The following is a 58,199-nucleotide window of genomic DNA, read 5'->3' on the forward strand; positions in this document are numbered from 1 at the left end:
GCCTTGCTTAGATCTGGCGAGGCTCGACCTCGTAGTCGTTCGCCGAGCTTGGCCTTCGCCTTTGGCCGGTCAACGATCCGGCGATTGGCGGGAGGAAGAAGGAGAAAAAAATAAAGAAAATAAAATAAAAAAAATAACAAAATTCGAGAAATATTATTAGAAATTGCCAAGTTATCGTCAGACGGAAACCTACATCAACGCTGGTCGATTGAAGTTGGTTGGATGTACTGAATTGACATAAATACAAAAAACTTAGGACTTAATTGGAGAGAAAATATATGTGATTAAATTGACACAATTGCAATAGATTTAGAAAATTTTCGATAATTTTTCCCGTAAATTATAAAAAGAGGTAAGATGAGTTTGATGTCATAAAGCTCGGCATGCACTTTTCTAAAACACGAATTTTCATGGCAACACTTTTCTCGGAAGAAAAATTATTTCATGAGCATGGGCAGCAAATTGAAAGAAAGAAAGAAAAAAAAAAAAAAGGTTCAGGCAATTTCACAGTACGACAGTACCAGGCAAGACCCCAAAGTGCGAAGATCTTGTTGTGACATTGAAAGGACATTTAATCTCAAAACTCATTGGGAAGGTGACGTTCCTCTGTCCTAGTACTGTGTCGTGAAAACCGACCATTCCTTGAGCTGCGGACACTCATGCGGTCTCCACCACTCTGCTCATCATTTTCAAACTCTGTACAGCTTTGTGATATTCATGAAGCACCTGCCGATATGGGGGCTATGCTTGGCTTTTAACATGGGGTCCCATCTTCAGAGAGATTTAAAGATTCAGATTGAACTGGAATCATGTTAAAATAACAGGGCCATTTGAACATGCGACGAAAAAAAAGAGAGTGGTCTAGAAACATCCAAAAGTGAAGGGAGAACTGAGTAAAAATGCGAAAGTGTTTTCGCCATCTGTCCTGGAGTGGTGATGGAGAAGATTCACCAGCTACCGTCTTTGTCAAACAGTACTTCAGCTATAATTGCCCACGAAAGAACCATCTGCGGCTATCTATGTGTGGCATGCGAATTGTTGGGTCCTGGAAATCCAATCACCACAACAAGATTACTGTGTAGAAACATGCTATATACACTCATGAACCCATCTTCTAATCGTAAACTTTGAAGGAAAATGGTTTCCGAATGTGCTATCAGAACATAAATTTCTTTTCTTCCGACAGCAAAAGCATCGTAGTATTGGCGACAAGCATGTTATTCCGCACATTTTCCACTTCGTGTTCTTGGCCAAACGGTCTAATGCCCGTGTTCCTTACGTGTGTAAGGTAGAGCTTGCATTGGGGAAGTGTTAACAAAGAATGCACTGCGGTTCAATAATTTTGACAGTCTAAGACATCTACAATAGGTGTAGCCCAACAGTTTCATTAAACAGAACCATGAGAGTTTTGCAAATGGGAGGCATGAGCAATCGGTCTCTCTACAGGAGACTTGAAGCTGAATCAACAATATGTGCAGGAAATTCTAGCATAAGACTCAGCTAGAGAGATGACGGAGGACAAAATAATGTTTCTGTTCAGAAAAAACCCTTAATTGATTTTGAAGTTGATAAAACATTCCATATTCTTTAATATCCGAGTTAATGCAATGAAATACTTATTCCGCAGATTATCGTAAAGTACATTCAATTTTTAAAGAATAGCTACACATGATTGAATCAGGTGGAAGAAGCTCATATGATGTTTAAGGAGCTCAAACGTTATCACAAAAATCAGGCTTTGAGGGAGAGAGTATTTCAGATGCAACCATGAGATTATCACGAGACATTTTTGAGATAATATATATGAGATGTTATATTATCACAACAACTAGTAAATCAAGCTGAATTCGTTCTTGAAGATTATTGATCACGAAAATCATTCGGGAGCATGAATTAAGGGAGACAAGGATGATTTACCAAATGAAGAATTTTATCTTTGGAAATCTAGATCACGATTGTATGGGTGATCCGATCATGATTTGATGTAGCGCTAATCAGTAGACTTCTCTTGACCAAAAAAAAAAAAAAAATTCGGATAGAGCTTTATCTTTTTCTTTTTGCTTAATCTAACTTCACTATAGATGCGCATTGAATTTCTTTAACGCGAAACATTTGAAATTTTGACAAATATAAAGTTAATGTAAATTCAAAATATATTTTCAGAATTTTTTCTTTTAGATTTTTCTTAGAGATTTTTCGCTAATTGATTAGATTCAAGCCAACATTTTATGAGATTGGGTCAATGTTAAGAGATTATTTGTATAATTTTTTCTTGACTATTGTTTAAATTAAAGATCCTGTACGTGGGTTGGAACTCCTCTGATAATATTCGAAGAGGTTGGCTACGCCTGCCATGGGCTTCCACACTTTTAGGAAAAAAAAAAAAAGGTCAGAATATGCAATCACCATTGGGTATCTTTGTAATTTTAGAAACCAAATTGATTAAATTAAAATTTCAAGGATCACATTGCACTTTGGGTTAAATTTTAGGACCATATTGGTCAAATTAAAAGTTTATGGACTACATTGCACATTAATGATCAAAATTCAAGGACAATTTGTGTCATTTTGCCTTTCGAAAATAGAAAAGGTACAAAAATGCAATCCCCATAGGGTATACTTGTGATTTTACGTGGGGCTCCCCATTAGCTATAGCACTTTAGGACTCTTCTATAAAGAGGAAAGAGGGGCACCATGATTCCATGTCGACCCAAAACCCACAAAGCAAAGAGAATTCCATCATTCACTTCCACAAACTCAGCTTGCCTTTAGCTTTTGCGCCCAACAACGAAACAACCAAGCAAAAGATGGATCAAAATGACAACTTGATGAAAGTCCAAACCGTTCACAAAACCAACAACATCAAGAACAGCCATTTCCTCAAGAGGACTTTGAAACTTGTCATCTCAATCTCTCTGCTGTCTTTCGTTGTGTGTTATTCCTCAGGATACACTCTCCTCCCCCACTCCTTCAACGTCTGCTTCTCCACGGTGCTGTTTTCGATCTTCACTCGCACCCTCGAGAGGAAGTTCATGTTCCTTGTTTGCAATGGGATCTTAGCTTTCCTTGCCAAGAGCTCCTCCAGTTCTAGCAGCTCTTCACCATCTAGGTCTGACCTTGATGGTGATGATGAGTTGCACAAGAAACGAGACGGGTCGGCTTTCGATGACTTACCTGAGGAGGAGATCAAAGTTTCAGCTTCTGAATCATCTGAAGTTGACGCTGTGACTGCGGAAAATGCTGCTACTACTGGGGATAACGAATACCGGGAAAACAATATGGTTCTTGCAGCTGAAGAAGAAGCAGAAGAAGAGGAGGAGGAGAAACTTCAAGACAAAGTAAAAGATAAAGAGGAGCAAGAAGAGCAAATGTTACAAGAAACCGAATTTGCTAATACAGCAATAGAAGAAGCAGAAGAAGAAAATGAAACTTGGGTCGTGGAAGAAGATGGCAGCCTCAGCAAACAAGAAGAAGAAGAAGAACTAGAAGAATGTGGCTACACGGGGGAAAAAACAGAATCACCGGCCGTTGCTACAGGAAATGAAGAGATGATGAGTATAGAGGAGCTGAACAAAAAGGTTGAGGAATTCATTAGGAAGATGAAAGAGGAGATCAGGATTGAAGCAAAAAGTCAGCTGATTGCAGTGTGACTGTAAGACAATCATGTACATGATGAGCGAACTAGGCAAATTCCATCAAGGGTTTGTCTCACTTAGGGTGGATGACGACCAAGCTCTCATGTTTATGTCTCTTTCAGCACTGCTAGTCCTGTCCTAGATCAAATAGCAGTTACAGTTTCATAAACAAAATGTCTAGCCTTTCCTTCTTTACCTCCCTTGAGTTACATCACTGTGCGTAGCTCTTAATGGTCCATAGGAGTCAGTATCTGGAAGAATAAATTTTGTATGCATCCGCATCTTCTCTTTACGGTTCAGCAGCAAGAGTAGATTCCAAGCAAAAGGAAAGACCATCACGTCGGAATCTATAAAAGGAAAGTTTCTGTTTTTGACATCATCTAAATTCATAAACTTTTAAATATCACAGTCTAATGAGCGCTCCAAAGAAAAGTATCAAGCCCGTAATCTTGGAAGTAGTTCTTTAGTTATTTGTCGTTTTGTATTCTTATTTGAAGGTGAGTATAAACCCCATCCCAATATCGTTTTTTCTTCGTGTGAGACTCGGGTTTCACGATGTGGTTGGGACAAACGTGGGAATAGCGCGATCTTCATTTGAATTATTATTATTATAATAATTTTTTGGGGGGGGGGGGCGGTGTTGTCGTGTTGTTTGGACAAAGTAATTATTACTCTGGCAGAACTTGAAAGTGTCAGGCTCTTTCAACAGTAATGAATCACGAGTGATGTGATCATGTGATGTAGTACCTCAGTCTACTGCAGAAAATCGTACTCCCGGTTCTTTCAGCATCTGGAGCGATGGGAGTGCTAAATCATCCAACAGCAAGAGATGCTGACATTAAGCGACAAGATAATCATGGCTGTTTGATGACAGGAGTAACGAAAAATGCCAGCGATATTACAACTTTCTGCTAGAAGTCGTTTACAAGTTTACGCCGCATAACTCGTCTTGTAGGATATTCAAATAAGTTATCTTGGGTCGAATCGAACCAGCATCCCTTGAAAAAAAATTATAATATATATGATTTTTTTAGTTCTAGAACAGATATCCCTTTTTTTTTGTCGAAAAATAGATATCCCTTTAAGTGTGTTAAGTGTTTAGATTTGGTTATGAGATCATTAATGAAATTGACACTCTGGGAATTGATCGGCAATACCAAGTCATCTCTCAAGTGATGACTTGACTCTTTAGGCCGGCACCTCTCGTTCTAATGATGTGGTGGGAGGACAGGAGGATTTGCATATCTTTAACAGGTTTAGCCAAAACATGAAGATAGCCATTGCTCGGACCATATTAAAAGAGTCATGTTTCTGATTAGTTATATGATTGCTCATCTTATTTTTTTGACGAGGGACTGTATCATGAAAGCCAATACTGCCTATGAGTCCCTATGCCTTTTGCATTATAATAATCCGAAATTTACCATGCCAACTTTGTACGACTCTTCAACTAATCAGTTTTCTTTCCATCATATGCACACGAAAATGTTCTTGGAGGCACACCAGAAGATGCGTGTGGTGGGGGAAAGGAGACTGAGACACAATATCTCAAACCCTCTCTTTATTAACACATCTTATGTTTGTGTAAGAACCAACAAAGTTATGTACCGTTCGTACACAGAAACGAGACAAATTTCACGATCAATTTCACTAGCTAAGGAGAAGCAAACGTGACTCTGATGTCTGAGCTTCGACCTCAATCATAGCATGCTTGTTAGACAGGGACAAGACGGCCTCAATTAGACTAAGCAGAACACACCAAAACCGACTCTTTGGACAATCTTTCCAAGTGTTGGAAATTTTCCTTTTGCTTTTGCCACCTCACCTCAAGTGCTCTCCAGTGGAGGAGCTCCAACTGTTGGTACTTTCCAAATGATTGCGTACCAATTATTGTGTGCATCAATCAATTTCAAGTAGATATGCAAGAGGAGAGAGTAGAATACTATTGCGTTGAGACCCTCTTTGGTTTCATCCTCAATTTCTTGTGGCCTACATGATCTTGCTATAGAATGTCAAGCTGAATATTGGACACACTCTCAAGAACCCAATAATGTACGGGGGGCTGTTGAAACTTGAAAGCAATCATGCAAGCTGAGGGCTGCGTTCCTAAAACCACCAGGTAAGATTGAAATAGTGTCATAACCTAGATACTATATGGGGTTGCGTCCTTAATTACATACATGATCAATATGATGCAAGCATGGTTTTTCTTAATTCCATGTCACAGAAATTATACGAGAGATCATACGGGTTTGATGTTTGATAACCTCTTGAGTCTGTAAAGAAATCGTAAAGTTTTGTACCAGTACTCAATTGAAGCAGCAAGCTCAGTACTTTTTTTTGTACTAAAGCACAAATTCTCATGGAAACACTTTGCTTGAAAAAATTAGGGGAAAAATGTCGAAAAAGTCCTAAACCTATTGCATTAACGTCAATTTGATCCTAAACTTTTTTTGGTGTCAACTTAGTCTTAAATCTTTTGCATTGGTGCCAATTCAGTACTAAACCTTTTTTTTATGCCAATTTAATCCTAAACTTTTTGCATTGCTGTCAATTCAATCCTAAATTGGCCAATTGAATATGCAAAAGGTTTAGGATTGAATTGGCACCAATGCAAAATATTTAAGACCACATTGGCAATAATAAAATATTTATAACTGAATTGACACCAATACAAAAGGTTTAAGACTAAACTGGTACTAAAAAAATGTTTATAACTAAATAAACACAAAAGCAATAGGTTTATTGATTTAGGACTTTCTTAACACTTCCCCCAAAGAAGTATTATTTCATGAGTATCAGCAGAAAATTGAAAGAAGGAAAAAAGGTTCAGGCAATTTCACAGCACAGCAGTACTAAGGTAAGACCCCAAAGTGCCAAGATCTGATACTATGACAATGAAAGGACATTTAAGCTCAAAACTCATGGGGAAGGTGACATTCCTCTGTCCTAGTACTGTGTTGCGAAAACCGACCATTCCTCGAGCTTCGTACGCTTACGTGGTCTCTACAACTCTCCTCATCATTTTCAAACTCTGTACAACTTTCTAATAATCGCAAAGCATCTGTCGATATGGGGGCGTGCTTGGCTTTTAACATGGGGTCCTTCCTGAGAGAGAGTGAAGATTCAGATTGAACTGGAATCATGTCAAAATAACAGGGGCATTTGAACATGCAACAAAAAAACAGAGTGATCTAGAAACATCCAAAAGTGAAGGAGAACTCAGTAAAAAATGCGAAGTGTTTTCGCTATCAGTCCTGGATTGGAGAAGATTCAGCAGCTACAGTCTTTGTCAAACAGTACTTAAGCTATAACTGCACACGAAAGAACCATCTGCGGCTATCTGTATGTGGCATGCGAATTGTTGACAAGTATGTAATTCCACACATTTTCCAGAACGTGAATATTTCTTTTTTCTTCGGCCAAACCATGATAGCATAGGTGACAAGCATGTAATTCCACACATTTGCCAGTTCCAGTTCTCGGCCAAACGGTCTGATGCTCGGGTTTCTTACTTGTGTAAGGTAAAGCTTGCATTGGGGAAATGCTAACATAGAACATAGAATGCACTGCAGTTCAATAACTTTGACAGTCAACGACTTCTACGATAGGAGTAGCCCACCAGTTTAATTAAACAGAACCAGGAGAGTTTTGTAAATGGGAGGCATCAGCAATCGGCCTCTCTGCAGGAGACTCGAACCTGAATCAACAATAATATGTGTAGGAAAAATTCTAGCACAACACTCAGCCGGAGAGATGACAGAGGAAAAAGTCAACTTTTGAGATCACGATTTGACACTCTAACTTTCGGAAGGATCGCTTGTATCGCTTAAAATAATTAGTTAATGAGAAATGCTTTCATAATTGACAGCTTATATAACGATGAAAATATTTTTTTCGTTTATCCAATATTTTAAGCAATATAGGCTATCACTTTTAGGAAAGTATTTTCCAAATCATTCGTTTCCTGCGAAACAAATGGAGCCTTAATCCTAAACAAACAAATTCTTATTTTCCTTACATTTAGGATTATAATATTTAGATTATTATCTTAGAGATTCTCAAGTTAAACATTCACACTTCTATTTAACGAAAATAGGAGAAAGATATTATAGCATCCATTTGAAACAGTCCATACACACGAGATGTCACGAGGATATCTCATGTCTTCCCAGCATGACATACCATTGACTGCCAAGCCAAAGGATATGCAATCACATTTTGCTGCTGTAATTGCTTCGCACTTTCAAGAAGATTCACAAAAGAAACAGAAAAACAGAAAAAAATAATTAAGCTTTGTCATCAAGACATTCATCTTTGTTGGTGAAATGCAGCTGATCTACTTCAGGTATTTTCTATTACAAATTGTGCGAAGAGTACCTCGTGCCCATGTCATCATCTTTGGTTCTTTAACTTCAGCTTCAGGAGTGATTCACTCGGAGCCACCAACGGGCGATTGCAGAGTAATGATGTCTATAGCAAGTCCCTGCATGTACAGTCCACTCCCTCTCGCGCTCGACCACAGAAATAGAGCAAAAGATCTTCACTTCTCTTCACATTTCTGACCATTTTCAATCATCTGTTCAATCCTCATGTGAAAAAAGCAGGAAGCTCAGGCACTTGCAAGTAACACAAGCACCATCAGAAAGATCATCCAGTTGGAGAAAGTGTCAAATCCACTGCGATGCCATCGGTCTCTGGCATGCTCCTAACTTCTTCAAGGATCCTCCTGACTTCTTTCATTAATTCCCTGCGGACATAATTGGTACGCCCCCTTGTAAGCGATGATTCTGTGAACAGTGACTCGCTGAGGGACTGATATTCTCGAAACCATTCATCGTCGGTATCTTGAGAAGCAGCTTCATCATAACATGTTATAGAGCTTTCTCGGCACCATCTAGTAATGAAGTACTTAGCGGGAAGTTGAAAGTAATTCTTTCTAACAAAAACACAAAGGGCGTGTCTGCATAAAATCCCTGAAGATTCAAATTCCTTACATGAGCAGTGAATATGCTCTTCTTCTGGTATCCACATGACAAGACAGTCACCATCCATCTTCTTATAATGGCGTAAAAGGTAGGAGCCATCAGCCAATTCAGACAAGGCATATTGCATGGCCAGCACGAGTTCATTTTGCAAAACATTGAATGCAAAAGGTGTTAGAATGCCTCGAGCATGCTCTTCCATTGGAATGCATGCTTTGGAAGGTATATACTGCATTTCATGGTGTGACTGGTTTTGAAAAGTAACCGATATTCCGACCTGAAAAAAGCCCAAAAACTCAACATTAAGGTGGGGGAAGAAAAGGATATCAAAGGGAATATAAGGTCATGGAGAGGACAAAACCTTCAAGTGCTATACCTGGTCAAAAAAGCTACGCAAGCATGCATTTGGGCCAAAGATCCCTTTCAGGAATGAATCTACAGATCTAAAAAATGCAACAGTTGTCATTCGAGCAAGAAAGTGACCCCTCGTATAGCACAAAGCCCAAGAAGTCCTAATTGAATAAAGTAAAGCAATGTGTTTATCTGAACCCAGTCCAAACCGAGAAACCGTTTCATTCCACTGTAACTCAAAGTCCTCTGTATTCTCTACACAATGCAATGCATCAAACTCAGATCTGAAGTCTGCATATTGAGATCCAAGTGGAACAGAGAACCAACTTGATACCTTGGGCAAAATATTCCATATGCAAGTAACGTGTCTTGTGTTTGGTAGTTCGCCCCTAACTGCATCTCTGAGGCCTGGGTCTAGATCAGTTAAGATTGTTTGAGGACTTCTTCCTCTCATAAACCGGACAAAACTCTGTATCCAGGGAGATAAACATCATCTATGAGGATATGCAGAGCACATGATATGGATCTATCTAGAGAGACAGAGAGATAAACCTGTAAAGCCCAGGCAAATGATCGAGGCGCCTCGTCCTGCAACAGAACACATCCGAAAGCGATCATTCTGCCATTACTGTCAATGCCAAACCATGCCCCAAACAACATACCATAAGTGATTGATCGGTATGACGTGTCAAAATGCACCACATCACCAAACATGGTATACGCACTAACTGAATCACTGTATGACCAAGCGATGTGCTCAAGTTTTTCATTTTCATCCACGCTATAATCATAACTAAAGCTTTCATCTGCCTCCTTTGAGGCCTTGCAGGCCTCCAGAAGTTCCATTATATCGTTTTCCCTCTTTTCATTGAGCAAAGCATCATTTTCTTGAACAACTTTCTTCCTGTTCTGAATAAAGTTCCTAACATCCCTCTCCAAGAATGGTAATTGTCCACCTTGAATCCCCTTTTCTAATTGCAAGACCTTCACTATGCGATGAATCGGAAACCCGGCTTTAGATAGCAAGAGTATCCGCTCTTGATCAGCTTCATGAATCTTTCTGTAAGCAGGCAAGAGACGAACCTCGTCGTCTTCCAGCAGCTCATGATTGTGAACATTACTGAATTGCACGACAAACCACTGCGAAACGCCTTCCACAACCTCCTTCGACATGTACATCTTCGCATCGCAGCCGCACCGAACGGATTTCCGATCCCTGTGGTGCTCCCCACTAGGTTTTTTCCTCACAGGCGCAAACCCGGACCGATAACAAACAAAGTCGCGCTTGTAAATACCCAACTGAGGGCTCAATCTTGAGCGCTCTTTCCTAACAGAGAAACCATTCTTCCTCGCGAAGTTGCTGTAATACTCAAACGCGTCGTCATCACTCTTGAACACCATGCCCACATACGGGACTACCATAGCCTCGGCCGACGCCGCTTCCACTTTCGCCAACTGGGAGGCAACTACGGCCACTTCATTATCGCCTTCACATGTAACAAAGCATTTCCAATCCCCACACGGGCATTGCTGCCGCTGTATCCATAAGTTCTTCGATGACAATGATGTCATTACACAAAACTACCCAATACTAGCACTACACAGCTCCCAATACAGAAATGTCAATACCCAAGTGATCCAAGAAGCAGCAAACATTAATCCTGGATGTCGAAGATGAAAGCTACAAGCAGTAGTATGATTGTATAACCTTGTCAAGATTAGTTCTTTTTTCCCCCTTTCCCTTGGAACAACAAACTAACCTGTAGCACAACCAGTAATGAAAAAGAAAGGAGGACTTCGAACTAAGCTGAAAATGCCCGCCTTTTTCTGAGGCTAGAGAATCAGAGGTAGAAGTAAAACCCTAGCTGCTCCGTCCGCTGCTTGCTTCTTCAACAGTCTCATTTTCTCTTTTCTCTTCTTTGCTCCCCAGATTCCAACTTGACCGGAAATTTTTCTTTCGTTTTCCGGGAAAGGAAAGAAAACGCGAACCCGTGAAACTCAGTTGGGCCCTTTTCGGCCAACAAAGGCCGAACGAGACAATGCTTGGGACTTGCACTTGGGCCCAAATTGCTATTTTCAGATTCGCATTTCAAAGGCGTATTCTTTTTATCATTATGAACGTTGAATATTTCAATTCATCCAAGACGTGCCTAAAAGGATGCTCATCTTCACAGAATTTCGCGCCTGCATTGATGCGGGAACACAGTTTAATAATGGTTGCGTGGAAACAACGGGCCTTGAGCATCCTCTTTCGGAAAGTTTGGATCTTGCAGTCCTTTTCCATTTCTGATGCCACTTTCTCTTTGATGAACTCGCTTTCTCAGGTAAATTAGAGAAAGCTCACTGTTTCATTTTCAGCTCGAAGAGGGAGACATGCACATATGGCTTTGCAGTAAATCTCCCATGTTTCTTGTTTGTGTTTCTTCTTTGAGTCTCCACATGATCATCTGACCTTTCTGAGATGTGTTGCAGATTGAATAGTGTTTAAGAGATCGCGAATCTCTTTTTATATTTGATCGAATAATTTGTGTCTCTTCAAAGTAGAGATCCATACATGTCTTCCTAAGCTTGCCGGTCGAACTAGAGGATGAATTTTTGTTTAGTCCAAGCCTTCTTGGCATTGTTTAATCCATTCATTTACATTCTTGGCTGTGTTTCATCTGCAATGTTGTCTATGCTAGTATGTAGTGGTCAACGTTGATTGAAATTGTCCTTGGCCTTGATATAGAAAGCAAAGTCTAAAGGGAAACAAAGTCTCTCTCTTATCACAATCTATAAGCCTGAGATCTGTTTCATGAAATCAAAGAGAATCACCAGTTTACATCATGGTACGGGGAACTGAGTTCATGGCGAAGTTTGAAAACACAAACCACCGGACAGTAAACAAGACGGCGGGAAATTCATAGAATGTCCCTTGACCGATTGCTGAATGCTCCAAAAATTGCAGGCTGCTTAAAGAGGACGAATCGGTAGCATTTGATATGGCCTATGATGATACCAGAGAATCCTTGATTGGGAATTCAGTCGAAGCTTCGAATCAACCCAAGGACAAGAGCAATGCAGTCCAAAGAAGAAGACACCGCCGCAATTCTGCTTCAGTGGATAATATCCCCGAGCAGAATGGCACCGAACCTCATCTTCTCGAGTCTACTAAAGAACCCACATTTAGAAAAATCCTCATAGTTCTGGCTGCATACCTTGGTGTAGGAAGCTTTGGTTTCTTTCTCCTGAGGAACCAACTCTCAGGCAAGAAGACGAATGGTCTACTGGATGCACTTTACTTTTGCGTTGTCACCATGACTACTTTGGGATATGGAGATCTCGTCCCAAGTAGCACGTTGGCGAAACTTCTTGCCTCGGCATATGTTTTCGCAGGAATGGCTCTTGGTGGGCTGATCCTAAGCAAAGCGGCCGATTACATTCTCGAAAAGCAGGAAGTTCTTTTAGCAAGAGCTATGCACATGAATGAAAAGGTTGGTCCGGCCGAAATCCAGAAGGAGGTCGAAGCTCACAAAATCAGATATAAATTTCTCACTTCCCTGGCTCTTCTCTTGGTTCTTACTGTACTTGGAACCGTGTTTTTGTCGGTCGTCGAGAAATTTAAATTTGTCGATGCTTTCTATTGTGTTTGCGCTACTATGACTACTCTGGGCTATGGAGATGAAAGTTTCTCGACCACCGGTGGCAGAATCTTTGCTGTGTTTTGGATACTGGCTAGTACCGTTTGTGTGGCACAGTTTTTTTTCTACTTCACTGAAATGTACACAGAAAACAGGCAAAGATCATTCATAAAATGGGTTCTCACACGAAATGTTACGTGCTCGGATTTGGAGGCAGCAGATCTTGATCAAGACAAAGTTTTAAGGTGAATTTTAATCGTCTACTACAAATTCAATTAGGCAAATAACTAATTTGAGCAAATGTCTTGAGTTTCTTGCTGTTGCTTTCTTTTTGCAGCGCAGCGGAGTTTGTCGTATACAAGCTTCAGGAAATGGGAAAGATCAGCAAGGAAGATGTTACGGCGATCTTAGAAAGGTTCCAGAATCTTGACGTCGATCACTCTGGAACTTTGACATCATCTGATTTAATTCAGTCTCGAAATTAGGGGGTTTTGCTGCTTGTTTCTGAGGATTATACTTACATACTTTCGTCTTGTATCACTCATACGCCCCTTCATTACTTGCTGACAATGCTGAAGTTTATTCTCTTAGTGTTAGCTTCAACCATAAGTGAATGTCTCCCGCATCTATAGAATCGCATCTATAGGCAAAAAGTAAATCCAAAATGTGGAACTCATGTATCCCTGCCTGAATTGCTGCATCAGGCAGCAGATGCTAGATCGTCGTGCCGCAGTTTGCCAAGCACTCTGACTCCAGCACTATTAGTCAGGTGGTCTTCGACGTCAGCTTCACAAAATCGATGAATTTCATCGGCGATCCGTTGCAGTCCCACTTCTACACAACAGAATTCGCTACCACAGTTCGTGTAACAAAGTCTGCTGTTTGCTAACAGAAATGTTTTGGCCATGATGATTTTAAGTTCCTAAATCTATCTGACCAGCACAGACCATAGCCATCAAGCAAAACGGACTTGATTTGAACTGGCGGTCCTCACTGATTAAGACTTCAACATCTAGTAACTGGGTTATTTAATCTGTTCACAATACCAAACCACCTGCTCAATTCTTTTTTAGCGAACAGAACCATAAAATCGTTGACCTTCCCACCAAACCTTATTGTTTTTTGGGTCTCTCATACGGACAAACACAAGTGTCCCCCAAAATTTGACAGATCCTCCAACTATAAGCATAGCTGATAAAAAGTAATACCTTAAGCAAGTCAACATGTACATGCAACGTCAAGCCATCCATGATCCGATCACATGACCGTGCACGACTCGGGGTTCTCTTCACTGAAGTAGTCGCAGCGGTTCGTTTTATAGCCCCTATTCACACCATAACTGCCCTCGCTGTGATAAGCCGGCACCCCATGATTGTACGGCACAGCGCCGTAACCTTGGTAATAAGGCTGAGGCGGCTGGTAGTACATTCCACTCGGATAAATCGTGGGGACTCCTGAAACGGGCTCGGCAATGAGCTGGTGACCATCTTTCGGTGTTTCACCAGCTGGTGGGACCTGCTTCGTTTCGTCGTCTCTTGGTGTATCCCCGCCCTTCTTGGATTGCTCCCCGGGCTTCTTCTTGTGACCTCCTACTGGTTTCTCACCAGCTGGTGCGCCCTTCTTTTTGTCGTCTGCTGGTTTACCCCCGTCCTTCTCAGTCGGCTTCTTTGCGGGCTCCTTCGGCTTCTCGGGGACTATCTCGATGCTCTCCACTGTTTTTCCGCCTTTGCGGCGTATTTTCTCAAGGATTCTCTCAGGGCAACAGCTTACCACAGTGATTAGCACCTTGTTCTGCTTCTCATCGTACCTTTGGTCTCGGATTTCTCTCGTTCCCAAAACGATAACACCAATAAATTAACTTAGTTTCTGCTCTACAGCTGAATTTTGGTACTAAAATTCACAAACACAATACTACAAACAGAATCTAATTCACCCAGGTCCTCATCCTAAATTCGTAATTAGAATAGGAACAATTTGTCAAAGACTTCCAATTTCGGAAGAAACAGAATTACCGGCTACGAAACACGACAACCCGGGATTAGAAATCCAGACACACAATCGTTAGTTCATTACGACTTCACAAAACATCTAGCAAGAACGACCATTAACACAGGCAAAGTGAGACTCACCAGGGAATTTGCAGATCACTTTCTTGATCTTCTTGTAGCAGCGATAGCACTGCAGGTCAACCTTCATTACCATTATTACCTTCTACAGTCCACAGTCACACACACATACGCACAAACACAGAGAAGGTAAGTTAGCAAACACAAGCAAAGATCTTTTTGTACTCTGCAAACAAAACGAAGATGAAAGAAGAGAGAAGCATGGCTCTTTCTGACATCAGAAGAATGAGAAAAGTTCTATTTTTTAAGCAGGAATAGTCTTTCTATCAGTTACAGATAAAGGGTCTTGATCAATTGAAAGAATGAGGGAGATAACATGCACCTTTTCAGCCATTGCTCTCGTCTCCGGTGAGCTTTCGCGAGATCTGATCTCTCAAGCTTTAGGAGGAATATGACTGATAGTGAAATGATTCCCTTCCTCTCTCTCTCTCTCTCTCTCTCTCTCTGAAGAACGAAAGCTCAAGGGAGAAAGGCAGAGAGATTACAGTAAACTGAAGAGCGAGGATCAAAAGAGGGCCCCGTCCATATAAAACGAGGACAAGAAGTTCTCGCAACGTGTGAACAGGTCAGCTTTCCGGACGGCTCTGAATGGGAGGGCGACGCGTGTCGGATCGCGGGAGAATACCACGCTGTCGTTTTGATGACTGTCAAGACATTGTTGCTGGTATTCAGTGCGTTCACCGAATGTACTCAGGGCCATTGAAATTTGGATCCTTCCTCCATCAAGCTCGACGGTTGAGATCGTCAGATGCATGCCGGCTGCTCCCATCGGTCCGTGTAGTAATAATTGTTTTCGCTGGGTTGGTTGTGGGGTCCGATGTTTGCTGACTCTTTTCGGATCTTTTCTTGATCTGCATGTTCTGGTGCTCGATGGAAACTTCCCACCTCCCAATTCTCTCTGGTGGAGCTCACTAAACCAGAAAAAACAGACAAATAAAAAGTAAAAGCGATGTCGATTCTACGCACGTCGTTTGGTTCAGTTGCAATAATTGACTGGGGGGAGAGTCATGCCAGTCACCTTCAATACACAGCAACTCATGGAAAATGAACATTGCTACAAGTAAGCGTCATATTTTCGGTGTCGAATTAGTACTTACCGTTGGACCCAAAAAAAAAAAGAATTAGTACTTACCGACATCGATATCCTTCGAGTGCAAATCGAACTAAAAATAAATGTGGGTGGTCTTTGTATTTGTGACCCGCCAATAATGCTATTGACACTTTAGGCTGGTTAGGTGATTCGTTAAATGGCTAACTTGGTGCATACCACATTTATTTTGCGAAATCTGTCGGGCTCAAGATTGGTCTTTTTGCAGCTTCATGCACTACAAAAAACACGACATTTTAGCGACGAATTTTGCCACAAAAATTCGGCAAAATCGGTCGCTAATTGAATTTTGCTACAAAAAATTGTCGTTAATCGGTGTCAAAATTTAGAGACGAAATTTGAATTTTTGTCGCTAAATTTACCGACGAAAAGGGATTTTGTAGCTAAGTTTGTCGCTAAATTTAGCGACGAAGTGTGTTTTTGTCCCTAAAACTTAGCGATGAAAAGTCAAATTTTCATCGCTAAATTTTGAAAAAAAAAAACGGGGGGTAAAAAATTTTTTAGAAAAATTAAAAAAAAAAAAAATAAAAAAATTTTGGAACTTTTCATGGCTAAATTACGTCGCAAAAAAGTTATTTTTTCGTATTGGCGACTAATTAGGGACGTTTTAGCGCTGTTTTTTTTTGCATTAGCTCTCTTTCTCTCTCTCTCCCCGCTAATGCTTAGGGTTTAATCCGAGGTGCATGTGTTATCTGGTATAGGTTGTCAAGTGATGGTCGACGATCCGCCTCGCCCTCACTGACTTCACCCCGCACTCGTTCGCCACCTTCGCCGGCATCGCCGCGGTGACGGAGCACTTCACCCGGAGGGCCTTCAAGGTTCTGGCCCTCGGGATCCCGGAGGCCAAAAGCTGTGAACTTTGGAGCGGCCTCAAGGAAATGAAGGGTCTCTCCAAGAGGGTATTCGTGGCAATGGCGTGGGAAGCTAGGGCCGAGGCCATTGTTGGGTTCTAGAGAGAGGGAATAAAGCTGGTGATGGGTCAGAGAGAGAGAGAGAGAGAGAGAGGGAGAGGTGTGTGTGTGTGTGTGTGTGTGTGTGTGTGTGTGTTTATAGAGGACGGAAAGAGTGGGAAAGTCCACTGAAGGGGGCGATCAAAGCAAAGTTTCGTGCAAGAAAGTTGGCTTCTTCTGGGGTGGTTGGGAGAGACGTTGAGAGAGACTCCAAAGTTCGGAGAGAGGGCATTTCTTTGCCAATGGGGAGAGGAGGAGTGAGTGGCGAGTGGAATGATAGAAGGGGGCGGGGAGCTTTATAGACAGAGCGGGAAGGAAAATTTTAATAGGAGGCATGTTTTAGAGGAGCGGAAGGGTAAATTAGCGACAAAATTGGTGTTCTTGTAAGGAGTGCCATGTTTTAAATTAGTGACGAAAATTGGTGTTGTCGCTAATTTAGGACGAATCACTTTTTTGCAAAATTTATTTTTTTTTCGTCGTAAATTAGGACAAATTCCATTTTGTAGCAAAATTTGAGATGAACATCATGTTCGTCGCTAATTTAGTGACGAAAATCTGTTTTCGTTGCTAAACCAACATCTGTAATTTAGCGATGAATCACTTTTTCGTGGCAAATTTTGCGACAAATATTTTTTGTGTCGCTAATTTAGTGACGAAAATCACATTCGTCGCTAATTTAGCAGTGAGTAAGTGATTCATCGCTATACCAACATTTGTAATTTTCATCACTTTTTGTCGTAATTTAGAGCAAATATCTTTTGTTAATTTAGTGACATAGTTTTCATACTATTTAATTACCATTTTTTTTGTATTAGTGACAATTTTTGTATCTTTTTTCAATACCATGTTTTTTGAGTTTTATTTCTTATTTTTTAATTTTTTTTTAGTGACGTGTCAAATGAGATGCACCCCCATGAACTCAAAGGTCAGTCATGTTTTAAGTCTTGCCATTGTCATGCAATGCTAACGGGGCTTCTAAGTTCTTTGCGTCACGATTTTTGTTTCGCGGCGGCTTCCGAGCGAGGACGACGCTAAGAATAGGTTTCTGGGTACCAAATTCGTAATCCCCGAGAGAAAATTCAAGTAGGTGAGCATGTTCCTCAACCCCCGAAGAAGGCACGGGTACAAATTCCCACACATTTCGCGAATTCTCCCAAGGATGGACATGTGATTCACTAAATACTCCATGTGTGTGTCATGAGGTGAGGCATATAGGAGATCGGGTCCAATTGTTGACCAGAATGCAAATCAAACGGTGTTGAACTGATCTCACCGGAAATCGCCGGTCTCTACAGTCAATTGTCGATCGGGCCCCAATACGATTTGGCGGGGCTCCGATCCATTTAACCGGTCACCAGTGGGAAAGGTTTGACTCTTCTTGTTTTCGCAAGAAATGCAAGCACAGATACAACGTGCAAAAGATTTTCTTAATGTGGGTGCTGACAAGGGACAACGTGTGCATGAATGGGATGATCTGCTTTTGTATCATGGCTTCTTAGCTGGCTTCCGTGCCTTTAAAGAGTTCTCTCCTTTTTGACCAAACAATTAATATGGAACCTTAAGCCATCATTAGCCCACTCGTTGAACAAATTGGAATTGACCTCTCATCAATCATGCTTGAGAAAATTGGAAAAAGATTGGAGATTTTTATTCTAAGGTTCGCGCTCGGGTTTCGGCTTTTGGAAGAAAAATCTGGGATCATAACTATCGACTTTCAATAATTTGATTGAAATCACGCTTTGAAGAGACCTTAGTCGCATACAAAAAATAGTTTCTTGTGAATTAAGGTGGTCGAAATTGAACTCATCTAGCTCTACTTTCGAAACTCCGAGATTATAATTATCGTAAATTGATTGAAATTGTGATTTGGAGAGGCCTAAGTCACAAGTGAAAAAAGGGTTTACTGTAAATTAAGGTGGTTGATTCTTGTAAGGCCAATTTGGTAAGAGTTTACAGCAATTAGTAAAAGGCCGATGGTTGATGGTCATAGACTAGACATAAAGCCTGCAATCTACGCCCATCCAAGCTTTGGAAATTCATGGAAAGTGTTGATTGAAAGTCGGTGGAAGGTAAAGAAAAAGGCAGAAACAGATCGCCTGCCCGCATTGAATAAATTTCATAGTACTTTTAACGCTGGTGTCTAGTATAACAATCTACATAAGTACTTTTCTTCCCATTTTTTATTGCACTTTTCAATAAAAGTAAGATCGTACCAATAAGTTCGCGGAATATGAAGGACAAAGATGATAGTAAATACACGTAAAAAGGAAAAAATTTCAAGAAAAACTTAAATATATTGTAATTGTGCCAATTCAATTTTAAACTTTTTTATTTTGTCAATTGTGTCATAAACCTTTTGTATTTGTGCCAATTCGGTCAATTCGACTAATTTTAGCCGAAAATCTTTGATATGGATGCGGTCCTACATGGCATGACCGAATTTGTCGTGAACAATTTTTAATAGTATTCTATTATTTTTAGGTATTTTTAATTAATTTTTAATTTTTATTTTCTTTTTTCCTTTTTTTTTTCTTTTCTCTCTCTTTTTTCCCCTTCTTCCTCCAATTGATCGCTAGACCTTGGCAACTGATCATAGGTGAGGACATACGAGGTTGACCTCACTAGCCTTTGGCAAAGCTTGCCCCCGCCGACCAATGGCTAGCCGGGCCGATCTCGCCTCCTTGGCGAGGCTCAACCTCACTATCGTTGGACAAGGTTAGCGTTCATATGGATGGGCGAGGCCGACCTTGATGGTCATTAGCGAGGTCAAGATGAGCCTCACGTTGCTAGGCCAGGTCGACCTCGCCTCCCTAGTGAGGCTCTACCTCATTGTTGCTAGGCGAGATTCATTAACATGTATGGGCAAGGCCGACCTCGCTATTGTTGGAAACAACGAGGTCAAGGCTCGCCCAACAATGGTGAGGGTGAGGCTCGCCGGTGGCTGGCGAGGCCGAGCTTCACTAGAGGCCACTGGGGTCAACCTCGTTGGCTCTCGCCTTTAGCTAGTCACCAAGGTTTAGCGATCAGCTGGGGCAAGAAGGAAGGCAAGGGAAAAAAAAAGAAAAGAAAAGAGATAAAAAAAAAAAAAAAAAAACAATCAATTAAAATGAAAAAAAAGTTTGAAAAGTATGAAAACATTGTTAATAATTGTTTATGTCAACGACGGTCGTACTACGCAAGACGAGCGGCGTCTATGTCAGCAATTTTCTAAATGGATTGAATTGACACAATGCAAAAAGTTTAGGATTATTGGCCCCAAGTTCAATCTTTGTTTAATGCTTTTTTGATAATTGTCCCCATGTAAAGATATGCCTTTTTTTAAAGCATATTTCTGAATAGAAAGTTAGGCCGTGAAAGTAGAAATGAGGCAAATCCATAGTTGATTTTGCATATAACACTGTGGGTGATGTTTGAATTGTGGACGAGTGAAATGTTTGCAGTAGAAATGGTCATGCATAAAAAAATAGTCAGGACAAGAGTTCCCGAGCTTCTATTGTTTACATTTCCATTTTTTAAAAATTTTCACTCCGTCTCTCCCTTGGCTTATTGTGGGATCATGACTAATAATGCATACCGTTAATCTCTCCATATGCTGTAAGACAACTTTTGCTTTGTGTTAGTGGGTGGAACCTACAGGGAATTGCCCTGGCTTAGGTTAATTACAATGCCAAAGCGTCAGCAAACAAAAGTATAAACAAAAGGGAGAAGCAATACGTACATTTAAAACTCCTAAAATTTATTGCAAAAGTGTAATCGGATGCTAAACTTTCAAATCAAACAACCACTTCTTAAAAACTTATCAAGACGGTGCCGTTGATTTCAATTAAAATGCTAACGTGATAATTTTCATGTATTTTAAGCACAGATATGGCCCCGCAAAAAAAAAAAAAAAAAAAGCTTGAAGAAGAAGAAAAAGATAAAAAAGAAAAGGAAAAAAACTCGAAATTATTAAAAGAGAAAACTGAAGCTGAAACACAAACGAAAATCCAAAGATTGAGGCAGGGTACTGCACAAAAAAGCCTAGCATAGTACACGTGTGCAACATTTACCATATTTCTAATATAAGTTACTAACCTTATGGATCAAACAACTACTTGTCAAATACTGCTTTTTCAGTGCAGGATGAAAGTTACTATACAGTGTACAGTTCTTATAATAAGAAATCAGTTGAATTCTACGTTCACGCGGCTTGCAAGCTGTGTTAATAATTAAAGGATCTTAGGAGAATCAAAGAAAATAATACTACAATTTTTTTTTGTTTTCTTTATGAGAACTCGAGATGGAGTCCGGGCTTTACCATTGTGATTTGGTCTTTAATAATTGAGTCGATTTGAGTTTAATCTCGAGCATGCATACTATATTGAGTTGAGCTCAAGGAGAGCGATTTGAAACTGGATTTTATCACATTCACAATTCAATTTCAAACAATCAATTTGAATTCGAACTTTGCATCAATAAACCGCTTCAGATCAATTAATAGCTTGATTGAGTCTTTATAGTTTTTCTGGCGAAATACCTTATCTTGGACTCTTTAATGCATTGACCCCACTAAAATTATATGCTAATTCAATCTTACATGCTATCAAGTATGACAAAAGCTGTCTACAAAGCTTCTCACAAGCCTCCGAAACATGTACCATATCCAGTCAAAGCATGATTCCTGAAAAATAAAATCACAATCAATCTTGAGAGAAAGTTTCAAAAAAGAAATAACATGATTAGAAATTATGCAGTCAAATCAACCAGTAATACATATCAAGTAAATAGATAGAAGTTGTTCTAACTTCCTCAAAAGATACTAATCAAAGTCAAATACAAAGGTTTTACCCGCATTTATTGCTTTCCCTTCTTGCTGCTCTTAAAATTGCTTCTCTGACCAAAGAAAGCTGTCCCGTGTTGAATTACAGGAGAACTTTTATTTGCCAGACGACTCTCAAAGCTTTGCAATTGCGAAATCAAGTCAGAGAAAGTTGGCATTGGAGGCTTCAACATGGAGGTTGTGAATGAATCATATTGATCATCTAAGCCATTCAAAACAAAGAGACCCTTCTTTTTATCCTTAAGGGACATCCGATAGCTTCCTCAGATACCTTGGCAAAAATATTTTGTAAAGCTAACCACACCTCAACAGATGTCGTCAAGTCTACTACTTGAGCAAGAACTTCTTTGAAGAGCTTCGCAATAATCCATCCCCGTAGAAGGCGATCTGACCTTCTCCATTGTAAAAACTCTAGATTTGTCACTTTCTCTGAGACTCTAGTTGCTCCTCCGTTAGTAGAGGAGTTGATTGTTGGACTCGGCATCTGGTATTCGCCATCAATGAATCCCACCAGATCCTGACTTTCAATCAATGCAAGCATTTGTGCTCTCCAACAAGAATAGTTTGTTTGTGTCAGTTTCAGTGACACAAAATTGCTAATGTTCAAAGACGAGGGGTAGGGACACTTGGCAAAAGCCATGGTTAAGGATCAATTTCTTTTGAAAATATGCTCTGATACCATAAAGAACAAAAGTGTTTGATTCTTGATATCAACGCACAATTGTTGAAATAACTTTCACTGTATAAAGATATTACACGGTCTTACATAAGGAAATAATACAACAATGAAAAATAATAATAAAGGGATAATCATATTACAAAAAGTTGTCAATCACTTGATTCTAGCAAATTCAAGAGTCAGCCCCTTGATTGATATATCCAGTTTAATCACTGCCTTTACGGCAATGTGCCCGTGAACTTGCGCTTCCTTCTTTGCGCCTTCTTTAGGCTTGTCCCCTCGCTCTTTCGGTTTTTCTGCAGCCGGTGCGTCCTTCTTTCCGCCCTCTTTTGGTTGATCCCCTTCCTTCTTCTTCTCTGCCTTCTTCGGCTTCTCGCCTTCTTTCTTCTTCTCGGGCTCCTTCTTCTTCTCAGGGCTCCTTCTTCTTACGGCAATGTGCTTGTGAACTTGCGCTTCCTTCTTTTCGCCTTCTTTATGCTTGTCTCCTCCTCCCTCTTTCTTTTTCCCACCTTCTTTCGGTTTTTCTGCAGCCGGTGCGTCCTTCGTCTTTTCGACCTCTTTGGGTTTATCCCCTTCCTTCTTCTTCTTCTCTGCCTTCTTCAGCTTCTCGCCTTCTTTCTTCTTCTCGGGCTCCTCCTTCTTCTCAGGGACTATCTCGATGCTCTCCACTGTTTCTCCGCCTTTGCGGCGTATTTTCTCAAGGATTCTCTCAGGGCAACAGCTTACCACATTGATTAGCACCTTGTTCTGCTTCTCATCGTACCTTTGGTCTCGGATTTCTCTTGTTCCCAAAATGATAACACCGATAAATGAACTTAGTTTCCGCTCTACAGCTGAATTTTGGTACTAAAATTCACAAACACAATACTACAAACAGAATCTAATTCACCCAGGTCCTCATCCTAAATTCGTAATTAGAATAGGAACAATGTGTCAAAGACTTCCAATTTCGGAAGAAACAGAATTACCGGCTACGAAATACGACAACCGGGATTAGAAATCCAGACACACAATCGTTAGTTCATTACGACTTCACAAAACATCTAGCAAGAACGACCATTAACACAGGCAAAGTGAGACTCACCAGGGAATTTGCAGATCACTTCCTTGATCTTCTTGTAGCAGCGATAGCACTGCAGGTCAACCTTCATGATCATTGTTACCTTCTACAGTCCACAGTCACACACACATACGCACAAACACAGAGAAGGTAAGTTAGCAAACACAAGCAAAGATCTTTTTGTACTCTGCAAACAAAACGAAGATAAAAGAAGAGAGAAGCATGGCTCTTTCTGACATCAGAAGAATGAGAAAAATTCTATCTTTTTACACAGGAATAGTCTTTCTATCGGTTACAGATAAAGGGTCTTGATCAATTGAAAGAACGAGGGAGATAACATGCACCTTTTCAGCCATTGCTCTCGTCTCCAGTGAGCTTTCGCGAGATCCGATCTCTCAAGCTTTAGGAGGAATATGACTGATAGTGAAATGATTCCCTCCTCCCTCTCTCTCTCTCTCTCTCTCTCTGAAGAATGAAAGCTCAAGGGAGAAAGGCAGAGAGATTACAGTAAACTGAAGGGGGAAGATCAAAAGAGGGTCGCGTCCATATAAAACGAGGACAAGAAGTTCTCGCAACGTGTGAACAGCTAAGCTTTCCGGACGGCTCCGAATGGGAGGGCGACGCGTGTCGGATCGCGGGAGAATACCACGCTGTCGTTTGATGGCTGTCAAGATATTGTTGCTGTATGAGAAAATTCAGTGCGTTCACCGAATGTACTCAGGGCCATTGAAATTTGGATCCTTCCTCCATGAAGCTCGACGGTTGAGATCGTCAGATGAATGCCGGATGCTCCCATCGGTCCGTGTAGTAATAATTGTTTTTGCTGGGTTGGTTGTGGGGTCCGATGTTTGCCGACTCTTTTCGGATCTTTTCTTGATCTGCATGTTCTGGTGCTCGATGGAAACTATCCACCTTCCAATTCTCTCTGGTGGAGCTCACTAAACCAGAAAAACAGACAAATAAAAAGTAAAAGCGATGTCGATTACGGCACGTCGTTTCGTTCAGTTGCAATAATTGACTGGGGGGAGAGTCATGCCAGTCACCTTCAATACACAGCAACTCATGGAAAATGAACATTGCTACAAGTAAGCGTCATATTTTCGGTGTCGAATTAGTACTTACCGACATCCTTCGAGTGCAAATCGAACTAAAAATAAATGTGGGTGGTCTTTGTACTTGTGACCCGCCAATAATGCTATTGACACTTTAGGCTCGTTTGGTGATTCGTTATATGGCTAACTTGGTGCACACCACATTTATTTTGCGAAATCTGTCGGGCTCAAGATTGGTCTTTTTGCAGCTTCATGTATCAAATGAGATGCAACCCCATGAACTCAAAGGTCAGTCATGTTTTAAGTCTTGCCATTGTCATGCAATGCTAACCGCGCTCCAAAGCTCTTCGCATCACGATTTTTGTTTCACGGCGAATTCCGAGCGAGGACGACGCTAAGAATAGGTTTCTGAGTACCAAATTCGTAATCCCCGAGAGAAAATTCAAGTGGGTGAGCATGTTCCTCAACACCCGAAGAAGGCACGGGTACAAATCCCCACACATTTCGCGAATTCTCCCAAGGATGGACATGTGATTCGCTAATTGCTCCACGTGTGTGTCATGAGGTGAGGTATACAGGAGATCGGATCCAATTGTTGACCAGAATGCAAATCAAACGGTGTTGAACTGATCTCAGCGGAAATCGCCGGTCTCTACAGTCAATTGTCGACAGGGCCCGAATACGATTTGGCGGGGCTCCGATCCATTTAACCGGTCACCAGTGGGAAAGGTTTGACTCTTCTTGTTTTCTTAACGTGGGTGCTGACAAGGGACAACGTGTGCATGAATGGGATGATCTGCTTTTGTATCGTGGCTTCTTAGCTGGCTTCCGTGTCTTTAAAGAGTTCTCTCCTTTTTGACCAAACAATTAATATGGAACCTTAAGCCATCATTAGCCCACCAGTTGAACAAATTGGAATTGACCTCTTGTCAATCATGCTTGAGAAAATTGGAAAAAGATTGGAGATTTTTATATCTAAGTTCGCGCTCGGGTTTCGGCTTTTGGAAGAAAAATCCGAGATTATAACTTTCGACTTTCAATAATTTGATTGAAATTGCGCTTTGAAGAGACCTTGATCGCATGTAAGAAAATAGTTTACTGTGAATTAAGGTGATCGAAATTGAACTCATCTAGCTCTACTTTCGAAAATCCGAGATTATAATTACCGTAAATTGATTGAAATTGTGATTTGGAGAGACCTTAGTCACAAACGAAAAAAGGGTTTACTGTAAATTCAGGTGGTTGATTCATGTAAGGCCAATTTGGTAAGAGTTTACAGCAATTAGTAAAAGGCCGATGGTTGATGGTCGTAGACTAGACATAAAGTCTGCAATCTACACCCATCCAAGCTTGGAAATTCATGGAAAGTGTTGATTGAAAGTTGGCGGATGGTAAAGAAAAAGGTAGAAACAGATCGCCTGGCCGCATTGAATAAATTTCATAGTACTTTTAACGCTGGTGTCTAGTATAACAATCTACATAAGTACTTTTCTTCCCATTTTTTATTGCACTTTTCGATATAAGTAAGATCGTACCAATAAGTTCGCGGAATATGAAGGACAAAGATGATAGTAAATACACGTAAAAAGGAAAAAAATTTAAGAAAAACCTAAATATATTGTAATTGTGCCAATTCAATTTTAAACTTTTTTATTTTGTCAATTGTGTCATAAACCTTTTGTATTTGTGCCAATTCAGTCAATTCGACTAATTTTAGTTGAAAATCTCCGATATGAATGCGGTCGTACGTGGCACGACCGACGTTGTCGTGAACAATTTTTAATAGTATTCCATTATTTTTAGGTATTTTTAATTTTAATTTTCTTTTTTTTTTTTTTTTTTTTCTCTTTCTTTTTTTTTTCTCCCTTTCCTCCCTTCTTCCTCCAATTGATCGCTAGACATTGGCAACCGATCATAGGCGAGGACATACGAGGTTAACCTCACTAGCCTGCGGCAAAGCTTGCCCCCGCCGACCAATGGCTAGCCGGGCCGATCTCGCCTCCTTGGCGAGGCTCAACCTCACTATCGTTGGATGAGGTTAGCGTTCATATGGATGGACGAGGCCGACTTTGATGGTCATTAGCGAGGGCAAGATGAGCCTCACGTTGCTAGGCCGGGTCGACCTCGCCTCCCTAGTGAGGCTCTACCTCATTGTTGCTAGGCGAGATTCATTAACATGTATGGGCAAGGCCGACCTCTCTATTGTTGGAAACAGTGAGGTCGAGGCTCGCCCAACAATGGTGAGGGCGAGGCTCGCCGGTGGCCGGCGAGGCCGAGCTTCACTAGAGGCCACCGGGGTCAACCTCGTTGGTCTCGCCTTTAGCAAGTCACCAAGGTTTAGCGATCAGCTGGAGTAAGAAGGAAGGCAAGGGGAAAAAAAAAAGCGAAAGATAAAAAAAGGAAAAAAAAAAAGGACAATAAATTAAAATGAACAAAAAGTTTGAAAAGTATGAAAATATTGTTAATAATTGTCCATATCAACGTCGGTCGTACTACGCAAGACGAGCGGCATCTATGTCAGCAATTTTTTAAATGGATTGAATTGACACAATGCAAAAAGTTTAGGATTATTGGCCCCAAGTTCAATCTTTGTTTAATGCTTTTTTGATAATTGTCCCCATGTAAAGATACGCCTTTTTTTAAAGCATATTCCTGAATAGAAAGTCAGGCCGTGAAAGTGGAAATGAGGCAAATCCATAGTTGATTTTGCATATAACACTGTGGGTGATGTTTGAATTGTGGACGAGTGAAATGATTGCAGTAGAAATGGTCATGCATAAAAAAATAGTCAGGACAAGAGTTCCCGAGCTTCTATTGTTTTTTTTTTTTTGGGGCGGGGGGCCCCCCGCGCGCGGGGTAAACCGGGGGCAACACGTTCCCGTGATTCGAACACTCAACCTTTGCGAGAGGAAGAGTGCGCGAACCAGCGGCGCCACCCAGATGGGTGGTTCCCGAGCTTCTATTGCTTACATTTCCTTTTTTCAAAAATTTTCACTCCTTCTCTCCCTTGGATTATTGTGGGATCATGACTAATAATGCATGCCGTTAATCTCTCCTCTCTCCATATGCTGTAAGACAACTTTTGCTTTGTGTTAGTGGGTGGAATCTACAGGGAATTGCCCTGGCTTAGGTTAATTACAATGCCAAAGCGTCAGCAAACAAAAGTATAAACAAAAGGGAGAAGCAATACATACATTTAAAACTCCTAAAATTTATTGCAAAAGTGTAATCGGATGCTAAACTTTCAAATCGAACAACCACTTCTTAAAAACTTATCAAGCCGGCGCTGTTGATTTCAATTAAAATGTTGACGTGATATTTTTGATGTAGTTTAAGCACAGATATGGCCCGCAAAACCAAAAAAAAAAAAAAAAGATTGAAGAGGAAGAAAAAGGTAAAAAAGAAAAGGGAAAAAAAGTCGAAATTATTAAAAGAGAAAACAGAAGCTGAAAAACCAAACGAAAATCCAAAGATTGGGGCAGGGTACTGCACAAACAAGCCTAGCATAGTATACGTGTGCAACATTTACCATATTTCTAATATAAGTTACTAACCTTATGGATCAAACAACTACTTGTCAAATATTGCTTTTTCAGTGCAGGATGAAATTTACTATACATTGTACAGTTCTTATAATAAGAAATCAGTTGAATTCTACATTCACGCGGCTTGCAAGCTGTGTTAATAATTAAAGGATCTTAGGAGAATCAAAGAAAATAATACTACAATTTTTTTTGTTTTCTTTATGAGAACTCGAGATGGAGTCCGGGCTTTACCATTGTGATTTAGTCTTTAATAATTGAGTCGAATTGAGTTTAATCTCGAGCATGCATACTATATTGAGTTGAGCTCAAGCAGAGCGATTAGAAACCAGATTTTTATCACATTCACAATTCAATTTCAAACAATAAATTTCAATTCGAACTTTGCATCCACAAACCGCTTCAGATCAATTAATAGCTTGATTGAGTCTTCATAGTTTTTCCAACGAAATACCTTATCTTGGACTCTTTAATGCATTGACCCCTCTAAAACGATATGCTAATTCCATCCTACATGCTATCAAGTATGACAAAAGTTGTCTTCAAAGCTTCTCACAAGCCTCCGAAACATGTACCATATCCAGTCAAAGCACGATTCCTGAAAAAATAAAATCACAATCAATTTTGAGAGAAAGTTTCGAAAAAGAAATAACATGACTAAAATTATGCAGTCAAATTTGCCAGTAATCCATATAAACTAATGTCAATTAGTTTAATCTCTGAGTCCATGTATACTAATGGAAGGAAGTAGACAGAAGTTTTTTTAAATTCCTCCGAAGCTACTCATGAAAGTCAATTATATAGGTCTTAACTGAATTTATTGAGCTTGAAATACTAGAAATTATCTATTTAAGAGGAACCGATTTTATCTATAAAACATCGTAAATCGTGTGGGATTCTCGTAGTGATTGAGCAGCGGAATTTATGTCAGGATTATGCACATCATATCAATTCGATTCCCTACATAACCAAATGCAAACAATTTGACATCAAAGCCAGATCCACCCGGTCTTTAACTCAAACTCTACTTGGTCCATAAGAACAATAGGATATTCTACGGGGTTTGATGCCTAATCTACCACAGACATAAGCTTCTAAGATAGAGACATAGTACGTTAATACAAGAAAATGGCCAGAACTAGTTATAGAATGAAGTCGATGAAGCGTTCCGTCCTCCCTTTCCCCCTTTCTAACAAGCATAATTATCAGCACGGTTTTAACCGAGTTGCAGATTGGCTTCGTAAAGCCCATAGATTAAGTCCTTCTAATTGGGTCACCCATCCCCCTTAATCCCTTTGAGATTTGCTTTGTCTTGATACCCCGTTATGGGCTTTGATGTTTAAACACTTTGAATTCAATAAATTATCTTTCGACGAAAAAAAAAAAAATTGTGGAGGCAGGTTAACGGAACGATATGTCTTGTCAGGTGTATAACAACTTTGTTGAAAATTGATTTTGGTCCCAATCCAGCTAAATTAAGAATTTTCAAAGTACTCAAAATCGACTGAATTATTTTAGAAGTTAAAACCAAGACTCAACCTTCTCATCAAAAGTTAAACGAGAAGCAGAAATTGGCTCTGCCTGAAATGAAATCTTTCCCTCTTTCTTTGTTGTTATTATTTTTATTATTTTTTGGTCAGTAATCATTCTTTGTTGTTTATTATGTGCAGTATCTACTCTATTTGGAATTTTACCTACGAACATACGTTTTATGTGGTGAAGTTCTATGGATCACAGCCTTGAAACCTGCTCTATTGGCACTTATCAATTCGATTAGTAAGTTTGCATGGGATTTATGCTATAAGAGTGCAACCCTTACATGCAATGAACAAATTATCTATATCATGCGAAAAGAGTATAGAATTCTTCTAGCTTCCTATCTTAACTAGGCAAATCAAAAAGTAACAATTCCACCTCCATAGCAAATAGCGTGAGTATGAAATCGGGAAAATAATTGGTGTTAGAACAAGTTTGATCAATTTGAATGCATCTTTATCTGTCAATGACATCTTCATTGGTCCGGTACCAAGAAGTAAAATGAAATGACGAATCTCATTTCTTTAGTTAATCAAATGTCGATCGTGCGATGCAGAGAAGGTCGAACGAGACTCACCTTATGGTGCTTGTAGTACTCAAGTGGGCCCCAAAAATCTTTCCCGGAACCAGAGATATCTATGAGGCAATCATTTGGCAATTTGGTGTTCGATACATTGATCAACCTTTCCAACGATCCGCATCCACGGATGCATAAGTAATCCAAGAAGTCTAGCTCATCCAGGTCCTTGATGATCCGTAGCCGTCTGTTGTCGTGGATGCTCAACCTGCGGAGGTTCTTTAAGTTTAACAAACCGCCAAGACTTTGCACATTAGGACAATCAGAAAGAGAAAAATATTCCCATGATTCCGACGTCCCAACAGATTGTATCTCGAGTATCTTAGTGCAGCCCACCAGCGTGAAACTTCGCAGCTTGTTTAGGAATCTCAATGGAAGGATTAGTCTCCCTTCACAGCTAATCAACTCATTAGCAGACTCACTGTCATCCTGCCCTGCTTCTCCCACATAAACTAGCCTTTGGAAGGACTCGCAGTGTTGAAAATCCAATTTCTCCAGTGATTCACACCCAGAAAATTGGATCTCAACTAGCTTTCGACAAACAAATATCTCGACAGCATTCAGCTTCCTCATATTTGATAGCTTGAATCTCTCGAGGGGTTCACAACTAGTTAGTTTTAACTCCGTCAAATTTGGAAGATGAAGCCCATCGAGTTGAAATTCTTGCATTGGAGAGTAAACGAGCCCTAAACAGGACAAATTTCTCAGGTTCGGAGAGAGTGACGCAATCGAGCTGAAATCATCAAGGCATAGCTTTTGCAGAGACGAGGGAAGTTGCGGGAAGGCTTGCATGTCCAATCCAAACAAACCAAGTTCGTTTAGCAGAGGAAGAGAAGCCAGCTCATCTGGAGCACGGACATTGGGGAGTCCCAAGCTCAACTTAGTCAGTTTGGATAACCTCCCAATCCACCATAGCTCACCGGTATAAAGTTTAGCTCTTCCTGCCCAATCATATAGATCCAACTCGACCAAATTAGTCAAGTTGGAGAGGCAGGGGACTACCCGCAATGATGCGGATAACACTTTTAAATGAGTTAAACTTGTCGGGAGCACCGGCAACTCATGAATCTCATCACAGTACGTCAACGTCAATCTTTGCAGGCGAGGTAGCATGCTAAGGGTCTTTGGAACTTCACTAATATTAGCCCATGATAGATGTAAGATTCTTAGAAAGGGCAAACTTCCGATTTCAGGAGGAAGTTGACCTATTAAATGGCAACTTCTAATGAGAAGCACTTCCAGCTTCTGAAGCATTCCAATAGCACTAGGTAACTCCCATGTATTTGCTGAATCTAATTCTTCGGAGCAGGAATTTTCAAACACCACTTCTTGTAGTGACTTCAACTTCCATACGGAATCTGGGAGTTTCTTTACTTTACACCACTGTACACAGAAGCACTTCAAATTCACTAGGTCCCCTATTTCGTCTGGCAAATCTTCAAGACAAGAGCAATCACAAATTTTCAGGTCAATCAAAAACTTCAACTTCCCAATAGAGCTGTTAATTTTCCTCAAATTGGAACAACTTTTGAAAGTAAGCCTCTCTATGTTCGGGCATCCAGAGAAGTCTGGTGTTCTGATTATGCTGTGACAACTTGTAAGGGAAAGAACTTTCAACTTTGTCACCATCTGTCAAAATAAATGCAATATACAATGGATGAGCAATCAAATACTACTTTCAAAGAAAATAAGACAGACAGAAGCATATTACATACCTTGATTAAGCTCTGTATTTTCGAATCATCTATGAAGTCAATGCCTGAAAATTCAAGAATAACCACATTCCTGAAGTTCATATTGGTTGGCTTAGCTGTTGCAGGAGCATCACTCCAAGAAATCCATCTTAATTCCATAAAACAATTCGTTAAGTTACCAATGAAAGTTCCCTCATTCAGTTTGAGGTACCTTAGATGTTCAAACCTTCCCATTTCTTCACTTTCAACAACGTCCTTAGGATAAATTTTGTGTAGATCAAGCCTTAATGCTTGAACATTCCTCTTCATCTGCAAATGAGAGCAAGAAATGAGCAGTATTCAGTATTCTATGGAAATAAATAAAATGGCAAAAGAAAGAAAGAAAAAAAGTGCATCCTAGTGCAGAATATGTGGTTTTCTAGTAGAGAAACTATTCTCGAGGATTTTCTTGAAGTGCTTTACCTCCTTCGTTCTAATAGCATCAAGGATCTCCTGGTCAATCCATATCCTACTCCGCTCTTCAGGATTCGTTGGATTTTCTCGATGAACAATTTCCCTTCCAAGATTTATGATTTGATCATGCATCCAAAACTTATTGTTCTCCACAATCTTTACTAGAGACATGTTAATAAGGACATCAATTCCACTATTGGGGTAAAACTTACAATCTTCCTACATGTAAATTGCATTGGTTTTATCCTCACCCACGAAAAAGCAGGCAATATTGAGGAAAATTTGTTGTTGCTCGAAAGTTAAGGCATCATAGCTAATCTTCAACTTTCCAAAAACATCCTCGTGTGGTGCTTTTCCTAACTTGTCCAATGTCTCTTTCCATAGTTCGTGAGTTTTGCGGTAGAGGAACGAACCAATTATTTCAAGAGCCAACGGAAGTCTCCCAGTAGCAAATACGATTTTCCTTGAAAGATCATTGTAATCATATGTAGGAGAGTCCCTGTTAAATGTATGCCTACTGAAAAGCTCAAGCGCATGGTTAGTACTCATCACCTCCATCTGATAATCTAAAATCTGATACTTCAGTCTCTTGATTCACAAAACATCTTTATTTCTAGTTGTAATCATTATTCTAGATCCCGAATACAAAATTCCCTTTCCAACTAAATTCTCCACTTGTTCGTTGTTATCAACATCATCAAGTATAATAAGTACTTTCCTATTGCAAATTGCTTCTCTAGTCCTCTTTACTCCATAATCAATTTCGTCAATGTCCTTTGTTCCTACATGAATGCCCATTTCAGATAATAACTTCTTTTGCAACTCAACTAAGCCATAAGCTCTTGACGACTTCGCTCGAACTTCTTCAAGGAAACAACACGACTTTCCAAAATGAGAAGAGAGTTGATTGAAGACGACCTTGGCAAGAGTCGTCTTCTCGATGCCCCCCATGCCATGAATTTGATTGAGATGTACACCGCCAGAGTCGACATCCAACAATTCGCTTATTGCTACAACTCGATCATCAATTCCAACTAAATGTTCAGTCAACAATCTATTCTTTGATTTCAACCTTTTCACGATTTCTCAACTACCAATTTGATCAGTTCGCTGTGGCTGACACAATGGAAAACAATTTCAGTGGTGGGAAAAAGCGAAATCATGATTACCTAGCTAGAAGTAATGTTATTCAAGCCTTGGATAAACTACACAGCAATCGTATAAACAATAGGGCCTTATCAATTTATATGTGATCGTCTAAGATTCCATATTGGACAATCACATCACTTCAAAGCGTACGTTTCATGCACTTGTCAATGGTCATGTCCCGAAATTCGACTTGATTCCAATATGAGATTAGCAATCTTGGGAATATGTTAATAACAATAGATGTACATATGTTTATTCATTTGAAATTGACATTTTACAACTTATGTTCGAGCGACGACTATAAAAGTTAACATGGCGTGTGTCCAAGTGGACAAGTATTTAACGTATGGAAACAAGTGTTAATTGAAAATTGCGGAAATAAATATCTTGAAAGCAGCTAACTCACCCTTTGTGCTTCTTCACTTCCCACCCCTTTATGGCATCGACCTCCATGAGAGCCTCTCTCCACACATCTTCTTGTTCATTGCTCAACTTCTTCTCGTGCTCCAAATTCAATATCGCATCGCGATCCAATGGAGTTTTTAACTTAACATCATGAGGTTCCACATCGAAGAAAATAGGTAGGATCTCTTTATTACCTTTTGATTTAAAGGTGTTCGCCACGATCTGTGCGAGTTCTCGGAGGCACCATTGGCTCAAAGCATAGGTTCGTGAGAAGATGGGTATGTAGATTCTCGAATTGTCAATGGCTCGCAGAAGCGATTGGTCGATCCTTTCATCGACTCGAAGCTCTTCGTCGTCTCGGAAGACGCAGATTCCAGCATCAGTCAAGCTATGATAAAGGACGTCGGTGAATCCAACGCGAGTGTCGGGTCCTCTGAAGCTCAAGAACACTTGATACTCGCTTCCCAATGATGTCCCTTCATCAGAGCTCACCGGAAAAGTACACTAGAAGTGCCATAACTTTTGTACAACGTTTACTTAAGTGCCATAACTTTCAAAACGTTCACTTAAATGTCATAACTTTCAAAATTGTTCACTTAAGTGTCATGTTGACGTGGCAGCCGGAAAGCTGATGTGGCATGCCGGAAAAGTTATTATAGACGCCGGAAAGCTGACGTGGCATGCCGGAAAAGTTCTTGTGGCACTCAAGTGAACGATTTTGCTTCAACGTAGCACTCAAGTGAACGATTTTTGAAAGTTATAGCACTTAAGTGAACGTTTTGAAAGTTATGACACTCAAGTGAACACCGTACACAAGTTATGGCACTTCTAGTGCACTTTTCCCGAGCTCGTCATAGTAGTAGTTTGCAGCTGAGCAGATTTAGATCTCTCTCTCAACTGAGCCAACTTAGAATTTGAATGAGATTGTTGATATCTGTGTAAAACAGGAATTTGACGAGCCAATAATTGAGGTGCGTGTTGCTGTTGAATGAGTGGCTGAGATGAAATAAGCGTTTGTGGAGGGAGAGAAGGGTGGAATAGATATTGTGGAAACTGAGTATTCCACGCACAAGGCCACCTCAATTTCTTGCCAGACTGTTGTACTAAGCATATGAATATTCAACAGAGCCGACCGTTTCTAACCTTATCATTCCGATTTTTCAAAAAAGTAAATCTCTTTCTCGAAACAGGAGGCTAGGCTGTGTTCTAGAAAGAGATGGTGTCCTAACTGTATATTTCACATGCAGCAATCAAATTTCCTTCTTATTGGTTTCATTCCCTTTTTGGAAGAAAGAAATGGTGTCCAATACCTATGAATTTTTTTTCTCAAAGATTCTTTCCCAAATTTGCTGCATGTTGATGGGATAAATCGAAAGTGAGAAACAAACACTCACGAAACGGCTCACGAAGGAGGAGGACAAGGATAGACTTTTCTATACTTCTGTATTTACCTCAATTCGCCCATACTGAAATTGTAAAAAGACATGCCTATTTATAGGCTTGAAACACGATTCTCGATCTAATTTTACGAACATGAATGGGCGCGATGTATATATAAAGTGTTAACTACACATGGGAATACAAACAGACTCTTGATAAGCTCACCTAATAATGACTCTTGAAAGCTATACTTTAATAAAGACAAGTCTTGATTCGTGCACTAATTCGTACATCCATCTTGGGAGTTGAGCGAATATCCGCATGCTGATCGACAATATTCATGAATCGTTATTGGCAACATTCATGAATTTGGTTTAGTTGCTGACACATGCCCTTTTATTGCGTAGGTTCTGGTTGCCAATTAATCTTCGATGACAATTTGTGGTAGAAAAAAGTCACCGTCACCATTATTCCTTATAAATTACAGTACCGCTAGCTTAGGAACACTCATCCGCTAACAACACGAATCGGAAACAGAAATACAAATTTTTGAGCGGTCTCAATTAAGGCCACATCCTCTGAAGAGAACTTTGAAATTCAGGATCAAGAAACTAAATGGATCAGATACTAAAACGGGCCTCTCCGATTCCGCTGGCAGACCCCTCGATTCCGGAAGGAAGTCGACCTTTCAAATTTCGAGTCATGATTTCACACAGTTCCAGATTCTCAAGCATTCCCATGCATTGTCCGGAGATGAATTTGGTTCGAAGTATTTGGTTGAAATGTGCAACTCACTTAACGATTTTAACTTCCTTATAGAATCCAGGAGTTTCTTCACTTAAGGACACCACCATAAGTCATTCATTGAAGATTTACGGGGCCTCCGATTTCTGCAGACAAATCATCAAGATGATGCAACCATTCATATTCAAGTCGATCATATACTTTAACTTCCCAATAGAGTCGTCAATTTTCTTCAAACCAGAATGATGCTGGAACGTAAGCCTCTTTAAACTCGAGCATTCAAAGGAGTCCGGTCTTGTGACTATGCAAGAACAACATAGAAGAGAAAAACACTTTCAATTTCACAGCCATCTGTAAAAAAAGTTAGATGCCATTATTCATCAGATGAACGATCAATATTAGTTAAATAAGATGGTAAAAAGCATGACACGCCTTGATTAATCTCTCTAGTTTCTAATGATTTATGACGAGGATGACTCCAAAAAATTCCTTTTAATTTCGTGAGACGATTCGCTAAGTTACCATCCAATGTTCCCCAACTTAAAGATGGTACGAGAGGAAGAGACTCAATTAAGGCCATATCCTCCGAAGAGAACTTTGAAATTCAGAATCAAGAAACTACAAGTAACGTTAATAAACTTGACCACAGAAAATTCTCTAGCTCTGCTTGCAGCGATCTTCGTTCGCACTTGATGTGGACCGACGTCAAACATCACAATCTGCTGAAGCTCTGGCATTGGAAAGACAATCTCCCCTGCCTTCTCCTCTGCTTTAGTTCCTGTTTGAAGTGGCTTTTAATCCAACGGGAAAAAACAGGGGAGGATGCAGTTCAGGAAACTGTTGATGCTCAGGTATTGGAACCACGCTCTCTCCAACCTTCTCCTCTGCTCCAATTCCTGTTCCTGTTCGAAGTGGCTTCCCCCACCCTGTTCCTGTTCCTGTTCCCGTTTGAGGTGTCTTTCCTGTTCCTGTTCCTGTTCCCGTTTGACGTGGCTTTCCTGTTCTTGTTCCTGTTCCTGTTTGAAGTGGCTCTCCTGTTCCTGTTCCTGTTTGAAGTAGCCTTTAATCAAACTATATAATCTTAGATTAAGTATTTGAGGTGTGCAATCAGTATGTTATCTGATTCTTTTAATGTTCTATCCCCACAGTATAAATCACAAATCACAAAACTGATTTCCATAATGAGTAATGTGACTCAAGAGAGAGAGAGAGAGAGAGACAGAGAGAGCAAGTTGAGTCATATTCACCTTATGGTGCTTGTAAGACAAGAGGGAGCCCCGAAAGTCTTCACCTCTACCGGAGATACGTATGTCACAAGTATATGGCAATTTGGTGCTTGATACATCAATCAAGCTTTCCAATGATATGCAGCCATCAACTTGCAATTCATCCAAAAATTCTAGCTCGTTTAGACCCTCGACAACCCGTAGCTCCTCATTGTTAAAGAGCGATAATTCCCTGAGGTTCTTTAAGTTTGACAAACCACCGAGAATTTGAGCAAATCGACAATACCAAAGATCAAAGATTTCCCATGATTCCGATGTACCGACGACTTGAATCTTGCGTATCACATAGGAACCATTCAGTTGGAAACTTCGTAACTTATTCAAGGCTCTTGATGGAAGGATGAGGCTCCCTTCACAACCAATCAACTCATCTGCAGACTCCTTGCTATCGTGCCCCGCTTCCCCCACATCAACTAGCTTTCCAAACAAGTCACACCAAGCAATGGACAATTCCTCCAGGGACTCGAAAGAAGAAAATTGGATCTCACCTAGCATTTGACATTTGAACACCTCAACAACTTTCAGCTTCCTCATGCTTGATAGCTTGAATCTCCTGAGGAGTCCACATTCACTTATATGCAGCTCTGTTACATTTGGAAGTTGAAGCCCATGGAGTTGAAATTCTAGCATTGGAGAATCAAAAAGCATTAAATATGACAAATTTCTCATGTTCGGAGAGAGCGACCCAATTGAACTGAAATTATCAAGGGATAGCTTTTTCAGAGACAAGGGAAGTTGCGACAAGGTATGCAGGTCCAATCCAGACAATTTAACTTCATTTAGCAGAGGAAGGGAAGCCAGCTCAGCAAAAGCAGGGGCGTTGTGAAGTCCAAAGCTCAATTTGATCAGCTTGGATAACCTCCCAATCGACCATGGCTCACCACTACTGAGTTCCTCTCCTCCTCCTCCCCCATCATTTAGATCCAACTCAACCAAGTTAGTCAAGTTTGAGAGATCCGGGACTACCCTCAACGACTTAGATGACACTGCCAGATGGGTTAAACTTGTTGGGAGAACCGGCAACTCTCGAATCTCATCACATTCCCTCAACTCCAATCTTTCCAGGTGAGAAAGCATGCTAACGGTCTTTGGAACTTCACTGACACGAGTCTCTGATAGATTTAGTATTCTTAGAAAGGGCAAGCTTCCGATTCCAGAAGGAAGTTGTCCTTCTAAAGATAGATTATTGACTTGAAGCACTTCCAGCTTTTGAAGATTTGCGATAGCATCGGGTAAATTCCATGAAATTGTTGCAAAATGAGGGAAACTTCGAAGAATCAACTTACGTAATGCTTTCAACTTCCATATGGAATCTGGGAGTTTCTTCACCGGACAAAAGTGTACAGAGAACTGCTGCAGATTCACTAGGCCGCCGATTTCTTCAGGCAAATCTTCAATTTTGCAATCATAAATTGTCAGGTCAATCAGACACTTCAATTTCCCAATACATCCGTCGATTTTCCTCAAGTTGGGACACCATCTAAAACTAAGCCTCTCTAAGCTCGAGCATCCGGAGAAGTCTGGTGTTCTAGTTATGTTGGGACTATAACTAAGAGAAAGAACTTTCATTTTTCTTGCCATCTGTCAAAATGAATGAAATATTCAATGGATGAACAATCAAATATTACTTTAGAAGAAAATAGAATAGAAATAATTTTATTACACACCTTGATTAAGCTTTGTAGGTTCGAATCATCTATCAATTCATTGTCTGAAAGTTCAAGAATGACCACATTCTTTAAGTGCATATTGACTGGCTTAGCCGTTGTAGGAGGACCATTCCAACAAATCCATCTTAATGCGGTAAGACGATCAGCGAAATTACCAACAAAGGTTCCAAATTTTAATTTGAGGTACCTTAGATGTTCAAACCTTCCAATCTCTTCACTCTCAATGACGTCTTCTAGATAACTTTTGTATAGATTAAGATACAGGGCTTGAACGTTCCTCTTCATCTGCAAACGAGAGGAAGAAATGAGTGATATCAGTATTCTATTTCAGAGAAAAAAAGGATTAGACTGGGAAAAAGAAGAAATAAAAAAGAGCATCCTAGTGCACCGGAGAGGGTTTTTTTATTATAGAGAAACAATTTGTTTCCTCCTAAGGATTTTCTAGAAGTGTTTTACCTCCTTTGTTCTAATTGCATCAAGGACCTCCTCATCAATCCATATCCTACTCCGATCTCCAGGATTTGTTGGATTTTCTCGAAGAACAATTTCTCTTCCAAGATCTATGAGTTGATCGTGCATCCAAAACTTATTATTTTCCGTAATCTTTACCAAAGACCTGCTAATGAGGACCTCTATTCCAGTATACGGGAGAAACTTACAATCTTCCCACATGTAAGTTGCATTCGTCACATCCTCACTAGTGAAAAAGCATGCAATATCGAGGAAAATCTGTTGTTGCCTGAAAGTCAAGGCGTCATAGGCGATCTTCAACGTTTTGAAAACATCGGAATGTGGTGCTAATCTCAACTCCGTCAATGTCTTTTCCCATTGTTCTTGTGTTTTTTTTTGGAAGAGGAAGGAACCAATTACTTCAAGAGCCAACGGAAGTCCCCGAAGAGCAGATACGATTTCCCTTGAAAGATCATCGTACTCATCCGAAGGAGAGTCACCGTTAAATGCATGCTTCTTGAAGAGCTCAAGTGCATGATTAGTACTCATCACCTCCATTTCGTAATCTAAAGTTCGACACTTTGATCTATGGATTTGCAAAACACCTTTATTCCTAGTTGTAATCAATATTCTAGATCCTGGATACAAAGTACCCATTCCCACTAATTTCTCCACTTGTTCAATGCTATCGACATCATCAAGTACAATGAGGACTTTCTTATTGCGAAGTACTTCTCCAATCCTCCTCATTCCATAATCAATTTCATCGATGCTCCTTGCTCTTGTAGGAAGGCCTATGTCGGACAATAACTTTTTTTGCAACTCAACTAAGCCATCTGCTCTTGATGACTTCACTCGAACATGTTCAAGGAAACAACAACACTTTCCAAAATGAGAGCAGAATTGATTGAAGACAACCTTGGCAAGAGTCGTTTTACCAATACCTCCCATGCCATGAATTTGAACGAGCCGCACATCGTCAAAGTTGACGTCTAACCATTTGCTTAATGCTTCCGCTCGATCATCAATTCCAACTAAATATTTGGTCACCAATCTATGTTTTGTCTTCAGTTTTTTCAAGACCTCTTCAGTTACTGATTTGATCAGTTCGCCGTGGCTGCCACAATGAAAAACCAGCTTAGTGGGTGAAAAATACAAAGTCATGATTACCAAGCTAGAAGTAATGTTCTTCAAGCACCGGATAAACTACGTAGTTATCGATTATATAATGGGACCTTAACAGTCTATGAATGATTTCCTAATAGTCCATATTGGATATTGACATCACTCAAGACATACTTTTTATGGAATTGGCAGCGCGTGCGCGATGTCATAACTTGAAATTTGACTTGATTCCAACATGAGATTAGCAATCTTGGGATTATGTTTATAAGTTCGCGCAATGGAGATACATAAATATTGATGAATCTGAAATTTGTTTATACAATTTATATTCAAGCGACAACTACACAAGTTGAACATCATGTATTGAGGACGAGAAATGTTTATCGTATTAAAAGATCAAATGATTATATAGAAATGTGCATGACATTTCATTGTCTCTTTCTGTTTCCTCTCACTGCTCACATTTCAAATTCATTTACCTACCAAGCTATTACAATCATTAGTCGTCCATTACATAAGATGACCATGTTAAGCAGATTCACATTTTTGAGGACGTACGTTACTATAATAAAAGTCCCACCTCAATCGTACTAGAATTCTAACATCATGATTAAGGTATTCATGAGAAACAAGCATCTGCAAAGCAGCTAGCTTACCCTTTGTACATGTTCACCCCCCACCCCTTTATCGCACCAACCTCCTTGAGAGCCTTTCTCCATGCATCCACTTCCTCATTGCTCAACTCCTTCTCGCGCTGCAAACTTAGGATGGCATCTCTATACAGTGCAGTTTTCAACTTAACATCGTCAGATTTCACATCGAAAAAAATAGGTAGGATCTCTTTATTATCTTGTGATTGGGAGGTGTTTGCCAAGCTCCGTGTGAGCTCGAGGAGGCACCATTTGCTCGAAGCGTAGTTACGAGAGAAGATGGGTATGTAGATCTCGGAGTTGTCGATTGCTCGCTGAAGTGACCCATCAATCCTTTCACCCACACGGAGCTCTTCATCGTCTCGGAAGACGCAGATTCCAGCATCGGTCAAGCTATGGAAGAGGACGTCGGTAAATCCCTTGCGAGTGTCTGGTCCTCTGAAGCTCAGGAACACTTGATACTCGCTTCCCTGTGATGTTCCCGCATCCGAGCTCGCCATAGCAGCAGTTTGCAGCTTAGCAGATTTAGATCTCTCTCTCTCAGCTTAGCAGATCTGGAATGAACGAGATTCTTGATATCTGTATAAAAGATGAAAATGACGAGTCACTGAGGATTGTGTTGCGGCTGAATGAGTAGCTGAGATGAAAAAAGGTGTTTGTGGAGAGAGAGAGGAGACTGAAGTTTCTAACCTTATCCGTTTGAGTTTGGATTTGCTGTGTCCTCTTAACTTTTGTTTTTCGTGTGGTTGAGAGAGGAAAGAGAAATAGCAGTGGTCAGCCAGGAGTAGCTGATCAGGACTCTTCTAGATAGCATTTCTGAGTGGGGTCATCCCTTTGATATGTGAATGTGAATCAATTGTTAAAGCGAGGAAATGGTGGAAACAGAGACTTTCTTGGAAGCCCCTAAGGCCAATGAAAGCGTAATTCCTGAAAAATCAAATCAAAGGAAGTTTCGAAAAAAGGAATAACATGATTAAAATGATGCAGTTCCATCGATCAGTAATACGTACCGACTAATGTCTATCGTATTTAATTTCTTTGTTAGTGTATACGCTGTACAATACAATATATGGAAGTTGTTCTTACTTTCACAAAAAATAGTATCGAGATGGAAATATGAGAAAGGAATCTACATGTAGAGAAATGATCTATCGATGTGAATTCACATATGCATATACACATGTTGTCTTGTCATCTTTATCACGACCTTGATGAACACTGGTTTTGTTCTCACCCTAGCCAAATTAAGAAGTTTTCATGTGCACGATCGGCTAAATTATAGCAGAAAATAAAACCAAGATTCAACCTACGCATCAAAAGTTAAATGGGCAATAGGATTTGACTCTATACTATACCTGAGATGAAACCGTTACGACTAAAAATCACTTCAATCTGCTCAATTCAATTATGATTTTTGGGTAGTAACTTGCTTATGATGTCCCTCCAATTAAATTCCACAAAACCATTAAGATGTAGAAAACAAGACCCTAGAAGAGATGGCGATGGAACTTGTTAGAGATAATCAGGGATTTTCTAGGATAATTTCTTATTTAAAGATATTTTTATTGATTTTTCTATATCTCTCAAGATTGCGCAAATTTTAAAGAAGAAGACCATAAAATCAAAAGCCAAAGACGTGGCTAAATAAACCCCGGCAGAACCAAGTTAGCAAAGTTGCATACAGTCGCTGGCATAGAATCGGACGTAATTCTCTCTCTCTATCTCTGAGAGATCTAGATCTAAGGACGTTTACAAAATATTTATTTATGACATAGTTGCAGGCCCCATGTGAATTCTCTCTCGCTCGCTCTGTCTGCTTTTTTCTTCACCATTCCCAGTTGCAGGCGCCATGTGCAGAGAGGACCGAAAGAACGGTGATTATGGCATGACTTGCTCGGAAGCCAGGGAATCATATTTATTTATTCCTCTCTCTCTCTCTCTCTCTCACCCCCAATGTTCTTTAACAGAGAAAGAGGCCGCGTCTACACGTCATGAGGAAATAATTAGTTGTTTAACGATTTTGCACTTTACGCTACAGTGATTTAGACAAGTGCAGCCTTAAGATCGCTTAGAGAGATGAATTAGTCGAGATGCATGGGAATTAGCGAAAACACTATCTAATCCCTAAATCGAAAAGAAAAATCAATTAAATTCAGAGTTTCTTCAAGAATAAAGCTTGTTGCCTTATTCTTGCCTGACTGGCCTTCCTCACTTGCAGTTGACTAGCTTCTTGTGAGGAAGCCAATGAATTAAAGTTCAATGTGGCACGGCCAGCATTGGCGTAAAATTTTTTGTACATATTTTGAATTTTACTGAATTTTTTGTAATTTTTTATATTTTTTTTTTCTTTCCTTTTCTTTCTCATTTCCTTTCCTTATATCTCTAGCCGGTCGTCGGGCCTCGGCCATGGCTGATAACCGGCCATTGGCAAGGCTCACCCTCACCGAGCTAGCAAGGTCGCCTCACTAGTGGCCTCACTAGCCTCAGGCAAGGTCGACCTCGCCCTATGACAATTAGGACTAAATTGGCAAAATTTATTTGTTGTATACATGTCCTAATATTGCCTATAAATAAAGAAAGATATCAAAGGTTAATTGGCAAGTTGATTTATTTGTGGCATACACGCCCTGATATTACCTATGTAGTGAGTGTTGTAAGTCGGTTTATGCACACTCTAAGTGAAGACCATATAGATGGTGTAATGTGAATCCTTCGGTATTTAAAGGGAGCTCCGGGGAGAGGGCTTCATTTTCGGAAGAGTGGGCATCTTAAAATCAAAGGTTTTGTTGATGTAGACTGGGCGGGAAATATGTTAAACAGAAGACTTCGAGGTACTTTACCTTCGTGGGAGGGAATTTGGTTACTTGGAGGAGCAAAAAGCAAAAACTAGTAGCCCTTTCAAGTGCAGAGGCAAAGTTTAGGGGAATGGCTTAGGGACTGTACAAACTCCTTATGGCTTCGTAAAGCGATGATAGAACTCGATTTTGCTCTTATGTCTGAAATGGAGTTGTTTTGTGATAACAAAACATCTATCGATATCTCTCACATACCTGTTCAACATAATTGCACCAAACATATTGAGGTGGATTGTCACTTCGTTAAGCAGAACTTGCATTCCAATATGATTCAATTTTCATTCGTGAAATCCAAAGATCAACTAGCAGATATCTTGACGAAGGCTATTTCAAGCGGGACATTCTACATCTCACTAGACAAGTTGGGCATGTGAGATATCTACTTGCCAACTTGAGGGGGAGTGCGAGATAGCTACGTGCCCCCTTTTTTTTTTTTAGCGAGAGTGTTGGTATGTGCCGGAATTCCTAATTTGCAGGGATTTTATTTTTTCCCTCGATTTGTAGAGGATTCCATTTTCCTAATTTGTAGAGGCTTGACTTGTAGAAAAAGTTTTTTTGTGTGTGTGTGTGTGTGTGTGTGTGTATGTGTGTATATATATATATATATATTTATATAGGTCTATACATACTCGATGAAATAAGAAGAAAAGAAGAAAAGAAAAAGGAAAAGAGAGGGTGAGGTGTTTGACCGAGGACATAATGTGACATCCTGAATTCCAACCCACTTTCGAAGCTATGAATGAATGAAATATCTCATAGATGTATTTGAGCTAAATCTCACTCAGATTTGATCATTCTTGAGAAGACTAACTAATGGGGAATGGCTAACTAGGAAAATTAAGTACGTGGACCTAAGAACTTGATCCTGGATTGACTATTGGCCATAAGAATTGTCAAGAGAATACTTTGGACCATTAGAGGCCGATCCTAGAACGGTTAAGGAGCGATTTGGATAATACCCTACGATTGGATCATGGGTGACTCCGTTTAACCATGTATGGGTTCCAAATGTTCCTGAATTATTTTCTAATAATCGTGTACATTGGGACTAGTGATTGACCCTCACAAGTACACGACAACCAAAGTCGCCATGTCTCAAGTAATTCTTAAACGTGATATTAATCACGGGTCGATACGCGTAACTCCTAAAAGCCGCCCGTTAGTTTGAGATACGCTGAAATTCCAATTGATTGAGATTGATCGCGAATCGAACTTCGAAATTAGACATCGGGCCTTTCGGGGTTCCAATAATTAAATTTTAGACGTTGCCTCGTCCGGAGTATAATTTCTTCGTGGTTCGTCCTAAAAGGTTCAGAAAAATGAATTTGTACTGGAAATGGGAAATTACCCATTTACCCTTGAAAAATACCCATCTAGCCTTTTGGTCAAGGGGCATTTAGGTCAAATACCCCTAGTGGCCGAAAATTTTAACTAGTCAAAGCGAGGAAGTTACCAAATTGCTCGTCTTGCAATTTCAAGAGCAAATTGAATTGAATTATTGGTAAACCCCACAAGACTCTCTCTCATCATTTCTAAGACCAATAATTCAACCTAATATCTTGTCCCAAAAATATCCTAGCCTATAATTTATTCATCATCTTCATCTTCTTCATTTTGGATGCTACTTTCTCTCACTACATTTCTCTCTCTCACCCAGCCCGCTGCCTTATTCTGATAGCCCCACTATTCCGGCCACAACTTCTTTGTCCGACGTTGCCTTGAGGTAAAAGCACCACCATTTGAAAGCTTATCGTCTTAGCTTTCCAGGGACATATTATAAACTCAATTTGGCAGGGTAGTTTTTCCCGTAGGTCTATTTGAAGGGACAAAGGTCCGTATGAGGCCGAATTTGACCCGGTTTGAGAGAGAGCCTCTTTGCATCGGTTTTTCCAGTTTTTTCACCGAAGGATTTAGCTAGAAATCAAGATAAGCAAGTTTCTAAACCTTGATTAGGTAGTTAGGATGCTAAAGGATGAGGATTTGAGTAGTTTTGGTTCAAGAACATGCCTTGGCCGAAAATGATGAAGAGGAGGAGAGAGAAAATGGGTTCTTGAAGTCAATAGTAGCATGTGGTGGAATTTGGAGGGCTAGGATTAAATCTAGCTTTATCATGCTTTATTTGAATGGCCCATATTGAATCTTGCTTAGGAAGATTGATCGGACGGCTATGATTAATTCTTGCTTAGTGTAGATTCATCGAGTAGTGGAGATTTATTTCACGTGGGGATATTTTAATCGTACGGTCCCGATTAATTGCCACGTTACTAAAGTTTAATTGTATGGTACATATTAATTGTACGTTAGTGAAATTTTGATCGTACGGTGAATATTAATTGCTACGCTAGCATAATTAATATTGTGTGGCATAGATTAATTTTTGTGGTAACATAAATTAATTGTGCGGCCCGATTGACCAACGGCTTGAGTGTAATTTAATCGGGTGGTCCCGATTTAATATTTATTCAACGTGAGTAAATCACGTGGTCCCGATCGAATATTTATTCGGTATAATTAAATCGAGTGGTCTCGGTTGAGCGATTGAGAAAAATTAGAAAGATTGGTCCCGATCTTTATTTGGAGAAAAATTGGAATCGAGTGGTCTCCATTGAGCAGTTAAGAAAAATTAGAAAGATCGTGTAGTCCCGATCTTTATTTGGAGAAAAATTGGAAAGATCGTGTGGTCTTGATCTACTAATCGGGAAGTTTAGCGAGATTGTGTAGTGAAGATTGATTGATTGGAAGGTTTTGTGTGATCGGATGGTATCGAACTAGCGATCGAGGAATTGTTGTTATTATATGGTCTTGATGAGCAATAAATCGAGCGGAAGTGCATAATCTTACCTTGAGGCGTTATGACGCGGGGTTCGTATTTATAAGACCATATTTTGCCCGAAGCATTATGACGCGGGCTCTGTTATTATTATTCTATCCTGGAGCGTTAAACGTGGGATAATAACCCGAGGCGTTATTATGCGGGTTATAGTGACCTAAGGCGTTATTACGCGGGGTCAATGTGTATAAGAGACTATGTGATACCCTAAGACGTTATTACGCGGGATTTTGTATTCATCCTGAGGTATTAAACGCGGGATGCTAACTTGAGGCGTTAAACGCGGGTCCGGAATACTTTATGGCCTGAGGCGTTATTACACGAGCATTGAGAGTAATTATATTGACCTGAGGCGTTATTACGTGGGTTCGGACTAGTATAATGGCTTGAGGCGTTATTACGCGGGTCTGTCCATTTATATGATAGCCCGATGCGTTACACGCGGGCATAAAAGTAACGTAGAATTTTTATAAAGGTGAGGCAATTTTGGGAGAAAGAATGAAGTATTCTAGAATTTATTTGTTGAATTTTTTTATTGAAGGAGGAATTGTTGAGAACTACTCACCTAGGATGTGTCCGGAGGCACTAACGCCCTAACCTAGGACTAGGAATTTGCTTATTGAGATTTATTCTCACCCCGTCGTGGGATTAACATTTTGAGGTCTCAAGTGATGGATCATGTGATCGCCATGGAGTGACATCGGAAGCCATATTTGGGAGGACTTAGATATTAAACTCTATTCGGATGTAATCTTTTGTAGCCTTAAGAAATAGATAATTTTGTATTGTATGCTTTGACTATGCAGCCAGTTTAGTGAATACTAAAAGAGGTACCATCCTTCGTCCTAAGTTATCTTTGTTTACAATGAAAGGAGTTTTGCATTCGCTTCCGCATGTACATTTTTTTTACATTAAGCTCGAATTTGGTGGCCAAGGGATTCCGGGAGACTAAAGAAAGTCAAACGGCCTGGTGGGATGTTCACGTGCCTGCTGGGTTCGGGGCATGACATCCCCCTTTGGAGGGGTATCAGAGCAAGGTCGGCTCGATCCAATGAAATTGAGACTTGGAGTAATAAAGAGTGATGACTTGGGGACGATTAGATCCGGGACCCTTAGGATAAGGCATTGATTTCTGAATCTTGAGGATTATAGGCTTGAACTTGTATTGTATTCTAATTGTTCTAGTATCATTTTGTTTTATTGGTAATCTTGGGTGATGATATTATTGAGGTTTATGCTCAAATTGAAGGATATCTTTTAAAAGAGATAAATCTTAGATTGATCCTCTTTTAAAAGGGGGCTTAATGTTGACACCTAGAATCGCTTAAGGTGTCACGTGACAAGTACATGAGGAAGGTATGATTACCTACGGCTAAGCATACTGGAATCAGGTTACGATGGATCAAGACGATGCCATGTGTCAGAGGCGACAGTTCCCAAAAGCAGAGGGAAAAAACGCACAAAGAAACCATGACCAAAGCGGTTATGCAAAGAGGCGGTAATCCCAAAGGGTGGAAAAGGAAGTGGCGTGCGAATCTAAGAACCGTCGATGAAAATCGTTGAAGAATGGAAGAACGTGTGGGAGTGGAGAACCAGAGGTAGTTACCGAGAAGCTCCCTATAAATATCGTCGGTCATTCAACAAGAAAGCCCTCTCGAACAACTCAACAAACAAGTCTTTACTCTTTTACCTAGTTTCTAGTCTAACTGTACCTTTCATATTCCCATTGTGATTATCGGACCTTGGGGTTTCAAAATATAAAAATTTTGGACGTTTCCTCATCCTGGTGCAATTCCTTCGCGGTTCGCCCCAAGAGGTTCGGGAAAAATAGATTTGGACTTGATATGGGAAAGAACCCATTTACCTCGAAAATACCCCATTTTTAACTTGGAACGAAGGGTATTTTGGTCATTTTACCCTTGGCCGAATTTTGACTATTTTTGGTGGAGAAAATCACCAATTTGTCCTCTTGACTTTCAAGACACCAAAATATCCCACCCAATAATTATTTTAACCTATATTAATTATTTTGGCTTTCTTCTTCTTATTTTCAGAACCTTTTCTCTCTAGCTCACCCTCTCTTGGCCGAACTCACCCTTGCTCATTCTCTCCCTCATCGAAAATTCTTCAACAACCGCCGGTGTCGCCTTGAACCGCCGGAGCTCGACTACCGCCGTGAGCTACTCGGTCGCGGATTTCCGTGGGTTAAAGCCGGTCAAGAGGAGTTGCCGGAGCCGCTGGATTAGGGTCAAAATTTTTCTTGGTTTCTGCGGAAAACTTGCTAAAATAGTGGTAAGTTGGTCCCTAACCTTATATTAGGTATCTAGGATGCTAATGGACTTGGATTTGGTAGATTTGGGTGAAAATTGGTTGTTTTTGGCCATTTTATGCCTTGGCCGAGAATGAATATTTGGGGAGAGAGAGCTTGTTCTTGCATGAATAGTAAGTCAGAAGATAATAGTGGTAAAGTTTAACTATGGTTACTTTATGCCCTAACTAGAGTTACTTTATGTATTGTTTAACCAATGTTAGGTTAGTATTTGACTCTAGTTAATTTTTGAACATGGTTAGTTAATATATTAACTAGGGTTACTTTTATGTGATATAAAGTTGTTATGCCATGGTACTAAATAAATGTGGCATTAGTACTATAGTTTAGTACTATAGTAGAATTATTTTATATGTTAGAAAATTATTATTGTTCGGCCGTGATAAATTTCCACGTTAGTATAATTTTAATGGTACGTGATTTATAAATTGCTACGTTAGCGTAATATGGTCGCATGACGGGGATTGGATACTATGGTAGTGTTAATTGATGGGTAGTATGAATTAATATTTGGTTTAGTGTGGATTAATCGGTGATCCCGAATTATTAATTCTCTAACGTGAGTAATCACGTGGTCTCGAACTATTCTAAGAAAATGATAAGGTCGTATTCAATCAGTCGCGGGCCAAGTGGCCGTATTGTCGTTGCGAGACCAGGAAATGTGAGGGTCGTATTCATCAGTGTCGGCCAAGTGAGCCGTATTCGTCATTGTCGAGACCAGAAGTGAGTGTGTTCATTAGTGTCCGAGACAAAGTGAGTCGTGTTCGACTATTGTCCGAGACTTGATCCGGTCGTGTTCTATGTGTGACCGAATCGTGGGTCTATTTTGTTCGAGACCTTGGTATATATAGAGCCGTATTCTAAGGTCCAGGCTCAATGTTATGAACTTATTTGATGGCGTGGGTAACGTGGAATATTTCTGAGTAACGTGGAATATTTGTGTGCGTGGAATATTTCCGGAGTAACGGAATATTGAGCGACGTGAAATACTTCCGAGTAACGTGGAATATTTTGGTGCCGTGGATATTTTCGGGTAACGTGAAAATTTTTGGAGTAAGGTGGACATTTATATTATGGCCTGTGTGCTAAAACGGGCCCGGAGCACGTAGAATATTTTATTGTTAGCGGGCGTGAACGCCAACGGGAGTAACGTGAATATTGGGAGGTGTGGAATTTTGGGAAAGAACAGAATTTTCTGGATTTAAATTGTGGAATTTTTGGAGAGAAGAATTATTGGAAATTGTTCTAAAATGTGTCGGCACTAGGCCTAATATAGGATTGGGGCTAGCTTGAATTTTTTACCCCGTCTGGTTCGTTGTTTTTCCCTGTGTTGCTTAGATTCGTATTCCTAATGTATGGTACCGGGGAAGATGGGAGGTTGTAGCCATCGGATGCGGCGCCACCGGCTTGCGAGGATGAGCTGGAGGCGGAGATGATATAGTACCGGATAGCGAACAGGCCTGGGTAGTTGGCCTCTTGACTTTTTGGTTTTTATTTGGGATGTTAGTAGGCTTACCACGTATCTTTTGTTTTAGTGGTCTGGCTTTTGGCCTCGGCCGTAGATTTGGAAAATTGTTAGAACGTGTGGATATGTATATAAGTTTGTTTTTAGTCCCAGTCTCTGTGTTATTGTTTGTAGATTTGTTTTTGTTCATGAATTTGTTGGCCTTTGATCCAACGTCTAGTGTGGCCAGTGGGATGTCATACTCGGGGTTGGTCGTGACATCCCCGTTTGGAGTGGTATGAGCAGGTTCGATCAAGTGAGATTGAGACTTGGGTAATAAGGGTGATGACTTGAGGACATTAGATATTGGGACCCTTAGGATAGACATTGATTTATCTTGGATTATAGGCTTGAACTTGTATTGTATTCAATGGTTCTAGTATCGTTTCATTTTATTGGTAAACTTGGGTGATGATATTATTGAGGTTTATGCGCAAGCGGAAATTGGAGTCCTAGTATGGATTTTGAGGTTGTACATGTGGTTGGTTAATAGATGATTGCTTTTGAATAAAGAGTCGGTTGGATTATATGACTATGATTATGGTTTGTCGAACTCAACTTGAAGAATATGCTGAACGTAAGCATGGATCTATGGATGTGGTTTGGTGGAATTAGAGATCTTTAGATAAGAATTGATCGAAACTACTTGGTACGTCAGTACGACAATCGGTGGTGTTGTATTTGTGGCATTAAATGAAGTCAGGATGTGCGCTAGCTTATCACTATACCTAATAAATTTGTTGGTATGGGACAGTTGCGGATACCTATACCGTAATGAAGCATGGTATGGGACATGTGACTTCTCCGTAGATGTATGACTTGGGACAACACTCCTCGATGAGGGGGGGGGGATTACCGGGAAAAGAAGGGGGAAAAAGAAGGGTTGCGCAAGTTCTAAGATATCAAGGAGCGGGGATGACCCGGGCCATAAATTGAAAGGGAAAGTCTAGGTATGGTTAAGTCGATCTTGATTAAGAGACGTATTGCACTAAGTTGATCCTCAAGGTGAAATTTCAAAATTTACTTGGCATTTGTGTGCGCTTGGGATTGGTAGTGGTGCGTTATGTAGTTGGCATCATGCGATTGTTATGGTAAAGGTCTACGAGAGATTAGACGGCTTGTGAGGTTCATACCCCGTTGTGGTATCTTTGAAAGTGTGGATCTATTGTGTTCGTATTAGAGGAACATGTGCCTTTATAGTTAAGTATGGCGTGACTCATTGAAGTAATGTCTTGAATGATTGCTTGATGTTGGCCTAGTTGAGGCATGCCTAGTAATTGGTGGTTAATTGAGAAATTGCCTCGTTGGGCGACTTGATAGATAGTCACCGGTTAAGGGTGACTTGGAACCTGGGGCGAGAGTTACCTAAGAACCCTGGGTGGTTGATTGCTGGTGACGGATAATGAGAGGAGCTCCTGGAATTGCTAGACTCGAGTAGATGACTTAGTCTTTAATTCCTGAGGGAATTGTAGTGGTTCAGTGCCATAAGAACCTAATGAGGTCACGAAGTATGGTCACTAGATGGCATTTTGCTCAGTATGAAAAATATGAGAGATTCAAGAACTGAAAGGAATCATGATAAGTGAGCAAAGATGAACCACGAGTATGGCGCTGGAAGAGCGTGTGGCTCGAGCTTGTAAGTTGTGCGGACCCTGAGTTGAAGGGGTCAGAGAACCTTGGGGAATTTGAAATTCGATGGGTAGGCGACTCAAGGGGTGCCAGCGGTAGCTGCTATGTTGATTGTGTTGTTAGAAGTGAGCTCGTGGGAAGACGATAGAGAATGGAAAGAAAATTGTTTGAAAGAAAGCTCGGAAGGATGCATAAGAGTGAGATTGATTAAGTTTGATGAGAGAGAGTGAATTGAAATTGCCTCCTCTGGATTGAGGGTTTCGTGAGAAAACCTTAGAGTTTTGGGTGCACTAAAGAAAGTGGCGGTGATTAGCCTTAGAGGCTATTGATGATTGGTGAATGTCACCAAATGAAGAGTTTTCCTTGGGGCATCGTACTGTCTAGATCGCCTTTCTTGGTTGTTTAATGGAGTACCTTCCGGGATTGCTTGAGAGCAGGTTGTGGGGATCCTAATAATCTTGCAGGCAGGACAATCGACCAATGTGAGACGAGTTTCAAGTCGTTTAAGCTATGTTAAATGTGGTCAGGATCCTTTGAATAAAACAAGTCCCCGAGTAGATTTGAATTCGGGAGCCTTATGGCTAGTTGTTATTTAGTCGAGGAATTGTAATAGATTTTAATGAAGGGAGCGGATGATTGGAAGACATATGAATAAGAGAACCCTTGCTCATGGATTTCGAGCAATAAATGTTCATTATGGAACATGGAGCGTGCTGCGAACGACTATTGCCTTGGCGTAAGACTCGTAATAGAGATTGTGTTTTGTTTCTTCCGTCGTGAGGAAAATTAGGAAGAAGTTATGTCATTGTTTGATCTTGTTGAATAAAATAGGATTAATTAAGGATGAATCGGGACCCTGGAAGTGACATTGTGTGTTATTACCCTAAAGAGTAGGGTGTCGTTCTTAGGGGTGATTGGACCATGAGATGGTCGTGAGGGAAAGGAGTGAATGGACTTAATAGTCCGGGTTATTTGTAATTTTATTGATTGGTTGAGAAGCAAGAGCGTTAGAGTGTAATTAAGTGACTTGAGGAGTAGTTGCATGTTAGTGTGGATTTATGGTGATTAAGGAGGACCTGTTCCTTGAAACCTTGTCGAGGTGATTGAGTCTCTGGAAGAAGAATATCGAGTATGGTGGCATCTAAATCCTGAGTACAAACTTGTAGTTGACATAGACTCCAGATTGACGTCTGTGGTGGGAGCGGGGGTTAGTAGAGAATGCCTGAAGTGTATAGTTTCCTTCTGGGGAAGAGCCCTAGTGTGGAAGGAGAGAAAATACTAACTGTCTTAATATTAAGATTGAGTGTCGAACCGAGAAAGAGGACCAAACTTGGATGATTCCTAAAAGTGAGTTCGACTGTCTTGTAGATGGCATTGAATCTTAGGACATGTCGATGTCAGTTGAATGAATGAAATCAAGATAGGGTTGCATTAGTTGGTTGTGAAACCAGAGGGCAAGGCAATAATGCTTCCTAAGGAAAGAATGACGAAAATGAACAAAATGTTGTATGGTCCAGTGGAGACCCTTGACAGAGGGCCAGGTTTGAGCTCTTAGTAAGATGTTGAGAGGGTTTGAATGTTTTACGTCTAGTGATAAGAAGCGATGATAGTCAACTTGAGTATCCAGGAATAATTGGATTGGTTGTTACCATCTTGAGATACTGAGGGACTCATTTAAGGAGTCATAAGAAACATGGACAGCTTTTAAGAGTATCTTATGGACTCTAAGGAGATGCTCGTTGTATGCTAAATGGAAGAGAACAATTGTACCTGATGTGGCAAGATTCTCGGTTATGAAATTTGTGGGAAATGAAATCCCTGTGAAGCCTTTGAGGATTGAATGAGTGATGAATCGACTAGGTCATTTGGTTGCCAACTTAAGTTTCTTGGGATTGATGGATTGTTATAGAAGTTGTGGAGGATTCCCCATGGGGCTGTCCCATTGATGAAATGGGCTAGGCGGATGTAACGTGTGAATGAACGTGAAAGAGTCTTTGGGACTTGAGTCAGTTGATGACTAAGCTGTTAATGGCATTATTGTTTGAATCAAGGATCAAGAGAATCATAATGATGTGATGTGGAAGGGGAAATTGGCGTAACAAGGCAATCAAGATGGTTGTGCGAATAGCTTGAAATAAGACCTTACGGTTGTGTATGTGGTTGGTTTTCTAATGTCCTCCAAGTTTGGGAACATGGTTTGGTTGGAAAAGATTTTGAATCTATATCTCAAGAAATAGGTGTGTTTCCGAGGGAATTGAGCAGGCAACGCTAATGTATGAATTACTTATGGATATGGCTTGCTTGTATAAGAAAAACCTCAACGTTATGTGAACTATAGGAGGTTGAGGTGTTGCGTAAAGGGAATTGAGGAGTCACGTGGACAAATTACCAGTATTTTTTCGATGCCCATATCGCTAAGGAGGGATGGATTAATTAGCGATGCTTATAATTGAGAATTGGCAATGTGTAATTGGTGTAGGGACGATATTCTCCCGGAAATAAGAGATTAAACTTCTAATTAGTTTTCCATTGGTATTTGATGGCTATTGAAGTTGAAGGTCAAGGAATTGAGATGTGGCGTGATGGGAAACGAATAGAATAAGGAGAAATCCGGACTTGAGTACTTAGAAAAAACCTTAGTTGAGGATAGAAACCTTGAAGCTCATAGATGTACGAGTTATGTGAGAGGAATCTAGATATGACCTCATCGAATTTGAGGGATTGTGTATGAAATGGTGATGTTGGATCGTCTTCATGTGGTCAGGATGACATGCGCTAGAAGAGGCATGACCTTGAAATCAGATTACTATGATCGTTAGGTTTTCAATGGATTAGAGCATTACTATGAAGTAATCTTGATTGCTTAAGAGTCAGGTTACACTATTTGAATAATGAGGGGTTGATAAAGGCCTGAGTCTTTGCTGTTTGGAAGACCTTTCGATTAGAAAGCTGGATTGTAGTAGGTATGTGTTATTCTTCCATGACAATTGAGAGGTGATTTGAATACTAGGGCATGCTACCAGTTTTGAATGTAAGGGGGGGGTGATAGTGGAGGACCAGACGAGTTAGGATGAAACATTGTGTTGGGCGTTTCGTGTCAATGCGATGACTACTTTGAAGATGGTGCGATGGCATCCCCTAAACGAGATGATTGGAGAATTGCAATTTGGGCATTTTGTAAGGAGGGAGAATTGTGACATCTGTTCGCCTGGTTTCAAAATATAATTTGACTTTCTTGTGCATTCTTTCGCCCAGAGGTTAAAATGATTTTGATATGGAAGACCCATTACCCAAATACTTTTAACTTGGGCGGGTTTTTGGTCTTTTCCTTGGATTTTGATATTTGGTGAAATCCAATTTGTCCTCTTGACTTTCAGACACCAAATATCCATATTATTTTAACCTATATTATTATTTTGGCTTTCTTTTTTCTTTTCAGAACCCTTTCTCTCTGCTCCTCTCTTGACTCCCTTGTCTTCTCTCCCTATTTTCCCATGAAATTCTCAACAACCGCCGTTCGCCTTGAAGCTCCTACGCCTGCTATTTTCTGGGTTAAGCCGGTCGGGTTGCGGTTGGATCATTTTCTTTCGAAAACTTGTTAAAATAGTGGTGTTGGTCCCTAACCTTATTTAGGTATCTGTGCTATGGATTATTTGGTATTTGGTGAATTGTTTTTGCATTTTATGCCTTGGCCAATGAATATTTGAAAGCTTGTTCTTGTAATAGTAGTCATATTGTGTTTATTGTTCTTTTGTAACTGAGTTACTTTATGTATTGTTTAACCAGGTTGGTTGTATTTGACTTTTAATTTCTGAACCATGGTTGTTAATATATTAACTGGTTATTTTATGTGATATAAAGTTGTTATGCCATGGTACTAAATAAATGTGGCATTAGTACTTAGTTTAGTACTATGTAATTATTTTATATGTTAGAATTATTTTTTGTATAAATTTTTGTATATTTTAATGGTTATTTTAATTGTACGTTGGTTTGTGCTGGTTGATACTTGGTGTGTTATTGATGGTGTTGAATTAATATTTGGTTTGTGTGATTATCGGTGATCCCATTATATTCTCTAACGTGTGATCCGTGGTCTCACTTTCTAGAATGATAGGTGATTCATCAGTTCGGCAGTGCCGTTTCTTGTCACCAATGTGTCGTTTCATAGTCGTGGCAGTGCCGTTTCTTTCGACGTAGTCTGTTCATTTGTCCACGTGTGTGTTCACTATTGTACTTGTCGTGTGTTCTTGTCAGATCGTGGTTTCTTGTTCACCTATATATATGCCGTATTCCTAAGGTCGCTCATGTTATGAACTTTTTGATGGCGTGTAACGTGATATTTTAGTACGTGAATATTGGTGTGCGTGAATATTTCCTACGAATATTGCCTAAATACGTAACGTGTTTTTCGGTGCTGTTTTTGGGTAACTATTTTGGGTAGGTGGTTTATATTATGGTGTGTGCTAAAACGGGCCTGGGCTGAATATTTTTTGTTTGGACGCAGGTAGTTATTGGTGATTTTGGAAAGAACATTTTCTGATTTAATTGTGGAATTTTGGGGAGAGAATTATTGGAAATTGTTCTGAAAATGTGTAGGCACTGAGCCTAATTGGTTTCGATTTTTTCCCCGTCTTTGTTGTTTTTCCTCCTGTGGATTGTATCCATGTCTGGTAGTGGGGTTGTAAGCCATCTGACCCCAGCTTGGATGGCTGGAGCAGATTATAGCCGATACGGCCTGGTTTGGCCTTTTGTGTTTTTTTGGGTGTTTTATTTTTTTTTGGTTTGGCCTGCGTATTTGATTGTTCGTGTGTTGTATTGTTTTTTACGTCTGTATGTTAATTGTTTGTTTGTTTTGTTTATTTGTTGGCCTTTGATCTGTGTGTTTTGGCACCCCATCGTCGATTCAATTCCGGTGAGGGTCATTCCCAGAGTTAGGTGTCGTTGATTAAATTCCGGCGTCCGCTCATTAAGTCCAGCATCGTCGATTCAATTCCGGTGTTGTACTCATTACTCATCATGTCCAATATTGTCGATTAAATTCCGGTATTGTGTCCTACATCCACCGTCCAGTATCGTTGATTAGATTCCAGCATTGTGTCCTACAATTTGGTTCGGCCTCGTCGATTAAATTCCGGACTTTTACCTTGAATCTTAGTACGTCGAAGTTTATCTCATTGTCAAATAAGTGGGTTGACGGATTGCTAAGAGTTTGTATCATGCCTTTCGTGTCAATATAAGTATCTTTTGCATTTGACACTCTTTGTCTAAAACTGACCCATAACTCTTTATTGGAAAACGAACGGATTAAGATCGATAAAAAATTCTTGTGTGGATAATTCTTTTGGGCCTCAACCTTATTTGGGCCAAGGCCCAAGAACCCGTTTAGACTTAGTAGAAGGATTTTAAACGCCAACAGGTATGCTGATTGAAATTTTGTGATTTCAAGAGAACTTAGTCGCAAATGGCAAGAAAGTCGACTGCCAATGAAGGTGGTTGATTCTTGTATGGCCAATTTGGTAATACTGCAAGCAATAAAATGACGATGGTTGATAGTCATAGACTTAAAGCCTGCGATCTACACCTATCGAGGCGTGGAAATTTATTAATTGTGTTGGTTGAAGGTCAAGAAAAGGTAAAAACAGAAGGCCTGCCCCAAATTGGAAACATCCACGATAATTTAAGATTGGTGTTTAGTACAACAATCCACATAAGTAAGATTGAGACACTAAGTTCATGGAAGATGAAGGACAAAGATAAGAGTAAATAGACGTAATATTGCACTTTTTCATATGCATAACTTGATGGTAACCATCCACTTGCCGGTTGTAAACTCGGATCATTCTCCTATTTTGCTGAATTCAACTTCTCTTGACGAAAATTCTAGACCACCTTTTAAATTTGAAGCAGCATGGCTGAGGGACTCAACTTGTGTCAATGAAGTGGAAAAGGCTTGGAACGACAATGTGGTAGAGAATTCAATGACCGCATGGCATGGGAAGCTGA

General features: G+C 40.2%; 5 protein-coding genes and 1 pseudogene across 8 annotated transcripts; 2 read left to right on the forward strand and 4 right to left on the reverse strand.

Annotated features, from left to right (window-relative positions):
• The first annotated feature begins 2,692 nt into the window (after positions 1-2,692).
• Positions 2,693-3,804, forward strand: LOC125316721 (cilia- and flagella-associated protein 251-like). Its single transcript, XM_048285854.1, has one exon. It carries the CDS (start codon positions 2,703-2,705, stop codon positions 3,648-3,650), a length of 948 nt encoding a protein of 315 aa, XP_048141811.1. The 5' UTR covers positions 2,693-2,702; the 3' UTR covers positions 3,651-3,804.
• Positions 3,805-7,854: 4,050 nt separating this feature from the next.
• On the reverse strand, positions 7,855-10,909 carry LOC115742960 (putative protein FAR1-RELATED SEQUENCE 10). Of its 2 annotated transcripts, XM_030677526.2 has the most exons (5): positions 9,524-10,908; positions 8,997-9,440; positions 8,275-8,897; positions 8,219-8,224; positions 7,855-8,168 (listed from the first exon to the last, which is right to left on the reverse strand). In XM_030677526.2, exons 1-3 carry the CDS (start codon positions 10,541-10,543, stop codon positions 8,286-8,288), a joined length of 2,076 nt encoding a protein of 691 aa, XP_030533386.2. In that variant the 5' UTR covers positions 10,544-10,908; the 3' UTR covers positions 7,855-8,168; positions 8,219-8,224; positions 8,275-8,285. The 2 variants fall into 2 exon arrangements, with proteins under 2 accessions (XP_030533386.2, XP_048140912.1); XM_048284955.1 differs by lacking the exons at positions 7,855-8,168; positions 8,219-8,224 and having other exon boundaries at positions 8,372-8,532; positions 8,633-8,897; positions 9,524-10,909.
• Positions 10,910-11,170: 261 nt separating this feature from the next.
• LOC115742900 (two-pore potassium channel 1-like) lies at positions 11,171-13,312 on the forward strand. 2 transcript variants are annotated; one of them, XM_048284957.1, is made up of 3 exons: positions 11,171-11,295; positions 11,919-12,836; positions 12,929-13,312. In XM_048284957.1, the coding sequence occupies exons 2-3, from the start codon at positions 11,953-11,955 to the stop codon at positions 13,074-13,076; spliced, it is 1,032 nt and encodes a 343-aa protein (XP_048140914.1). In that variant the 5' UTR covers positions 11,171-11,295; positions 11,919-11,952; the 3' UTR covers positions 13,077-13,312. The 2 variants fall into 2 exon arrangements, with proteins under 2 accessions (XP_048140914.1, XP_048140913.1); XM_048284956.1 differs by lacking the exon at positions 11,171-11,295 and adding an exon at positions 11,321-11,363.
• Positions 13,313-13,561: 249 nt separating this feature from the next.
• Positions 13,562-23,857, reverse strand: LOC115733827 (heavy metal-associated isoprenylated plant protein 6-like). Of its 2 annotated transcripts, none has more exons than XM_048284960.1 (4): positions 23,678-23,857; positions 23,358-23,439; positions 22,711-23,052; positions 13,562-14,066 (listed from the first exon to the last, which is right to left on the reverse strand). In XM_048284960.1, exons 1-4 carry the CDS (start codon positions 23,687-23,689, stop codon positions 13,849-13,851), a joined length of 654 nt encoding a protein of 217 aa, XP_048140917.1. In that variant the 5' UTR covers positions 23,690-23,857; the 3' UTR covers positions 13,562-13,848. The 2 variants fall into 2 exon arrangements, with proteins under 2 accessions (XP_048140917.1, XP_048140916.1); XM_048284959.1 differs by having other exon boundaries at positions 13,562-14,069; positions 22,714-23,052; positions 23,678-23,856.
• Positions 23,858-28,869: 5,012 nt separating this feature from the next.
• Positions 28,870-33,864, reverse strand: LOC115742901 (annotated as a pseudogene).
• LOC125312564 (disease resistance protein L6-like) lies at positions 33,739-41,663 on the reverse strand. Its single transcript, XM_048284839.1, has 7 exons — positions 41,053-41,663; positions 39,278-40,388; positions 38,819-39,106; positions 37,024-38,732; positions 36,742-36,911; positions 36,555-36,643; positions 33,739-34,245 (listed from the first exon to the last, which is right to left on the reverse strand). The coding sequence occupies exons 1-7, from the start codon at positions 41,544-41,546 to the stop codon at positions 33,739-33,741; spliced, it is 4,368 nt and encodes a 1,455-aa protein (XP_048140796.1). The 5' UTR covers positions 41,547-41,663.
• Between the last annotated feature and the right edge of the window lie 16,536 nt (positions 41,664-58,199).

This window comes from Rhodamnia argentea, chromosome 9, assembly GCF_020921035.1.
Source record: "Rhodamnia argentea isolate NSW1041297 chromosome 9, ASM2092103v1, whole genome shotgun sequence".
Classification (NCBI taxonomy): domain Eukaryota; kingdom Viridiplantae; phylum Streptophyta; class Magnoliopsida; order Myrtales; family Myrtaceae; genus Rhodamnia; species Rhodamnia argentea.

Coding starts and splice junctions, on each gene's coding strand:
- LOC125316721 (XM_048285854.1), top strand. CDS start 2,703: ATGTCGACCCAAAACCCACAAAGCAAAGAGAATTCCATCATTCACTTC.
- LOC115742960 (XM_030677526.2), bottom strand. CDS start 10,543: ATGACATCATTGTCATCGAAGAACTTATGGATACAGCGGCAGCAATGC. Junction 9,441..9,523: donor CATTTGCCTGGGCTTTACAG/GTTTATCTCTCT, acceptor CCCTGGATACAG/AGTTTTGTCCGGTTTATGAG. Junction 8,898..8,996: donor TGCGTAGCTTTTTTGACCAG/GTATAGCACTTG, acceptor GGCTTTTTTCAG/GTCGGAATATCGGTTACTTT.
- LOC115742900 (XM_048284956.1), top strand. Junction 12,837..12,928: donor GATCAAGACAAAGTTTTAAG/GTGAATTTTAAT, acceptor TTCTTTTTGCAG/CGCAGCGGAGTTTGTCGTAT.
- LOC115733827 (XM_048284960.1), bottom strand. Junction 23,053..23,357: donor AGTGATCTGCAAATTCCCTG/GTGAGTCTCACT, acceptor TGGGAACAAGAG/AAATCCGAGACCAAAGGTAC. Junction 14,067..22,710: donor GGAAGCGCAAGTTCACAAGC/ACATTGCCGTAA, acceptor ATGGTCACCAGC/TCATTGCCGAGCCCGTTTCA.
- LOC125312564 (XM_048284839.1), bottom strand. CDS start 41,546: ATGGCGAGCTCGGATGCGGGAACATCACAGGGAAGCGAGTATCAAGTG. Junction 38,733..38,818: donor ACCTACAAAGCTTAATCAAG/GTGTGTAATAAA, acceptor TCATTTTGACAG/ATGGCAAGAAAAATGAAAGT. Junction 36,912..37,023: donor GGAAATCAGTTTTGTGATTT/GTGATTTATACT, acceptor TACTTCAAACAG/GAACAGGAACAGGAGAGCCA.